Below are 71,844 nucleotides of genomic sequence, written 5' to 3' on the forward strand. Positions count from 1 at the left end.
GAGCAAACTGCTTGCAGCTGGCTATGTCTGCATGAACTGCACTCACTACAGTGGGTGCAAACTTTGGGGACTTACTGAATTCTTGTCTTTTCTAACCAGTCTTTGAATATAGGGCTTGATTAATGCTCCTGGCATTTTAGTTCTGTATTGTGATGTCTTGTCATTTCAAAACCCATGTGAAACAAAAGCATTTTAATTTTCCACAGAGAATCATGGTCTGGGGAAAACTGGAGAAAAAGGAACTTTCTAGCTGCTAATGTCTTTAATGAGCATCATGCTTTTGTTATTAACTGTGAATATGGTAGACCAAAGCTCTCCAACAAAACAGGCAAACTTTAGAAACTGACAAAAGGCAGGGTTTGACAAACTGACAGAATGTGACATCTCGATGGGGTTTTTGTAAGTGTTGTTACTCAACAGTCCACAGCTGAAGCTGGAGCTGGGGGCAGGGCCGGAGAAAGAATGCGACACTGTGGAGAGCAGCGTTACGCCTTCAAATAAATAACCTGAGGGATCCTGCAACTAGTTTTCTACTCGTGAAACAGATTTTAGGGAATAGACTGAAATGGCATGATACATACAAATAATTTTGATTGCAACTCTTTCTGGTAGTACTGAAAGACACTTAAACGAAATATCCTGTTTTGATTTAAAATATCCACAATTAAATTTACTAACCTTTCTTTATATGCCATCTGCAACATATGTTCCCTATAATAGCTTGTAATACACTAACTACCGTAAGAAAAGATATAGCAGACTCCCTTAACCCTTAAACCCTTGCCTATTATCACTTAGTGGCTTATGTTATGATAACAAACGAGGCCACAGGCAGTAATGTTCTAGGAACAAGTGCCAGTTTTGTACGCAGCACGAACCCCCTTTTACTTTAAGTTTACTTAAAGCTCTTTAAGTTCGGTAGGTTTGTCCGGCAAAGAGGCGCTCTTACTTAAGGGAAAAACGAAAGTAGCAGAGAACTGATGACTTAATTTTCACCTGGAAAATCAGTGATAAAGTCCCGGAGGGAAAGCCCCAAACACCCCTTCCTATACCCGTAGCCCAGGACTGAGCCTCAACCTCTTGTTTCCATCACAGAGGCCACCCTCCGTCCCCCAGGGGAGCGCCCAGAGGACGAGAGGAGCGGGCACCGTCCGAGGGCGATGGAGCGCGGGCGGCAGAACAAAGGGGGGCGCCGGGAGGATGCTGCGCGCTGCCGGCCCCTCACCTGCACCGGGCCGGGGGCGGGGAGCGCCCGCCCCGGGGGAGGCAGAGCAGGGAGGGAAGGAGGGAGGCAGGGAAGGAGGCTGCCTCTGCGGGGAGGCGGCTGCAGCTGGGAAACAGCAGCTCCGGTTTCTGCTCGCATTTGGGGGTGGGGTGGGAGGTGTGTGTGAGAAACGCCAAGCGATGGATCTTCCCTGCTCCTGACGCCGCTCTCTCCCCGTCGGGACTCAGCGGGCGCTGGAGGAAAGGAGCCGCGAGGGAGCAGCGCCGCTCGCAGCCCCGTGGGGAGCCGGCTGCGGGGAGCGGCGGCTGCCTCCGGCCCCCAGCGACTCCTCCCGGAGCGGCCCCTGCGCTTCACCTTTGCCTGCAGTTAACAAGCGTGCAATTTGGGGTTAATGGAGCTGGGGTTACTGTTCCTCTTTGGACTTACAATTACATCGACTGCAGGTAACCTGACTTTCTTTCTTCGCCGTTTCCACGCACGCACACAAAGAAGAGCTGCTTTTGCCCTTCTTTTCCCCAAAGGCTATAAGCAGAAGCGCGGGTAGCTACCTAGGCATCACCGGCCGTCGGTGGGTTAAACCCCCCCAAAACCTCTCACGGGCCGCCCCCAAGCCCCGGTGCCGGCATCCCGCGCAGACATAACGGTGCCTTTGGCCGCCCGAAACTTCTCGGGGTCCCATCCCCAAGGGGGCTGCAAGCGGGTGGGGGGCGCCAGGGGGCCGCAGGGGGATCTCTGAGCCCTGCTCTTCCCCCTTCCCTTTTTGCAGGGTCCTCACTGCCCCGGCCTCGCTCCGTGCCGGCCGGCGGCGAGCCGCGCTCGGCGGCGCTGGGCCGGGAGGAGCGGGAGGGCGGCGAGGCGGCGGCGGCGGCGCCGGGTGGCGGCGGCGGCCGGGCCAGGGCTGACGGCGGGGCGCTGCGGCGGCGAGCCCGGCGCTGCACTTGCTACACCTACAAGGACAAGGAGTGCGTCTACTACTGCCACCTCGACATCATCTGGATCAACACCCCCGAGTGAGTAAGGGGCGAGGGATGGAGGGGAGGGAGGGAGGGACGCGAAATGGCGGGCAGGGCTGCGAGGGGCCGCCCCTGCGCGGGTCGCCGGGAGGTGAGGAGAGGGGCTGCGGGAGGTGAGGTGAGGGGCTGCGGGGGGGCTCCGAGGGGGCTGCGGGAGGCTCCGAGGGGCTGCGGCACCCGCCTGCCCCCAGCCACCCTCGGGGCAGCTCCGCGGGAAGGCGGGGCCGGGGTCAAGGGGGCGAGGGGCGGCCGCCGGGGGTCCCGTCGGGGGTCGGGGGCGGCCGAACTGCAGCGCCCCGCCACCTGCCCGGCATCGCCTTGGGGGGTGGAGGAGGAGGAGGAGGAGGAGGAGGAGGAGGAAGGCTGGGGAGCGGGCTGCAGGCAGCGTCCCGGTGGAGGCAGCCCCGGGTGGACTCCGTTTGCAGCCCGAGTGCAATTAGTCATGGGGGGAAAATGGAGTTATTTTGTAGGAGAAACCTGTTTCTAATAAACCGCCCTTTAGGAAGGGAAGAATAGTGTGTGTGTGTGTAATTGTACTGGCTTTGATAAAAATTCATGTGGGAGAGTGCTTTGACGTTAAAATAATATTTTGTTGAAAACCTCAGTATACCAGAGTTAAGATGTTACAGAAGAGTGTCTTTTACAACTACGCTCAATGGGAATGGTAAACATAAGCTTTCGTTTCAACATATAATAAAAACAGTTCTTGAAATCATCACATTTCTCATGAAGTGGAAATTCTGAGTTTCACGCAGGTCAGAGGGGGTGAAGCACATGCAGAAAAGCAGGATCCATTATGAACAGTATCTAATTAAAAGAACTCATCCAGGAAGAGTGACACTTTGCCTACATCCTAAAGGTTACAGTCCTCCTCCTAGCCCATTGTATATATCCTGTCTCATTGAGTGACTAAACAAGTCTTAAGGATTTGTGAAGATTTTCATAGGCTAAAAGGTATCAGCCCTGTAGGAACCACAGCAATCAAGTTCATTAAAAAATAATCAGGAGATTGGAAGAATCTAAAACTGTTGACTGCTGTTCACCATGGTTTGTGAATGTTTCTCTTAGCCATAAGAATAAATCTGAATCAACTGCAAACCTTGTCATTGGATTAAAATAACAAACGGAATAGAAAAAGAGAGAGAGTAGCAGTAGAAAAGGTTAAATTACACAGGGTTTATAACACTTAATTTGTAAATTCATATGTGTATCCCAGCTAGAGGCCATGCCTCATGACAAGCCTTTTTGAAATTCTACCGCCTGAAAGTATAATACGTCCATAGAAGTCATTAATTTTTTTTTTTCTTAACTTCTTTGTTGTTGTTGCCATTTTCATTCTATTAGGAAAATTATTTTGGATGCAATCCTGTAACATGTTTGCATTAATTCACTGATGTGGAGGTTTTCTTCTAAAAAGTAGAGAATGGAGAGATATATAAGATTTCCATGAAGGAAGTATTCATAATTCAAATACTAAACAGCTGGGGCTGTGATTCTCAACTTTCTTTACTAAAGTCAATTGTACGCAAAACAACAGCAAATGTCTCTGGTACTGCCACTGTCCAGTGCAGAGGTCTTGCCTGTGATCGTTCAACTTCTCTAAAAGTTTGATTTCTATCATAGCTGATTTTTATGCCATTTGACCAGATATTTCTATGCAAGCTACAGAATGTATAGATTCGAGGATTAAGTATTCATATGGAATGTTAAATTCTATACAGGACTGTCTTGCTCCGTTAGCTGGTTCTTGAGCAATGAAAGGAAAGGCTCTGTTTACGTGTTAGGTAGATGTACAAATCTCCCTCTAAGCTGAAAAAGCACACCCTTGATTTTCAAAGATTCTAGGATTGCAGAAGAACGCTTCTAAATATGAGGGCAGAGGTAGTCACTGAATTAAGTATGTATGGAGATATTCCACATTTTTGACCATGTTCAGTGCAACAGGAATAGGATTACGTTACATTAGGATTTTATGTCACATGTATGAATGAAAAGGTGCTAATTCTGGCCTGGTGTTCTACCTGGAACAGTGTTCTCAGTAAGACAAAAAGTATTTCTGGATATGAATGAGAGGAATCAGTCCTGTCTGTGCACTTCAATATCCCAAGAAAGTTACAATACTTCTTTAAATGGAAGTAACCCTTGGATCTGTAAAGACTGCATGGCTGTTTATAAATAGGGCTTTCATGTTGCTATATACGTGTTGTTGGAAGTTTTTATATTGACTAGTAAAAAGGATTGTTCAAACATAACTTTGAGGACAACACATGCCACAGAAAGCCAGAAAGATTACATTGAAAAATAGAGGTTTTCAGAGAATCGTAGAATCGTTTAATGTTGGAAAAGACTTCCAAGATCATCAAGTCCAACCATCAACCCGGACAAGTTTAATGTTGTTTTTTTTATCTATTGCTGGTGCCTATACTCATAAAGGTGTATTTGTGTCTTCATCTAAACGGGTCTCTCTTGCTTACGATACCATTATCAAATCATGAGCAAGTTAGTAAACTTTTGGAGCGTGTTTCTTAAATAGAACAGAACATCTTGAGTTGGAAGAGACAAGGACCATCAAGTCCAACCCCTGGCTCCACACAGAACTACCTAAAAATGAAAACATATGTCAGAGAGCATTGTCCAAATGCTTCTTGAACTCCAGCAGGCTCAGTTCTGTGACCACTTTCCTGCGAGCCTGTTCCAGTGCTCGACCCTGACATCTGTTGACTCTGATCTTTTTCCTGCTTATTTGCTTCTCATTTCTTTTGCAGTTTTACTTCCTACACCAAGCACTACAATTGATTTTTTTTTTTTTTTACTATTTTTTTTTTGCTTTCTCTTTTCTCTGGATTTGTATCCTTCACTTTATCCTTTTTTATTCCTGTCACAAATTCCTCATTATTTTCTGTTACCAGGTTACTCTTCTCTCCATACTTCACAGACAAACTTCACTTCCTCCTCTGGTTTCTTCCCTCTACTCTTTCCCACAGAAGATGGTGTTAAGCATTGTTGTAATATGTTTAAAGCAAATAGTGGTCATGATCTCCTCTTTTCCTTCCCTGTAGAAGTGGTTAAAGTTTCAATAACAGTGTTGGAGGCAGAAGCCTTGCCAATACAGGGCCTTTATCTATCCTTGCTGAGAAACCACTTGGATAAGCAGAGTGACAATTCTGGAAAAGCACACAATTGCAGAGTATCCAGCCTCTGACTTTGCAGCTATTTCCAATTAAATGAGATATGATGTGTACACATTTGAGTATTGCTTTATACTTATCTATGAACCACTGGGGTTAGTCCAGATCACTGAGCCCACCAGTGTTATTTTCACATAGTGTGAGTCCCTTATGCTGGGAGCAGCAAGAGCCCTAAGTGGGAAAGACATAGTCCTAATGGAAGTCAGGTAAGGTAGAACAGAATAATGCAATTACGTGATGCAGGCAAAAGTTTCATAATAAAGATAATTAAAAGCTGGTATTTTTTTCTCACTGATAAAACTGGTTACTCAGAATTAGTTGGCAATGCATTTTTTGTCAAGTTATTAATTATGCATATCTTGATCTGCATCTTGATCTATAGATTGACACATTTTGAGGGTGAAAGAATAGCTTGTTTTTTAAACAGTACCCACCGATGTAATAAAGCTACAGCTTAATGCTCAATTCTATATGTTAAAGAAGAAAATGTAGGGAAGACCTTTTAGATCTGTATCTCTTTACAGGAGTCCTGTGTTTCAATATGAACTGAGCTTGTGCATCAATGTCAAAATGTGCTTCAGTTAATGACATTACTGTTGCTGCATGAACTACTACAGATGCTCAGAATGATTAGTAAAAGATTAAAAGATCAAAACTATAGGAAAGTAATACTATAACGGTGACACAATATCAGATACCAAAGTGGGCGTTAATTCTGAAATAGAAGTAGAGTAAGAATATGTGGCAATAATACAGAGACTTTCAAAGGGGAATCAGCGTAGATACATAATTGTAAAAGCACTTCCTCACTTGGATTAAGCAACAAAATTAATTTATTGAAGTGTCTAAATCAACGCAAAAGTTTTTTCTCTAAGTGACGTCTTATTTCAGTATTAATTAAACTCAAAAGATGGATAACTGAATGAAATTCTATGACCAAGTCATAAAGGGCAGCTTAGGTGATGATCCAACAGTTCTGTCTGCCAATTACACCAATTTCTGAATCAGTACAATTGGATGGACAAAGTGAAAGGGAGAATTTGTTCTAATATCTTTGTGTTTGCAGCTCTGATCCTCTGACATGTTCTACTTCTTCTGTGGTTACACATGATGTATCTATTTCCTCTGGGGAAGGACAAGGGCATACACTAAAGTGTAGTCTGTTGCTTTGCTCTGTGGGATATAGTGGTAGAGGATATGGGGAGTGTTTCACGAGTATGTGTTGACATCGGGATGCTATAAGGATGCAATGTTGTGTCATTATTCCTGAATGGACATCAAAATTCATCATGTGAGCAGCACTAGGTCAACAACTCTAGATGGTTCACCTAGAGAAATCTCTTTTTCTGATCTAATATGACCACCTGTAAAGGTGAGAAAGGCCTTTTTCCTTGTTTCCTTTTCCTGACATGTGTTTGTTGTGGATTCAGGATTTGCCAGAAGCTATATAGGCAACAGTGGCTGACTCCACCTATGATCAGGTGTCTAACAGCTATAAGCTAATGATCTTTGCTCGCTGCTGGCTTAGGTCACTGTCATAAGGCCATCCTAGAATGAAAACAAGAAGACTCCAGGACAATCAATTGGATACTCCTCTAACAGGATGCCCTGCTGACTCACTTTTCCATTTTCTTCATAACATCTTTTTGTTACCTGCATCTCATCAGTAATTGAATTTCATTGAAAGAAAGCCTGCATAATATTATTTAAAGTGCTTTTCATCCTTATGGTTATTAAGTGTTATAATAAAGTCTTACATTTTCCCTATCTTTTTTTTTTTAGAATTATCTCCATCATTAGTTAAATGTAGACACTGTCCTGTCCTATTACTAGAAATAAAAGAACACAGCTAAAGATTTCTCGTCCACCAAAACAATTAAGCATGTGCTTATGATCTTAATAGATCAGACTAAAAATACCTGCTAGCCAAAGGCATGATGATAAAACAGTGGCTGCAAGCCAGGCAAATTCAAATAAAGAAGTTGATCTCTCTGTTTAAGAGTGTGCATTGTTAACCATCAGAACTAAGTGCCAAAAGAAGTGACGAAATGATGAATCTTATGTTGAATTGATTTCATTTTCCTGGATGAAGCTTGCCCTGTCCTGTTGCAGACTATCAACATTAGACTATCCATGTGTATCTCCGGTCTTAATGTAGCCTGAATAATGAAAGATAAAAAGAAAAATCTTAACAAGTTAGTAACAATTAAAATAACTAAAACTATGGCCAGCGGCATCCTGGCTTGTATCAGGAACAGCGTGACCAGCAGGGCTAGGGAGGTGATCGTCCCCCTGTACTCAGCTCTGGTGAGGCCGCACCTCGAGTACTGTGTTCAGTTTTGGGCCCCTCGCTACAAGAAGGACATCGAGGTGCTTGAGCGGGTGCAGAGAAGGGCGACGAAGCTGGTGAGGGGCCTGGAGAACAAGTCCTACGAGGAGCGGCTGAGGGAGCTGGGCTTGTTCAGCCTGGAGAAGAGGAGGCTCAGGGGTGACCTTATCGCTCTTTTTAGGTACCTCAAGGGAGGCTGTAGCGAGGTGGGGGTTGGTCTGTTCTCCCACGTGCCTGGTGACAGGACGAGGGGGAATGGGCTTAAGTTGAGCCAGGGGAGTTTTAGGTTAGATGTTAGGAAGAACTTCTTCACTGAAAGGGTTGTGAGGCACTGGAACAGGCTGCCCAGGGAAGTGGTGGAGTCACCATCCCTGGAAGTCTTCAAAAGACGTTTAGATGTAGAGCTTAGGGATATGGTTTAGTGGGGACTGCTAGCGTTAGGTTGGAGGTTGGACTCGATGACCTTGAGGTCTCTTCCAACCTAGAAAATTCTGTGATTCTGTGATTCTATGGAATCTATGGTCATACTGGTGTAAAAAAAAAATAAATAAAAAAATCAGGCATAAAGAAGATAAAAGGAGTTAATGTAAATGAGGAATATTAACAAAACGAGTAATATTAAATAACTTTTTTTTTTTTTTAAGTTACAAATATTTGTGAAAAATTAAATGAGAAATTGTAAATTTCCCCTACCCTAAAGGAGGATTTTTGATATTAAAATGCTACACAAATCTTCACATCAAAAGCGGACTATTTCAAATAGGTTTACTGAACATAGTAACAGGCTTCTACTGTTATGGTTTTATTTTATCATAGACAAACTAGTGCGCTTATTAGACCTGTTATACAAACATGGTTATTCTTGAGAATTTAAATCATGTACTGACTTCACACCTTGATTTAATACAGTTTAATTGCATGGATTCATGGGTAGACAAGTCTTTTGATGTACTCATTCTTTGCCATTATTACAAATGAAACCCCAAGGGTTTCAGAATAAATTTATTGTACAGTTCCAGCTTTGCACAACTGACCTCACATCTAGGTTGATTGTCTATGTGCATATTCCTAGCTTTTATGCATATTCCCAGGTGGACAAGACAGTTTGCTGGTCATTTGTCGTTATCAAAATGCATGCATTTTACTAAGCAGTGCAACCAGTTTTCACAACTCGAATCCCACAATCAGTGAGATAAGTATCAAACTTAAGAAAAAATATCTTCAGAATAGTTCAATAATGGCATATAACTACACAATCTTACTACACACTACTTAAAATACGATTTTTCTAGGCTGAGATAGAAAACAGCTTGCTTTTTTGTGCTTATTCTGTTTTAAAGGACGGGTCAGTAGACTCTTGAATGAACAGATCCAGTGTTTCCATTTTACAATAACTTTAACATTCCATTTAAAAAAAAAAAAAAAAAAAAAAAAAAAAGAAGAAAGGTGTGGCTTTGTTTTTTAGTGAATGCCTTCTTTTGACAGATTCATATTGAAAAGAAAGTCCCATTCCACTAACTGTCTCAAATTCACCCTCTCTCCTGCTTGGTGTTCTGCTCATTTCTCCTGACTGCTCCTAAACAGTCTCATTCTTTTCAGATTTCCTCATCCTGCATTGTTCAGCCTGATCCCTGGGTATCTTAAATCTCTGTCTGACACACGCACAGCTTGCATGCCCTCCTCAGTCTAAATGTAGAATATATCCTGTCTTCCTGAAAACCTTATTTACAGTGCTGACAGTATTGATAGCTTAACAGCAGTATCCTCAGAAAGACCTGAAATCTCTTGGCTCTGCAGCCTAGGCTCCTGTGTCATTGCAGGAGCTGGCCCTGAAGAAAATGGGGTCAGGGATGAGACACGCTAACAGCTAGTGCCTTGAAATTTCACTACAGCTGCTCATGTTGGCCTAATTCTAAGACTAAACAAAGAGTAAACAGTCTCCATGGCCATCAAGCCACAGGCACTTTCATCAGTCTTAAAGCTTAACCTTTGTTCATTTTCCCCCAGGTTTGTTTTATTTGTTTTTAAACCAGTAGTGGGTTTTGAACTGTACACACTGCGGGAACACGCACCGGAGAGTGTGTTGTGTGTGTGCACTGGTATGGTGGCTTCAGAAACTAGCAACGGGTACTCTGAATTTTACTTTAAGAAAGCTACCTTTTGCCACCTAATTTTATCTGATTCCTTTCCTCATTTTCCAGCTGTTCTTGCCCTTTGGGATTTGCCTCAGTCTATTTCCTTTAGAAGCAGCCTCCTTGTTAATAAGATTTCCTGCCAGGCAGAGGAAGAACAAGGAATAATGGGAGCTTGGGCCCCACAGATAGAAAATACTGCACCAGATACATATTTTTAATCATATCACTTGCCACAAAACTAGGAGCAGATTAGAGCTGGTATGAGACACTGAAGGATACGGGCAGTGCTGTTTAGAGAGAGGTATTTTTGTGAAGCAATAGCTCGGTTCAGCAGGTTAGCCACTCTGGGTGTTTAGAGAATGAAATTAAAAAGAAAAAATACGTCCCCATGGTTTGCTGATTTCAGTAGCCTCAAGAAACATACCCCAGGTTTTACTAAACTCAGACTTTTTTTCTGATCGTATTTGATGCAGAGAGCATGTAGCATCCTTTTGACAGCTATAAGTTAAGGCTTTTATTGATAAAATTTTAATATACACAAAGAAACAAAGAAACAAACAAACAAACATATGTTTTGATTTTGCTATGCACAGTTTTGCTCAAGCCTGTGTCATTGCTGTAATCCTCCTGGGATGGCGTGCTAAAGAAGGTGCCCAGCAATAATCTGCCTTATTGCAGCCTTTGGATTCTCTCACAGTACTTGGGTAGTGTGAAATCTCACTGGGAGGTATATCAAAGAACCCATCTGATGAGTGAGATGGGATGGCAAGGTAAATATGTGCAATCTTTGGCTTATTGCCTAAGTTAACTATAACTAATTAACTAATTTGGAGTCCTCACACATTATCGAGTATTAATTAAAGAACAGGATTGAAAAATATATATAAACAAACAAAAAACAAGAGTGAAGGTAAAACCAAATCCAGCAAGATTTTGGAGCTACATCTTTTATGGATAACAGTTGCCTGTTTAGATAACGAGGAACACTGAGTACAACTAAATGGAGGATGGGGGAAATAAAAGTGTGGCTCTAGAGCTTAAAAACTTGTTTCTCTCATCTGAAAATAATTTTAACTGCAAAAAGCTACTTAGAAAAAGTACAATTTCTACGAACAGAGCATATGGTTAGAATGACAGAAGACCAAGAAGTCCAGGACTTCTCTGAAGAGCATTCCCATGGTGTTTTACTTGAATGATAATGAAGAGGAGGAAGTGATAATATGGGAGGAACTCCTATTGTGAACTACTCACAGTTTAAAAAACCTGATGTTTGTTACAGGCAGTTGGAGTGAACTCTCAGAACAGCCCATGATCTCATCATCTGCAGTTGCACGGTATTACTGCAGTAGCTTTATGTGGAATTGTACACAGAAATATCTGATTTCCCTCAGCACCTTTCATTTTGGAGACATTTTGGTGTCATCGAAGGATGTTACTTTTTGCTTCCTTTCCATATTCTTTGTTCTCAGTGGTCCTTACAGGGATCTCATACATTTTAAGATTTTCTGAGAACACTAGAGACTGTTGGGAGCCTTTCTGGCCTGGATACTTGCCAGAAAATATATTGCTGAATACTGAAATCGCAGCATCTGAGATGAATGCTGCAACCCCCTCATACCTTTGTTTTGGCTGAAACTCTCAAGTGCCCTGGAGGTATCTGCTGTGTTTAAGTGGCTGGGAAAGTAGAAAATAATAGCAGCTCATAGGTCAATTATAACATAGCATGAGAAACTCAGCCACATGTTATAAGAATTAAAATAGACCAATTGGATTTGGCTGCCTGAATTCTGAACATTCACCCTGGTATAAATGAGGGACACCTGGACATGGGCAAATTGTACAATTCCCAATTAGACTTAAAGGCAAGAGTTACTCAACGGGCAGTTTTTTCTGTGGGAAATCTGCACTGGTATCACTGGTTTAGAATGGCTGTTTCACTACTACTCAGTACTTGTCTTTTTCAACAAATGCGTATCTCTATTAATTTACTGACAAAAACTTGCTTCAAGAGACAGCTGACGTCTAGGTCAGCTTTTTATGTGGTATTTTATGGATACAAGTACAAAAGTACAGAAATGGTCTGGGTTATTTAAGGATCTGAATATCTGACCTGCATATCTATGCTCTTGCCTTTTAAAATTCTAGGAGAAACATTGGCCAGCCTAAAGATTGCTGCCTGTTCCTTCCATTGCAGAAATCAAAAGCACATTTCAAGTGACAGGAGCACGCTGTGCTTTGATTAGCTTTGTGCAGCTCTATGTTACACATGGGATTATCTTTGGATAACAGATCTGTTGCACTGACTGCCCATAATTTTATTACATGAAATAATTCCAGGCGCTGGAGGCACTGGAGAGTTAGGTTAGCAGCTTCTTTTCCATAGCCTTATAATGAAGGAAATAAAGAACAAAACAACTTATACTGAAGAAGCTATTTGTTTAAACTCACACCTTCTTTAATTTAGAAAGTGGTTAATAGCTGACTAAAGAAGTGAGATACCTCACCTGAAATAGGAAGCAAAGCAAATGCTTGGTGACAATTAAATGTTGACAAGAATTCCCACCTAGCATGTAGAAATTGTAATTTTGTGTCTGTCATTTTGAACCTGAGCACTGCACCACCATAAAATTTGCTGCACAACCAGCCATTTATTAATCACATGTAACAATCTCAGCATGCTGCTAGGCAAATGCTTCTGATATTTGTTCAACTGAATCTCTCTGGCATCTCTTCTCACTTCTGAAGTACTGGGAAAGAGGCATGAACTAACTTGAAATACTAACATTTTCAGCTGCTGGAATGATAACCATGCACACACTAACATTTGTTTAAATGTTGAGATTTATGAGTTGCATCAGAGTAACAGACAGGCACGAAAACACTGACTTTTTTTTTTAGCTCTTTCTGAATACAGCTGGAAGGATTCTGAGTTGTTATTGAAGTTTATCTGTAGAAATAAAAAAAACCAGGCATATTGGAGAACTATTAAATTTCCATCTCTGATTGGCAAATCTGCACATTAGCTTACATAAAAATGTTTGCTTGGGTATTCTAGTTAAAGGTCTTACACTTGACAACGAGGTGCTCTTGAATATATTTTCCAAGCTATGAAGCATACCCTTATAAGCATAAGGCTTACAAGCCTCACAGAACTTAAGGCACTTGATTAGAAAGATCAAAAGCAGTATCTAAAATATCAGTTTCCTCCTCTGCTTCTGGCTGTGATTCATGCTTCTAATCACTTGGAATTACACTACATTGTCCACTCCTGCCAGTTTTCTGGAATTTACTGGCTCTTAGGAAATACATCAGACTGATAAAGGGCCCGTTCCTAACTCACCGTAGTTCTCATACTGATGCATTAACATAAAATTGATGTTGATTATGATTGCACTTAGCCCATTAATTTGCAAACTGCAGCAACTACGGAATAAAGCACATGTGCCCTTTTGCCTCTCCAGCTGTGAAGGCAAAACCTCTGACACAGGCCAACCTGTAGCTGAATCCCACCGAGAGTCTCATTTAGAGAATTAAAATAAGAAAAAATAGTATCATATGTTGGTAAAGTGAACATTTTAAGGGGAACCACTTAAAATACTGAAAATAAAATACTACAGTATTTGATGTCTTGTTAACATGATGTGGGATGACATCTGCAAAAGCTGTAAAAAACTTCCTTATCCCTTTACAGCCTATCTACCATGAAATAGGGGTTTCACAGCTGGTTAGACCAAGCAAAATTCCTCTCTTTATTTCAGCCTACATCTAAGAATTAAGTTGAATAACAGAGTTGTCCCAGACTGTTTCCATAGAGGGTTCACTACCCTTAAAAAGACAGGAACTTTCTTCCTTTCATTCCTGTCTCTAAATACCAGCCATTACTTCATAAAAAGCATTAATGTATCTAAAAATATGACTGTACAACAACTATTTATGACACAAATTAACTACATTAGCCATTTATCATTCGTTATTCTCCAGTAGATGACAGTACAGAATTATTAATACTCTTCAATTATAAAATAGGACTTGCCCTGAACCCTGAAGACAACAAATAGCTTCTCAAATGGCTGTTTGAACAGAGGGGGCAAAATCAAGTCCTAAAGTCTTAACCCAAATTTGCATATTCTTGGCCTTTCCTAGTGTTGAGGTATAGCTGTAGAATGAAGGAAGTGGTGAAAATAGACAACAATTTCTGCATAAATGTCAAGAAGATCAGCACCTGCTGGAGAGTGTCTCACTCATGGCCTGTAACAAACAGAAATACTGCTTGTGATTTTGCCTCTTTCTGTGGTTTTATAACAAATCTATCTGGTTCAGGCTATGAAAGATGAGACACACGGTTACAAGCTGGTACGTTACTAGCGGTGCAGAGGTTTGAATAACTGATTTGCATGAACTGTACTGATGTTACATCAAAAATTATAGCAGAGATTATAAAAATAATGTTTCTAAACATTTCAGCCCACCATGAGTGTGGGAAAATGGAAAATTTGCAGCTTTCCAATTAATAGCCTAATGATGTTTTTATGAAAGCAAATGAAACAAGTCCAAGTACACAGAGTTAGTGGTTCCAGGCTGATTATTCAGGCTTTGTTCTGCAACCCTTCTATAACCACTCTTATTTCCTCTCCTCCGCATTTCTTTTTTTTTTTTTCTCACCCTTTCACCTGTACTCCTCTTTCTCACTTTTGAACCCTTTGGTTTTTTAGCATTTGTGGGTTGCTTAGCCCAGCCCTTGAGTACACCGGAACACTGGTGGGTCTCCAGAAGTTCCACGTGGTGTAAACCTGAGTTGAGATTCTGTGACAACTTGTAGTAGTAGGAGAATAATTCATGACGTACATCAAAACTATCCATGCATTTTTGGGACACTAGCAAGCAGCAATGAAGCATTCCTTTTTCTGATACTATCGCCTATAACCTGTAAACAAAGTATGCCAAACTTCAGGAAAATAAAGAGAATTACCTCTATCTATTGGCATGCTGCTGTAAAAAATATGTAGGCACCAGTGCTTTTCTATGAGAGATCACATGAGAAAGATAATCTAGCTGTTCACACATTTGTGACTCGGTTCATGTTCCTAAACGTGATGCAGTAAACTAATCATGTTGATGGTTTTCTTCATTTCTCAGTAAAATTAATGGCAAATCAGAAAACGATGACAACAACATGTCATTTATCTGGTGGAAATTGCCACAGCCACTTTTTCAATTTCTACCAGCTATGGCACTGGACATGACATTTGTGGGGAGTAACCAACACAAAGAAACACTAAAATAAGCAATTACCTGGGAATGTATTTGTACTGGGTGCTCGGTACTCAATTTATTTTGTACATAGTCAATGCAGCTGCCAACTAATTCTGACACTTGAGCTGTTTTTTTGTTTGTTTGTTTAGCTACTTCATAAAGTTTGGTATATGAAGATACCAAACTCAATCAACTTAGGCTTTTATAAGTTGATTGGTTTGGTGTAGGTCTGTTTTCTAAAAGAGAAAAAAAAAACAAACAGAGCATCATCTTAATAGTTCTTAAAATATACAATATTTGTGATTCTCACAACAGGAGGACTGTTCCATATGGGCTGTCTAACTACAGAGGCAATTTTAGAGGCAAAAGATCTACAGGCCAGAATCAAAGTACTTTCCAGTCTTCTTTTCGGTGTTCCTGTTTGGATACTGATGACAAGCAGTGTACGCAGTTTTGCAGGAGAATGCAAGACAAGAGAAGGTGAGTATCTTTTCTTAATAATGCAGGCTGAGTACATGATTTGACTATTTCGTGGAAGTAAACTATTCATGGAAGTAAATTGTTTGTTGCATTTATCAAACTGATCAAGAGATGTATTGTTTTCAAATCCGATTCTCATATCTAGTTGTGTAGGTTAACCCTGGCCAGAAGCGAAGCACACACACAGCCACTCACTCACTTCACCCTCAAGTGGGGTAGGGGAATGAATAGTAAGAGCAAAAGTGAGAAAACTCATGCTTCATGATACAGACAGCTCAACAGGCGAAGGAAAGAGGGGAAAAAAACCAGCAACAAATAAATAACCACACACACGAAAACCCAATAACCAATGCAATGCGTATCACTCACCATCTCCTGAATACAGACTGATGCCCAGCCAGTCACTAAGAAAAGCCAACCAAAAGCAACCCCCACCCCCATCTATACCCAGAGTTTTGTAATCAAGGATAATGTTAGATGATATGAAATATTCCTTTGGCCAGTTCAGGTCACCTGTCTGAGTTTTGTCCCATTGATGCCATGCAAGCACTGGTCAGGAATACCAAAACAGTGGTGCACTATCAACAATTTTTTTTTTTTTTTTTTTTTAATCATAAGTCCAACACACAGCACCATATGGGCTGCTATGAAGAATTAACTCAATCCCAGACAGACTCATCCCAGCCATCCCATCCCAGCCAGCCAGACAAATGAGTGCTTTGGATTTTTGTTGGTGTGTATTTCTTTTTATGATGTGGTATTTTTGAAATAGCTACAGTTAGGATAACAAGCAGAACAATTCAGGCCATGCTTAATAGTGCATTATTTTAGAATGGAAATATGCAAGGCTTTTTCTATTCTAAACAAAGGTATGACGTTGTCATTTTATGAATAGCTCAGTAAGGATAATTGATGAGAACACAGTGAGAAATTGAGCAAATCTCTCTTCCCCAGAAATCATGGATCAATGAAAACAACAGAGGAAAAAGACCAAAGCAGGGAAGAGGAGAACGCTTTCATTCAGTAGCACAGAGAGCTTGGAGGATACTGAACAGTCAGGTATGGCTCAGGTGTGTATCTTGTTGAGTAGAGATACTATTTTTCAATAAATTTGCTTTGTATTTTCATAAGACTAAATTATTCCAAATGAATATTTTCCCTTCCTGCTAAATAAGGGCAGAATTTGGCTTGTGAAGGTTTTTTTTTTTAATTTATTATTTTTTATTTATTTTTATTTTTAAATAGCCTTTATTACACATAGAATTACTACAGCTTTTCTCCTGCTGATATAGCTCTTTCAGAAATTGGATTCTCTGGCTATAAGCCAACATATTTTGGAAACAGTACTACTCCCCTCCCCCTCTCCAGTCAAGAGCTGTTCCTGTCTATCATCTTTTTACTCAATTACTACTTCAATAACTTCATCTACATGTGACAGTGCACTACTGCAGTAAAACCTAAGTTGTCTGGGTACAGAAACAAAACAAACTTTGTGGAAAAATATTTGGAGGGGAAAATAAATCTACTATGAGTGTCAGATATAAAGAGGTTACTGTGACCTTGTAGCCAGTTGCAAAAAAGTTCCTGTTCCAAATCAAACTTTAATACCATTGCAATGTAAGAAATGCAAAATTATATCAGTATAAGCAAATACTTGTAGTTCTGGGTGAAATGAAGCAGCCATTAGGACTACAAGACTTCTAAAATACATCAAAATCACCTCATTACCTCAAAATTTTAGCTATGGAGGGAAGGATCCAACTTCTTTTGTTTTTGTTGTTGCTGTTTTTTTGTTTTGTTTTGTTTTGCTATGATTACATAATCAGAGCTAATTAGGCATCTGGGTAGCATTTACTCTGTGTGTATACTATATCGAGGAGGTGTGTGTATATAATCAAGGAGGTGAACCATAGTTCTACCAGGTCAGAGAGAGCTAGCTCTGACTAACCAAGCAGGCTTTTTTTTTGTTTGTTTGTTTAGCTTTAATGCTCATTTGCTGAAGCTCAGAAGCAAGAACTTAAACTACAGCTCTCTCCTGAGATGGACAACATTGATGCTTCAGTCTGATGCCAGTGGAGAATTCAGCAGCATGCAACACTTCCATTCCCTCAATGCCACTCTGAGGGCACGTGAACCTGTACGAAGAAGCTTTCTCCCATACTTCCCCCATGAGAGTCCCAGTAAAGGATAATTATCGCATAACCTGGCAGGGAATATATGTATCAATATTTGAACACAGATTCCAAGACTGATTCAAACTTCAGCAACACAATTTCAGGAAACATTTTTCTACCTGATTTTTAAAAGTAAAATAGAAACATACTGTTTCACTTATGCTTGCTATGTGTCTGAAGAACCCATCCAGTTTTACATGGGCAATTGTAACTGGACAACGTGATGAGTTAGAGAGAGATTGCCTATACAGGAGTTCTCAATAAGAATAAACAGATTCAAAATGTTTCTTTTGTTAATGTATGCAAGCCTGAATCATCATATTGTAACCTTGTGGCAGATGTTTAAATAACAATATCTATGCAGAATAAATATGAACGGCTAATATAAACATTACTATAAACTATAGCAAGTTAAGAGTATACATGGAGTATTCAATAGGTTACTGAACTTATGCACAAATTATTCTTGCACAAAGTTCCATTCAAAAACATTCACAGTGCCTATTTAGAGATGCACTGTAGCTGATGAGCAGAACTACAATAATTCATCCCAAATAAATTTCCTAGGGATGAAAGGGTAGGACTATAGAACTTCAAAAGAAACTTCACACAAAGGAATTTACTGTACAAGATCATATGCTATTCAAAGCCCCTAACATACATTATCATCCTTAATACATACATTCAGCCTTTCTAGTCCTTTAAATCACATTTTTATCTCTTCACTGAACAACTTGGAGACATGATGATGTTATTATATCCACCAGTGGATATCTTTCAACAGAAAATATATTTTCAGACATTATGGACTTTTTTGATAGAAAGATGCGAGAGTAAGCTTGAAAGAGAGTAACTTTTGCACATCCTGTTCAATAACATAATTTAAAAAGAGAGAGAGGAAATCCCTTACTTGTAACACTATAGATCTTTTTTTGGTTTGACCGAACTTCAGGCAGACTTTCCCCAGGGTGCATAGGTTAAACTGTAACCAGATGATGTTAAATTATATTTTATTGGAAGATGGAGACTAAAAGAAAAACTGCAAAATGAAAAGAAGAGTAAAAATGGTTATATAGACTTAAAACAGTGGTGATAGACTGTTTGAAACAAGAAAGGGAGGTCTTTTTGCCAAAATATATATGATATTATATATATATATGGATATATTTCATAAATAAATTATTATAGTTATAAAAGTAAATATATCTTTCAGTTATTGCATTTGTATCAATGTCTTATTTGCTGTACAAATGATTTTGTACATTTATAGAAAATAGATTATTTATTATATGGAAACTCCTCACATATAATTTTCCCATAATTTTTTTAAAGGAAAAATTTCCCTTCCCCTCTGCTCCAAATAATCAGGCTTTGTTATGAAGAATGCTTAATACTCATTTATAACTACTAGCAGAATCTTTGTTTTTCTTTCCCTGAATGCGTACACCTAGGTCATACAAAAACTTGCCTTTTTCAAAACAGATTGATAGCTCTAAAAGTCTGAGAATTGAGTATGCACCCCTAGCAGTTCATGTAAACATCAATCTGTCCTGAACACAGTAAAAGAAAGAACATGAGAAATAACTGTTGCATTAAACCAGGAAGGGACAAAATTCAAAGTTTATAGATTAATTTTGATATATCTGCAGTAAATTGCAGCATATAGCCAAACAATGCGTGTGCTGGGTTCTGGACTGTAACCACAACTATTCTGTCTGCAAATAGTTTATGACTACAAGATTATTACCTACTTTTCATATGTTTATGGAAAATTTCACCACTAGCATCCCTCATGTCTCAGGGAGTCAGTCTATCTGTTTTTAATGGTGTGCATATTGGACTAATTTGAATTTAAATTCTTTAAAAATTTCACATAAAATTAATATACAACTAATGAATGTTTTAAGTAAGAAAATTTTTAAAATGTGATAAATCAAAATGATTATTTGCAGAAGCTAGAAATAAATCTTTTCACATGTAACATTAGCATAGCTAGGTGTACTACAGAACTATTCTTCTGGGATATTGTTTTGAGGACACTCCAGTATAGTTTTGTAACAACAAATTAGTTCCAGTTCTTACTCTATTCCATGTACAACTGTTTATATGCAACTTTTCTAGTTTTGTCAGCATGGCATAGCTCTTATTCTATTTGCCATCAATAGAAGTGCAATTTTCAGGTGTTAATAAGAATAAGAACAATAAACGATCAGAGGTCTAGAAACACCGTAGAAGGGAGGCTTTGAAGAATTTCTTTTGTAAGAAAAACTAAATAAAAAAAAAAAAAAAAAGTGAACACAGCCATCAAATGCACAGGTCTGTGGCAGAGAGGAAAATAGCATATTGTTCCTATGTTCCTCTAGCAGAAACAGCAAGTGTGGGGCTTGCGTTACAGCAAAGCCCATCCAAGTTAAACATGGCAGTAAGAACAGTTAAGTGCCATGAAGACAAGAGTCTCACGGAGACAATGGTCTCCATCACCACCTCCACTTCTTATTCCTTGGCTGTGCCCTGTGAAAGGCATAGACTTTGGTGTCAGAGTCAGAGAGGGGTCAAAGCTGCGAGTGGGGAAGGAAGTACCTTCCTGCAGAGTTAGGTGACTACTCCCTGAGCAGAGTTCACGTTTCCTGTTCATCAGAGTAAATGGCTCCTTGCTTGCTGTGCTGGCTTTTGGGAATACTATTCTTTTGCTTCTAATCTTCCCAAAGATTACACAATGATTATAAAACTTGGAAGCAAAGTTCTTCAGTAGATCCTTCTCATGTTAAGTTAATACAGGGATGACTTTAAAAGGAAACTAATTTTTACTTGACTTCACCAGGAAAGTTATTTAATTTTTATTCATAAGAATAGACGAATTAAAATAGGCCATTGATTTATTCATTTCCCTTACTAAGGGTTGTTTGTAACCCACTGAAGTTTATCAGATATGTGGGTGGGAGAAGGTGGTACATGTTTTAGCGTAATTTTGTCATGCAGGCAGAAGTAATTTTCTCTTGGCTAAACTATGACAACTTGAATCATTCCTCATTTGCTTTATGAATGTGCTAAATGGAATTTACTACATCCTCCAACTATTCATTAAATACAGCAGAATGGAATTGTTTTTTCTCCATAATAAAAACCAAGACTGCTGGCATGATGTACCAGCAAAGACTGAATGAAATGCTTTTGACAGTTTTAAAACCTCAAAGAAGTTTGACATATAAGTCTTTCTCACAAAACACAGCTGAGTAAAGAAGAGTTTGAAAGAATTCCTTTTACTGCAAGAAAAAAATGGAAATATGTTACTACAGTGCATGTAATCTCTTCATAACAACTAAAAGAAACACTGGCCACAGTTCTGGGATGTGCCACCCAAACCCACCAGATCCACCCAGACAGATACTTTCTAGATACTCAGCACTTAAGCCTGACAGATATTCCTACTGGCAGCATCTAGCGTAAAAAAGTGAAAGATTGCAGAGGGAAATCATGAAAATTTGGTTCAAGGTGATTTGAGATGACAAAACTATTTATCTTATAGGAGTAAAATGCAGGCTAATAAGAGTAAGACAAAAATGCAACTAGAAGTTATTGTAGAATCATAGAACCATGCAGGTCGGAAAAAAGTCTAAGATCATCCAGTCCAACCGTTAACCTAGTACTAAAGTCCATGACTAAACCACGCTACTAAGTTCTACATCTACATGTTTCTCAAAGACCTCCTGTTCCAATGCAGTACAACCCTTTCAGTAAAGAAATTTCTCCTAATATCCAACCTAAACCTGCCCTGGCACAAAGGAACAAAAAGCCATATGAACATCAAATCTTTAAATCCGCAACTTGATATCTATTGGAACAGAAATCAAACAAAATTGTGAACAGATGAGATTGGAAACAATCTCTGGTTTCACTACTAGAGTTTTGCAAAAGAAAAGACATAACCTGGAGAGCTTTATAGTACAAAGAAATGTCAGGATTGAGAGACTTAAAATATGTTAAGCAAGTTAAACGAAGCATATTGAGCTTTCTGTTTACCTTGCATGGTATCTTTCCAAACTTCATTCAAAAACAAATTTTCAGAAGTAACAGAAGTATCTCTACTTCCAAGATTTTCAGAAGTGCTTTCTTTGGAAGACAGATGTGCCTTGATTTGCACTCCAAAATTATCTCTATAGCTGAGTAACCTATGCTGATAGTTAGTAGTGTAACTGCGCTTCAAAAAAACTTCTGGGATGAGGTTCAAGTTCTGCCATGAGAAATACTTCACTGAATTCTTGGGCTCTTACTGAGCTTTAGCCTAAGCTGCAAAATCCACATTGCATAAAGTAGTATCCATATTGAACACATTCCCTCTCATCCCCCATACTTCTAGCTTGGTTCTCTATTTCAATATGCACCTTATCAATCTTAAAACAGTGACCTGGTTACCAAGTCACGTCCTATATGCACAATGCTAAGAATTCTTAGTCCTTCTGCATTTTTTTTTTCTTTTTAGAAGGTATCTACATTTTTTTTTTTTTAAACCATGTGCTATCATTCAATCATCAGTGAATAGATACCTTCTATGTGGACAAGGCCATTTAGACAGTAAAGGGCCATTATGTTGAAAAAAATTAAATGAGAAGAGATGAGGAAATATCTGAGAAAAAGATGTTTCCTTTTTACTTGTAGTAATGGATATTCCACTGGACAACAAATCATGTTTATTAACTATTGATTTCTGTTAAAATTGTTTCTCAGAGTGTGATCCAGCTGTCCATTACATCAGTGAGAGTTTACGTGTGATTCATGAGCAGAAATTTTACCATACTTGTCCAGGAATTATTTGTTCTATTGCTATCTGCTAGATTGTTTTCATTTTTATTTCCATAGTTCATTTTGAATTTGCTGGCTACTATTTTGTAATGACAATTTTTTCCCCAAAGTATTGACTAATCAATTTGGAAATGCTTCATTTTTCACTCTATTCCTCTTTGTGGATCCAGGCCTGGCAATTTATATTGCTCAAGTGAGAGGAGAGCGATCTTCAGTTACCAGTACAGACCCTTGGCTACGCAAATACTTTCAGTGCATATAATAAAAAGTGTTAGAGCCATATTTTTTTTTTTTTTGTCTTTAAAATAAATGTGCAAACTATTTCAGCAATAAATATATATATATATGTTGAAGGGCTAGATAGGTTTTACCATGGAGACAAACTAAACAACGTTTTACTTTGCATAATAGAAAGTTACAGGAAAACAGGAACACAACAAGTATGTTGTAGACTGGAATTCTCTACAGAGGACATATTTTTCACAGGTATGTTACGCTTAAAAATGCACACAGATGACAAGTGGCACTTAAAAAGGTATGGCGAAGTAAATGATGAATCATCTTTGGAGTCAGCCTGGTGCTTAAATTCCCGAGGTGCAGATTTTTAACTAAGATTAAACTTAAGGTGCAGATTTTTAACTAAGATTTAACTAAGAGATTTTTAATTACTAAGCAGAAAGCAAGATGACATGTGAAGACAAATATATTCCGTTATAGTCTGTAAATCTCATCCTCTAAGCCTGGTAATCTATAATACTGCATTCCAGAGATCTGTACTTTCAACACTGCAGAAAGCGACCAAGAAAGTACAACAGTTAGGTATGTGCACAATTTGTATCTTAATGTGTTCACAGACACAGATACTGGAAGAGTCAGCTATAAGATTTTATTCAGAAACATGTAAAAATTGCTGATGAAGTCACAAGCAAGTAAGTGTGAATTTTAAGATGAACCATCTCAAAACCATGGATACTTTTGGTAAAACAGCCTTGGAGAAAACAGCGAAAGAGGAGGATACACTTGCCTACTGCTGGCCTGATCTGGCTATTGAACTTAACAGCAGCTACTCGCCATCTATCAACCCAGCTGAGATGTGCTACTGAGGCTTTCTCTAGATGGACTTGAAATTCATGCTGTGGTAATTTGGCACATTGGAGCAAGCGAACGGAAGCAAACATGAGTTCACAGAGCAGCAACAGCCACATGTATTAACTTGCAACAAAAATCAAGTTTACATGAACATACAAGCTGAGCCTGAGGCAACAGTGTAGCTGGCCCACTATGCCAGCTCTCCTTCAGATAGGTAGCTCTTGAAAGAGATAGGTTTGACATCTGGGAGAAGTACCCTCTTCATCTTCCTAATATGAATTGGCAGATATCACCTCCAGGTATCAAAGACTTTCTACAGAATCCTTGTGGTTGTAGCTATTCTGGCAAAGGTCCCTGAGGAAGACAAAGGATATCCTTACAACAGGAATTTCTCCTGCAAGTGTAGCTACACAATCTCTTCAAAGAATACTAGCAGAATAAACAAGAAAAAAAAAAAGTGTGGTGTCCCCCTCCTCCTCCTCCCCAACTTCTCCCTTTTTAATTCTAGTTTTGTCTGGAGCAGAGGTTAGAGGTTTTGCCAATGCAGTCATGTCAGCATGGGAACATGGTAGATACTGAAAACCTGGCTTAAACAGGATCGGCACTTGAAAGACTTACCAAATACAAAATGTGACAGGAAAATAGCTTCAAGACAATACTGATAATTTAGGTAGCATTATCTTGCTCGTGTGATGAGGCAGCTTGTTTTGGTACAAGGTGACATCTGAATTTAGCACATCTAAAAGGAAGCTATGCTCTTTTCCATTTGGAATTAGTTTTCCCACCGCAAAAGCACAAACACATGCAAATACAAACATCTAATTCATTAACCTATTCATAATAGAAAGCAGCTTGTGCTGATAAAGGAAACAATTTGTGAAGGTGCCTCTAAAATGGATGCAAGATCCATTTTAGAATTTAATCCCAAATCCCACAAAAGGACTTTTTCCTGCATTATATCGTAGTTCATCATAGCTTCAATAGAGGTCCCCTTCAAAGATAAAAGTTTAATTTGTTCTAAACTGTAATAAGTAATGTTCCTCCCTCACTTCTGTTCAGTCCTTCACAATATTCTCTTGGCAAATCCCCTTAGGATACAAGGTCAGGATCTGTTTTCAGCGCCTTTTATCCTGCCAAAAATAAAACAGGTCATGCACACTGGATAGCCAGCATTTATACTGTTCTGCACTGGATTTTGTAGGTAAGGAATCAGCATTTCTCATTTCAATTAACTAACAAACGTAGGCATGCAAGTAGGTACATTAAACTGTTAGAGGTTCCCTCCAGTCAAAATTATTCTATAAACCTGAGTTCAAAAAGTTCTGGGCTACTAATAAAAAGAAGGCTAGTAATGACTGAGCCCTGAATATATTGCTCATAGGCAACTGGGTAGCCAGTCTCTCCTGAGTAATAGCAATCTCTGAAGAGAACAATAATCCAGTCCCCAGCCAACATTCTGTAAGAGGATCAAAGCAAATACATAACCAATGTAAAGCAGGTGTTAAAACCAAAGCCTGGGTACTCTTAGAAGATTCCTGGAACTTTGTACGTATTCATTCAATTCTGATACTGTTCAGATGCAGTTCCCAAAAGATTTTTGTTTCTATTTTTAAATTTTGTTTCCTTATATCTACCACAGAAGAGAATTCCATTAGTTTCACAAGAATGAAGCCAGTTTATAGCTCCTTTTGGTGCCAGTTTGGACAGTCATGGGTCAGCTAAGGGTCATGCTGTGAAGTGTTTAAGACACTGCAATTAAGTACCAGATTGAATCTAAGCCTTTGAATTCTTGAATGAAAAACCTTTCTTTATACAAACGTGTTTATGAATTAAAACATACAAAACACTTGTGCCAGACCCTGAAGTTTGTCCTTGATTAATATTTTTTAAGCAGAGTTCCACAGAAATCGGATAATTTAGTTCTGTATTGGGGGAGCACAGAAGAAAGAAGAAACCTTAAGGATAGAAAACCCTGCATTAGAGTCCAATAACTCCAGAACCAATAATTCCATGAAGGAATCTTGGGAAAAAATGGGCTCAGAAAGTAAACTAACGTGTGTAGGGTTCACTTTGTCACTGTTTCTAGAAACATCTCAATATTGCAACCTCTTGTTACTAGCATCAGTAATAATGAAACATCCTAGCTGCCCACATCCAACCCACGCTACTGCATCGTGTATGATCTTGTATACATTCTCAAGTGCAGCATGCAACCTAGCATTAGGCCAACAGCTCCAACATATGGTTACTTGTGAAGATGACAGTGGAAGCACTGGGCATTCTGTCTTTAGATACTCATAAAACTATGCCACCTTACCAAAAGATTTCAGAGGAGAGCTTTTTCTTGCAACAACTATTTCATCAATGTTGCAAATGTTTTCTCCTATATATCACAGAGCAAACTCAGTAAACAACATTTGACAGTCACATGTTGACTTCATAAATAGTTCTTAAAGCCTTTATTTCCACATATGCAGCATTTTTTTTTTTTTCAAAAGACAATGTGTGTTTCTAAACTCCTTCTATGCCTGGCTCACTACAAAAATAATTAAAAAAAAATTAAATAATTCAAAACAAACACTGTCTACTGGAAGAAACTTAAGTTCCAATCTCCCCTTTTGTAATTTTCATGAAATAATGCTAAAAAAAATCATGCTCTAGCTGGAACAGAAGGGAGTCCAGCATCTGTTGCCTCAACAGCAGGAAGAATAAGTTCAGCACAATCTTTCAACAGCTTTATTGGAAAACAGCTGCCAGCATTTTTGATGTGTGTTTTTCTCATCTGGGCTAAATAAGTCATAACTTTTTTTTTTTTTTTAAAAAAAAACCATATTTTTAATGGTGCTTTTATAAAGGGTTTGTCTAGCAGTGTGAATTGGAACATTAGCAGTCCAGAAATTTCCTGAGCTAGTCAACTTCTCTTTTTCAGGTTTTCTTCTGCTTCTACAGAAAATAGTTCTCACACTAGTTTTTGTGCTTCATCTGTTTCTCCTACTTCAGATTTCATTGTTTTCAAATTTCATTCATGGATAATCAGCCTTAAGATGTTTATCAAGCTTGTTTTTCACTTAAAAACCACAGGAACACTGTACAAAACATCACAACATAACTTTCGTGAAAAATTCCTCTGGAAATTTTTGATTTCTCTGTCAAGCGCATACTTAGTATTTTGTCTGCATCCACTAGATGCTCTTCTTAAAATATTATTTCTACCTCAGAGATCTTTAGCATCTTCCTCACACTGCTTCAAATTTTATGTAGCATGCATATTAGCTCAATTTCCCATGATTTTACAATTATCTTACTGAGGAGCCTCAACTGATATGGTGTCAAGACTTGAAATATGTTTTTAAATGATCTACTGTTGTAGACACAGTAGAAAGAGATTTTGCATGTTGTTTATTCATGTTTTCTGTTACCAACACGATAGCAATAGTATTAGTAACCACTTATTGTTCCAATTTCTCAAATACAAAACATTTTTTCTGAGCTCTACAGACAAAAACAATTCTGCTAACTCTTCACAGCTCTATCAACCCTATTTCTAAACAAGCAAAGAGAGACCTTGTTCAAACACAGACTAAACATCACTAAGGCAAGCCTTACATATAATTAAGGTGGGGAGAAAATCCTTAGTGATATCTCTCAAAGTTTACGTATTACAGTAATATGAACACTAAACCATTAATTGTATGAAAAAAAAAAAACTAAAAAAAAGAACTAAAGAAACCTGACATCTTGTGCTTTTAGATAAACTTTTAAATAGACTTGTACACAGTTTTTCTGCTTATACCTCACATATCTATACAATTATACAATTATAATCCCTTTTTCTCCTTAAAGAAAGAAAGAAACAAAACAAAAACAAAAAACCAACCAACCAAACACAAAACAAACAAAAAATCCAACTTTAGTCTTCAGAGGATTTTGGTAGAAACACACAGGTTCTCTTGAATGGTTACAAGAATTGGGAGATGGGATCCAGATTCATTAAGGGCAGACTTATGAATAATCTTTCCCTTTCCTGACAACCTGCTTATACCAAACATCTAGGCATTTAAATGTACCTAAGATTATTAACTTATTCACTCACTTGTCAGACGTCATTATAGAATGGTTCAGGTTGGAAGGGACCTTAAAACCATCTAGTTCCAACTCTCTGCCATGGGTAGGGATGCCAACCACTAGATCAGTTTGCCCAGGGCCTCATCCAGCCTGGTCTTGAACACCTCCAGGGATGGGGCATCCACAAATGCAGACATGGTTGTATGCAGCAGGAAGACTGAAATTTTTAAACAGTTAGACCATTTACCTACCAGGCAAAAGTTTGCTTTCTATAAAAAGTCAGTTAAAATGCCTGGAATTTCAAGATGTGGCAGATTAATATAAGATTATCATGTATTACTTAACTAAATAGATTTTTATGCAGTCCCTTCCTTTTACAAATAGTAAATTCATCTCAAAATTATAACATTAAAACATTTTTCTTTCATTTACAGTTTCACAGAAAATGGCAGCTTAGCATAAAGGAGGAAGATTATGGTTGAGTGACACTTGCAAAAAAAATCCAAGATACATGTGTTTTCTGTAGTGCTACTGAAGCAGCAGTTACCCAAACACCTCACCCTTATAACTGCCCATAAATATGCCATAACACTTTCAGTGTTTGACCATCTACATCTTGGCATTCTCAGTCTGTACGTTTCTACAGGGGATGCATCTACATTCTGGCATTTCCTTATTACAAGGCAGGAAAAGTCCCCCAGAGCTAAATGCAGTTCTTGTGAGAGGTGCTTCCCTCTATGTAACAGCAATAGCAGAAGTGTTGTAAGATGTTTGTGCTGTTCTGAAGTGTTTCATTCAAAAGAACAGTTCATGTGAATATAGTTTAATTTCTGCAGTCCATTGTCCCTTTCCTCTGACACCACCACTGCAGGCTAGTGGCAGTCCTGGTTTTGATTATGTAGATTTATTTTTTGTACTCACAGAGAACTCCATATGGGAATGATTTGTGGTCTCGAATGATCTGATCTGGACTTAATTGATTTAGAGGCTAATCCATGAGCGCAGAACTATCCAAATGCTTGTGTGAGTTACTTTCTTATGTTGTTACACATCACCTCACACATTCTATTACAATAGTTTGCATAAAACCAAAACAGGCCTTTTAAGCCTTGATTTTATATAACAAAGTTTTGGTATGCCAGTTACTAGCTGCATTGCCTGATACATCTTTTTCATCCACAGAAATTAATTAAAAATGCATGACTTTTCTTGAAAATCCCACTTTCGCAGTAATTCCTGAAGGGTTAAATGCAAAACTGAAGAGCAGCAAGGCAATGTTAAATACTAAAACTACCATTTATAATCAGTTTTTAATTAAAAGTTTTTCATTGACATACAGTTTTGAGACCATTTGAGAGCAGACTTTAGAACAGGACAACGATGATGACTGTATTCTAGTTTTCTACTAGCGGTGATTATCCACAATTACAGTCATATTATCCAACCTCAAGTCTTTGCTTATTAGTTTTTGTGGCACACCTTACCCTCAAAAGACTCTGTGCTAAACATGAAATCCATTGGAAACAATGGCACTACTCCAGGACTTAATGTTAAAAACCTTTCCTAGTAGACCAAAATACACAGAGGAAAGTTGAAATGGCTGTTTACTCTTGAAAAGTTGCCAGAAGAGAACATATTTAGCTTCCTCAAGGATTGCAGGGATTCTACCACACAGCCTAGGAGAACATTATTGCCTCATTCTTGCATGCCATAATCTATCCACAGTTCTTAAAGCAATTCACAGAACTCAGTACCATCATTTCTGTTTCACCAATGACAAACTGAGGCTGTGAAATGGCTAATGCCTTTCCCAAACTCACCATCTGGAAATAATGCCCTTCCACCCTAAGACTCTGTTCACCTCTGCATGAGTGAGGCTAACAGCATTTCAGGGATCAGAAACATTTATCTTTTAATATCTTTTAAATATGTAATGTCTTGCAAAATTCAAGTTCCTTTTGCATACGCTTTTGTATTTATATGGAATTTCATGAACACAATTAGAAGAGGGAACACTCCACAAATACCGCCAAAGCTCAGGAAAAATACTGCTCTTGAGAAGTGCATTTTCAGAAGAATAAATGATAGTATGGAGTTACTCAACTACAATAGGAAATAACTGTCCTGAACCATTTTGTTGACTTCCATATCTGAACATTATGTCTGCAAAGATTTCTCAGGCTTGCAAGTAGTGTGGCAACATAGCTACAGCACCTCCACATGGACTGGGATTATGGAAAAACTTAGAAGAAAAAAGCAAACACTAGTAAAGTAGTAATCTGTTTTGGACAGAAGCTTTAGAAAGAAAAAATAATTGCAAGTAGAAACTGCTCTATTTTACATTAATATTTCCAAGGGTGTTGATGTAGGATAACCAAGAATTCTATTATCCCACTACAACTCCTACAGAAGCACAAACTCCTGTTGTACAGTTTGGAGGAGTGGGAAGTTTGATACAATTTTACAGGTATAGTCATGTTAGTGCCATCAATACCTTTTATTGGTGCTTGTTAGGGAATATTTTTTCCTTATTAGTTTTGTACTTTCTGGAGTAGATCCCCCCCTCATCCTCTGGAAAGTGGCTACTTCACCTGTTCTTCTGAGCCATGCTTTCATTCTAGCCTTTCCTTAACCATGAAGATTAGGGATGGATGAGAAAAACAGGGAAGTCCTCCCAAGAAAGGGCACAACCTAGGAGAAATTCTGCTTTCCCCCATAAGGTGCAGGCTTTTGTCCAGATATGAACATTTGTTACCATGACAGGCAAAAGCATCACTTCATCGTAGACTATGTTTATGGGCATACTGGTAAAGACATCTGGAAAATAATAGTTTAGAAATTACAATTTTGAGCCACAGTGTAGGATTTTTATTTCGTATTATTACTTACAAGAAGACATCACATGCCCTGCATTGAACTCTAGTTTATTAAAGTCTAAGAATGACCTAAAGGCTGAACACTTCAATTTAGTGCCTTAAAAAAAAATAAAAATAAATGTCTAAGATTCATTTTGGGATTTCTTTTTCTTAGCTCTTAGTAGTTACAACAGTTTCTTTTTTAGTTATTTCCTTATTTCTGCAAGAATCTCAATAAGCCTCCCCACATACCTACCTACATGTGCGTTCCACATGTGTTTTCTTACCTTCTCAAATGAGATTACTGCAGTATTTTTTTCCTCTTTCTTTCAAATACAGAGCTATAGGATTACACATTGCAGCACTTTTAATTAAGATGTAGATACTGATTTGATTGACAGGACCATGGCACTGAAACATTTATCAGAAGATTGAGATTTTGACTTTTTGCACCAAAGCTGGAAAATGTACCTTTAATACTGATCCACTCGGTGCCAGTACTTGGTACTGATCTGTCATAGCAATCTTGATTTCCCACATATTACCCTCAATCCCTAGATGCTATCCAGATTTATGCAATTAGTACTGCATAGGGAGATTTTTGCCTGATCTCTTATTCCCATCTGGTGTCATTTAATCCACAAACCCTCTGTGGCGTTAGACAACATGCTTAGCATAAAGCAAAAGTTGAAGACAAACACCAGGAGTGCCTGGTGGCACACTCCTATTTTTAATGTTTTCAGCATCAAAACCCATTTAGGACGCTTTCTGTGGTTACTACTTTTCTCTTTCCATCCTGGCTGTCATTTTTTATGACATAGTTTACTGCCCCTACCACTGTGTTCATACGACCATTTGTGGGACAACATGGTGAAACAGACTGGTAGAAGGAAAATCTTCTAAAGATGTTTTATCATGTATTTCTCAGTTAGAATTACAAATGTATGTTCTGGAGAAAAACTCTAGAGATCACCTGGTACAACTTCATGGCCAGCTTTAAAGTGGAGAAAATCTCAAGTTTAGATTAGGTTGTTCAGGATCTTGTTCAGTTCAATTTTGAAAATCTCCAGTCTTCCACAACTTCTCTAGGTCTCTGTTCCAACACCTGAACACCCTTACTGTGAAGATTTTTCTCCTATCTAATCAGAATTGCCCTTGCTGTTACCTGTTTCCACCCATCTGTATGCCTTCATGAAGAACTAGAGGCTATTTTCTGCATATCCAGGCTGCTAGGACAGTTCCCACAACCTCTGCTCCAGGCTGAACAAACGCAGCTCTCTCATCTCTGTGTGTACTCTAAGTACTTTAGGTCCCCAGCCACTAAGCCACTTGCTTGAGTTCATCAGCATCCTGTGCCTGGGATACCACAGTAGGACCCAAACCTCCGAATATGATCTGTGGTGATCACAGGTGATGAATACAAGGAAAAACCAAAACCACTTCCTTGGCCCTCTGGCAGTGCTTTTCCAAACGCAGCCCTGCATGCACATAACCTTCAGCTGCATTGGCAGAAATGAAGGAGCAATAAACTTCAAATGTGTAGGGATCCTTAGAATATAAATTTTCACTGAGGCTTGACTCAAAACTTATTGAAAAAATAACAGAATCTTTCCTAACTTTACCTGGCATTCATTCAGATCCTTACCAGGCCAAATCCTGCATGCCCAAGGGCTTATCTGTATGAACACATTAAATTCAAGATGCATCAAAGCAAAAAAGCACTTTGTAACTGCTCTGATCAAAACACATCCAAATGAAGCATCAGACTTCTCTTTACTACAAATCCTACTTCCCCAAATGGGGGTGGATTTTCCCTAGTGACATTAAAGCACTGCAGAAGGATTGAAGGGCTTTCCATAGTTCTTTTTGTTGTTACACCTCATAAAACAGGTAATTACTGAGCATACTACAAAGTACAGCATACCTAGTCACATACTGACCTCAGAACAGACACTGGCACACTTGCACCAAAACAACTACAGGATTGTTAGGTTTGGATAACAGCATGGCTTGCAAGAAGCTGGAGGTAATTCTTCCTCTTCTGCACTACTGTGCCTATGAATGATGTTCAACAGGTAAAGAAAGAGCCTGGAACTGTCAAGATGATCAAATGTCTTTGCAAATATACCTGTGAGAGCAGAGTGAAAATTTGGAAGCGTTCTTCCCATGCTTCTCCACATTTTCCAGCCCAAGAAGCAGCTAGAAGTTTTGCAAAGTTTCTTGGATTTCTTGTGCTATAGTTCAATACTTGTCTCTACTTACAATCAAATAAAAATTAAAATAACCTTTAAATTACATCAGGTTTAAATGATCCTCTCTGGTTTGCTTGCTTGTATGTGCATGAATATGTGCATACCTGGTTTAAAAAATATTGTCTATGGGATTATTTAACAAAATGTCTGCAGGCAGAGAAAAGCTAGGTTCAGTGTGACGAACAGTAGAAAAAAGGGGGGGGATACAGAAACAGTCCTTGGCTATGTTTGAGCTACTGCAAAAAGAATGGCAGTAATTGATTTCCATGTTGGTTACTAAAATGGTCTTAAATGATCTGACTTGAATAACATTTGTTGTACTATTGAGGCTTCTCTCTTCTGATCTGCTCATGACTCTGGATACCAATAAGACATATTTTACCCTTTGGATAATCACAGGTTTGTTAAGTGCAAAGCATCTTAGTCTAAGAACATTTATAATACTAGAATTTTTTTAGAAATCTTTCCATCTTCCTTAAAAAGAAAGTAAGATGGCTTAGCAATGAGCCATGAAGTATTAGTATTACCTGTTATAAGTGGGGTTGACTGTATACAGAAGTACTGATTGGAACTACCATGGTTAAAAAAGCATTTGTCTAGACTTCTGGTTCACATCAGCTTCAGGTAGCTCTTATCTTTTCCTTATATATATTTCTTTTATTTTTTCTCTTATAAATATACAGAAACGTATCAGCACAGAACTGCTGGACAATGTTCGTTGTAATGACTTCCATTTTGTTTCATAGTGCTTTGATCCTACAGATATATATGTACATTCACATGAATAGTCCTGTTGAAATCAATAGGAATATTTTCATGTATGAATTTATACACGAGCTTGGGTATTTGGAAAACGAAAGCTGGAAGATTCAAATTGCCCAGAGCAAAAATCTAAAATCCATGTACAATCTCTGAAGAATTTGTTAATTTCAAAATAGAAAGAACGACTTCTAGAATACAAGACTCAGTTGGAACTGAAATACAAAAGGGTACACAGATATGTAGAAAAGAGCTCTGGGATATTTATCTAATTAAATGAATACTTAGAAGTAATTTAGAATTTTAATATGTTCACACAAAAATCCTTTATTTCCCCCATATAAAAAAATATATCCAGATTTCAAATATTTTTGTATGCTTCATTAAAAGCTGCTGTTCTCAGCAAAATCCTACAATGCTCAGGTAAAGCCACATAAGCCCATTACTTCCTTGGCAAATAGTTCAAAGAGAAGATAGGGTTTATTTCTTAGTTTAAAGTCAGACTATTTCACCTTTCATCTTGAAAAGAGATTGGAAAAAGAGATAAATGTAATCTACTGAGGATATTTGAGATATTTGTTCTCCCCCCCAGCCACTGCAAGGATGTGTATTTTCAGGAGCTTCATATTTACCTCTGGAGGAAAAACAAACAAACAAAAAACACCTGTATATGAAGATATTAGAGTAACAGGCATTTCAGAAATTGATTTTAAAAGTTAGTTACAGTGATGGCAATCTGTTTTATGCTATGCAGTCTCTTTTGCTAAGTCCTACTGCAAATAAAACTCATGCTACCTGTGCTGGAACCTGAGTCAGTAACATACCTCTCAGCACCTCTGGTCCTGCAGAATAGTCCACAGTAGCCAGCTGGAACTGAGGGAAGGACTTGAGAAAGCCTCATGCCGTCTCAGTCTTCTGCTCACAGAAATTTCCCAGGAGAACATCATGTTATCTACTAAACAGTCATGGAGTACTTGAGTGTTGATAGGAGCTACCACAGCATATTTATGAACAAGTCCAATCACAGCAAAAAATTTTATAGAAATAAAGGAAATTAAACATTTCAGAAACTAAAACAAGCTAAGTAAACACACAAGAAAATATGGAGACTCGCCCAGCCCCAAATGGTGGATGTGTGGCAATGATTACTTTCCAATACCCAGCAGGTGGACAGTTTCTAAAGGCATAACAAGGGACAGTTAACAATAGCTCTGTAAGATGTCTTTATTACTAGACAGGGATTCCTTCCTCAACCAAAAAAAGAAAGCAAATTTTAAAGAATGGATGACAAAAGTAATAATGTTCAGAAAAAGCTTCATGGGAAACAGAAAATATTTATATTTACAAGATCTCAAATTATCAAGATAACTTTAGAAACAAGCAACAGGCCATAGTGACTGCCGGTTTCTGCATATTGGAAGAAATCCACTCAAAATTTTGGAAGAGTGATAAAACCCATAGTTTCAAAGAAAGTAATTATGTGGAATCTATTGATTTTTTTTAATTTTTTTTTTAAAGAAAGAAAATATTATAGCAAAAAGTATTTTAGCATCTTGAATAAAGAAGAAATAACTTCCTGATATCTGCATAAAATTAAATGAAAGGTGAGGACACAAGAACATCTTACTTAAAACTTCAGCCCTCTCCTCAGGGGTGAGAATTTTCTGAGAACATTACAGCAATGTGTATTGTGTGTTTTCCAAGTAGCTAAAAGAAAGAATGCTTCCTCCAGGAAATGAAGACATCTGAGATATTAAAAGCACAATGATAACAATAGAAGGGGACACGTCTTTCAGCGTTTCATTCCCAATCAGGAAAGTGCAAGGAATGATTTCATGTAGTTCAAAAACACCTAACTTTGCATGAAACTTCAAACTGGATGTGGAGAGACATACAACTGATTGCTCTTTTCAAAATTACTTTCTCTGAAGTGTTTTGTTTGAAATAACACATTGCGTTTTTTCAGAAACAAGATGTGGGCCATAATGCTGCGGAAAATGAAACTGCAGGTGTTGACCTGACCTGCTGCAGAGATCACGGCGAACAACAGAGGATTAGAGGCTAAGGCCTCAGATGGGAACAAGCACACTGCGGAACCCTATAGCAGGAAAGGCGATGGCTGGAGGCTAAAATGGCACACCCTGAAGACGAAAGTGAGCAGGGTCAGTGATGCAATTTATTTAGGGATTATCACACTACTGACCAATGCTTGTCAGTGGGTAGTGCAGACAGACTGCTAGTTTGGGGACTAGAAGTCACAACTCCTGTAAACGCTTCTGCCTTGCGATCAGCATACTGCAGACAAAAAGCACGGCAGGAGCCTACCCTGCATGACCTCATCCATGAAAAGCAGTTTTATGGGAAATCTACAAAGCATTATAACCAAATCAGAAAAACTTGATAAAGTTTTACAGCCTTGTCACAGGTATTGGCACTATATTGGTTCAAGGCAATCACTCTAACAGGGCTCAGATTTCCTCAACAGATACTTTCCCATAAAAATGCTCTTTCCATAGCTTTATTGCTACGGTGAACTCTAAAAGGTTGATTAGGTTACAGGTTATGGATGCACTTCCCACCCTTCTATCTAGAACAAACAACTCCGACCATAAAATAGATTTAAATATATATAAAGTGGTAGATGTAGCTGCCAACACTTAATTAATCATTTTTACGTTGGAAATGAACCAAACCCATCTGTGTCTGTAACAATACCCGCCCCTCCTAAAACCATAAGACTAGCCATAACTTATAACTAAGAACTACATTCATTAAAAAAGCAATAAGCAGAAATAGTTATGGAAGATTAGGTGTAATATAGTTTAATGATGAAAAAGTACCAATTTATATAACAATCTAAAAAGTCTGTAGGAAAGTGTTTTGTTAGTTTTCCAGTGCCTGATGTTGTCTTAGAATATGTAAAATGCAAGGTCTTGCTCTTTCATATTTATCTGATTTTGTATTAATCTACTCAGAATCACTACCAAGCATGAGCACATGAGAAGAGCTAGCTTTGTGCAGATTAATGCTAAATAAAAGGTATTTTCTGGTACTTGCACCAAAATTACCAAACATTTTGACCTGTTATGACTGCTTGTGCAGGAACGTAGGGTAGCGAGGGTAGCACTAGATGTTTTAGAAACTTCCCTCTAGAAGATTAAATACAACCATACATTCCATTAGTCACTCAAGATACAATTACAATTTTTTTAGTCTACTTTATCATGATTTTTTTTGCTGTTAATCACTACTATATCCCTAGAGGCAATGAATGACTAAAATTTATGGACTTCAGTGGGACTCCTTGTACTATTCAATGAAAGGAAGGCTCTCAAAATTTACTTTAAGTGTTAAATTCTGCGGAAGTCAAAGTTACTGTTATTTCAACGTGTTTCAGATCAGAATTTGAAAGCTGAGTTCTTTGCTTTAATCTTGTATAGGAAAGTCATAGTTTAATGACAATTTTTATTTTGACCTACACTATTCACTGAAAGGCACAAAGATTCTCCTGTGGAGATACCCATGATGTGGCAGGTCTGAGTCAATATATTTAATTTAATTCCAGAGATTTTCTGTTTTCTACTTCCTCTTCTGCACTAAAGGGGTACTATTTAATCCAAATGATGGTTTAGGCAAGTATCTATCCCTATAGTTAGGTTCATACGTGTGAGAGACATGCATATAACAGAACAAACAGATTATCTCAAATTGCACAGTGGGATTAACTGAAAAATGAGTAATAATGAAATGAAACTTCTGACATGCTGCCATTGGCCAAGTAGCTTTTAAATCCATAGTCATATTATCATAGTTTGTTCCAACACACAGAATAAATATCTACAGAGAATTCTCTCCCCCACAGAATTTATGCCTTATGGGTAAGGCATAAATTTCTTATGAATGAGTCCAACTTAAACCAAATGAGAAAGCAGGAAATTAGGGTCAGACAATTGTAATAGGAACAAGAAAGAAGAATGCTGTAATGTAGACTCCACCTCAATTAAATTGTTTTTACAGATACTCAAGGAGCATACCACTAAATGTGAGAGACTAAAAACTACTTTTATCAGGCTTCTGCATTTCCATCTTGCAACTTTTGGTGCTTTGGGAATCCTAATTTTGCCAAAGGTTTGGGACTAGTTTATCTGTGAAAGCTGCTGTTCCCAGGGCTACGTGAAAATGATTTCCTTGGCTAGCTGCACACATCTCATTTTCTTAATTTTGATATTTTTGGCAACATTTAATACTGCCACCTTCTTTTTTGACTACTGAAATTAATGTTACCCATTTCAGCTTAACAGCAGTGCAAGGAAAGGAAGAGAATCTGACCAGCAACATAGTGTAGCCTTTTATTCAAAAGTTATTTATTCTGTGGAAAAATAAGGGCTTGGTCCCATAACCTTTATGTAGCAGGACATTCTGAAGACTTATGTTAGAGTACAGATAATCTCTTCCACTTCAGACAAACAAAAAGAGTATAATAAGAAAAAGAAACATTAGACCGGAATATTAAAAGCTTAGAATACATTATAGTCACTTTCAAAGACTATATATAACCCAAGGCAAAACCGTGTTATGCAATGACATCCATGACTTTTGTATATTTTAACAAAATAGGTTTGTTTTACTCTGTGGGAATATTTATGAATGATGGACATGAAACAAGCTAGTGTTTGGCACACTGATTTGGCATGCTGAATTTATAGGAGTAATGCGACTAAAACTGTGAAAAGTGAGATTCAATGCTAGATAATTGAAATAGTTCTTCAGTATCTCTGGGAAACCTTGAAACAGATTCATTTCACCTTAATCAGAAATATAGTAATGTCTATACAACATTCAGAATTTTCTCTATCACCAGAACACAATCAAAAAAATAAATCAGAGAATCCACAAAATTGGCCTTGAGAATATGAATCTGGATAAAGTGCCTTGCCCAGAAAATTCTCCGTAGCATTTAGCAGTTCAAAGAAGGGGGGAACAAGTTGGTTTTAGTTGTGTTTAGCTTAAATTAAGCTTCATTTCTTTCATCTTTCCTCTAATCTCATGTGAAGTTAGCAATTAAAAATAAATTAAAAAAATTTGAGCTATCATTTCAACTGAGACCCAGCAGCTGCTTCTCCCTTCCTGGGTCTCATTCCTTGGCTTTTAGAGAAAATTTCTCCCTCTTTTTTCCTTCTCTCTCTCTCTTTTTTTTTTTTTTTTTTTGGTCAAGCCTATTAATTATATTATCTTTGTGTTTAGATTCTCACTTTTCTCCCTCTTTTCTTGAAAATAAAAAAAATAAATAAAAAAAATCCTTTATCAGGACAAGCGCTTCATCACTAATGAAATATTCACAGTTTATTACCCTGATCTTCCCCCTCCCCCTCAAATCAAGAGACTTCTGACACCTGAATGAAATACTTTCTTTGAAGTAGACATTGTAAATTATGCCCATGCTCAAATATTCCTGCTGTTTCACCTTTGACAATCCGTAGCTGTGAGAAATCTACCTAGAAAAGACTGGATTTCACAGAACCAATAGCTGGGGGCAGATATTGTGCAAGCTACTCCACAAACCCTGATGCTCTGGGAACTAGCTTTCTAAAGCATTCTGATCTTTATTTTTAAATTCTTCCTCCATTAATTTTAATGACAACCCCACTTGCTTACATTCTTTAGGACCTATTCCTCCCCAAAATACTACCATTCTTGCTCCGATGGCTTTGTACAATGAATGAATGTGACTGTTTCCCCAAATCTGCTTGCTTTGTGATCTGGGTGCTGCTCCCAAGTAGCCGCTTCTACGGCACCCAGCCAACAACATGCCAGTGCTGGGGGACTTTGCATCACTCTCACATGCCTTGTGTCATTCTGGAGAGACTGTGTCCATGCAGCATGGACATAGGCCATTACCAGATGTACAGCATACACGTCATGGTTCTGAACACACACAGCATACCTTGCCTGCCTTTCTGAATAACTTGGTGCCAGGAATCCAGAAAACACTGCCAGCTGTTGGATTTTTTTTTTCCCCCTTCCATATTTTCATAACATGTCACATATGCTTTCTGTAATACACGTGCCCTCTGGGTATCTTTGGTGGATGCCAGAGTGCCTTCCTAATTTTGTCACATTATGTAATAGAGGAATTCCCATGCTACATCCTAGCCCTAGCTCATGCAGCCTCCTTGAATCGTAGGCTTAGGGCCAGGCCGTTTGCTTACTGAGTTTTGCAATTTTTGTAGTTCTATAGTCAGCTCATCCCCTTAGGCAGTTCAAACATGTTAAGCTCTGCCTGTCACCAAGCAATTACCTCCAGTGCAGTGAAACAAGGCAGTCTTCAAGTACTGTGCTGTGTCTGTGGGAGGAAGTCAGGGGTAAGCTATGGGAATCTCTCGAAAATGAACTGCTGCTGGCCAAGTGGGTGCGTCAAGGTAGGAGTCAAGTATGACTGAAAATATAAACGCACCTGCAGCAACAGTTCTCCCATTTTATTATCTTTATCAATATTGATCAAAGTTGACAAATTAAAAGAAAATTAAAGGAAAACTTCTTAAGAGATGCAAAATGGAAACACTGCTTTCTGGGAGCATACACTGCAACATCTGTAGTTTTAGCATATAAAAACATTGGGAAGCAAGAGCTGGAAATGTGCAGGGGTGGTAAAGTGATACAAAGACAGATTTTCTATGGCTTTTCTTAAAGCACGCACACTAATAGTTGCCACAAGATTATGGGACTGGCCCTGACCCAAAGAAATCAATGGGTGACTTAACAGAGCTAGGATCAGGATTTATACCTCCGTTCACTCCAGCTTCTAAAGTCTAAGTTTAGCTATCATCACAGGAAAAGTTCCACCAGCTGTAGCAAACATCTAAGGAGACCTTGCTGAACTGGAAGTCCTGCAAGGCTATAGTGCTAGAAAGGAATTAAAAAGTACCACAAACAACTTGTATATTATGTAATGACTACATACCAAAGTGTTTTGCAACCAATATGCAAATGTGAACTTCAGCACTGTTTTGTCTAATGCTTTGTGAACAACTTCAGCAGAGCACCCACCAAGCCAAACCATGAACAGGGCAGGAGAAGTCTCAGGAGGCCGCAGGATGCTCCTATGGAACTTTGCAACTTCGTTTCTGTAAAACCTAGAAACTGTTTATATATTTATAGGCTATTTATATCATGTAATTTACACAAATTGGAATTAACATTTGAACTGAGGCACAGCTTAAACTTCATTCTTGATCTCAATCCTGTAGTAAAATATTTGGAGTTAAATAATGGGTCTTAGATAGCTTCCTGCTAGTCTGCTGTATGTGGCTGAATGCCAAGTACAGAAATATCAGAAAAAAATCACAAAGGAATCTTGCTCTGGCTATAGCCTGTCTGGCAGCCTCTGCAATCAAATATCACCATTGTTTATTTTGTGAATTATGAAACTCAAAATCCAGATCATTTTATTAAATGATCTGGATTAAATGATTAAATATAAACTGAATTGTTTCCTTAAATCCCTGTTCCTCACTGCTTGCTCCTCTTTCCTCTGCTTCTTGAACTGAAGAAGTTTGCTGCTTTTCTCTGATTTTCAACACCAGGACTGCAAGATCTCTCTTCTTACTTCACATCCTTCAGTGTTGTCCTAATAACTCACCTGCTTCCACTTCATAGATCATAATTTGTATGCTGTTAAATACAATTCATATTGCTGCTACTAATTACTCACATACACACAAATAAGAGATTTAATGACGGCGTAGTCTTGGCCATTTATCCTCTTCTAATGGGCCATTTATCTTCTTCTAACACGACTTCTGTATTCCTCGGTGTTCATTCAATGTTTGTTAAAGGAACTTCACGCAACAATGAACAGGCAGATGGGCAAGACTTACCACTGCAGAGTTCTGCCACAGGGAAGTGAGGCTTATATAAATATAACCTTTGCTACCTTAAGCATTTCCAGGGAGAACACAATGAAAATTAGACAAAAAGTCTATCACAAAGCAGTTCCTATTTGTAGATCTGTACTAGGCCTTATTTCCTTTTAAGAACGTTTAACAATTATTTTAAATTTCTATCATAGGATCATAATATGGAGAAGCTGCTGCATAACAACATCACTGTCAGGTTCCCGAGTGCCACGATGCCAAGCAGTGAGGCAGCTCTCTTGGACACAGGCAATCAAAGTGCGCGGCATAACGTGGCAGTTACATGGTGAAATAAACCCGTCCCTCAGCAGCAGGAGGAAAGCTGTCAGTAGGGAGCGGCCACAAAGCGAGCTGCTTGTTAAAAGACAACTATACATGTATGTAAGCAAGACAACTAAGACTTGAATCAATGCTCACCACTCGATGCAAACCAATGCAAACCCTCGCAAAGCCTACCCAACATTGCCACCTAGCGGGCCAGCCGCCTGCCCCGCCCGCCGGAGAGCAGAGGGAGCTGCGAAAATAGGAAATCTTAACCTAAAATCCCCTCATTTTCTAAAAATAAAAATACAGTTGCGTTTTAAAAACTGTGTGAGAAAAGTCATTATTAATTCAGACGATCTAAATTTTTCAATTCAGTAATATGTTATTAATAGGAACACAGTCAACAGGAACATCTTTATGAACTAGTGGTATTTCATGGTTTTTGGAAATGCAGTAAGCAGCTCAAAGAATTTTGTGCATAGTTACAGGTAAATAAGCAACCAATAATACTGAAGATATTGATATATACAGGCTGATTTCTTACTTGAGGTCTACTTCATTTTCCCATGGAAGGTTCCATTAGATGCTTATCATCATCCTTGAGGATTTATGCTAAAATTGCACCATCCTTTCCTTAACACAAGACAGCCCTACTGTCTAAAGTAAAGACTACAATAAGGTTGAGGGGTGAGAGGGCAGGGAGGAAAGATTTCTGCATAAAACCCAAGAAAGAACTCACAAATACAAATAGAGTAAAAAATACTGAATTTGGAACATTAGAAAACAAACTTTGATTCAGTAAGTCAACATTTCGACTTTGAGATTCTCAAAGAGGCTTCTGTGATTAACCCTAATGGTACGAGGTTGCCAGTCTCACTTTCTTGAGAAAGTAGCATATCATGGAAGAAATGTGCCATATCTTAATTGTATGGGAATTATCTAGATGCACCTTTTGCTCTGCAAGTAGTTTTATTTATTTAAACTGTTACTTTATATTAGAATTTGGAAGTCTGGACCCTTAATGACACTTTAATGTAATGAAAAGTACATCTCCAAATTCTCCATATTGGCTGAAATAGACCACGTTACTGAAAAGTTTAAGACAATTTCAAAAACAAACTGCTCAAAATGCTGGAAATTAATAACACAGACAATACCATTTTGTCTGTGAGACAAAAGCTTACCAAACCTTTCATAATTCTCCCACTGCAAAGACTAACCAATAGTAATAATAATATATAAATATTCCAGCACAGAACTGTGCTAACATTGCTGACCATGACCCATAGGAAAAAAAGATTCGTTAGGATGTTGTTTTTTTCTCTCCTAATTTAAGCTGTAACCAGCAATAAGAATTTCATGTGGAACAGGATGAAGAAAGAACATATTGCTTCACCGTGAGTCCCCGTACAAAGCATTATTTAATGTTATGTGTTTTTTTTTTTAAAGAAAGTTTGGATCTTAGTTTTTGAAACAACTTGAGAAAATGTTTGGAACAAATATGAATAGAAGGCTGAGAAATTGATGTTTTCTGCCATAGGAGAACAGAAAGTAGTTTAAAATCTGCAGTGATGTGAGTAGGACAAGGAATATGACAGACTTATTCCTGTGCATCAAAAAATAAACTTCATGTAATTCCATATGAACTTCACACAAAGTGAAGCAGCAACTACTCAAAAAGGAAACTTGTGCTTCAGAAGTTGCAGTTTTTGCAGCCCTCCTGAATATGTTTCTATTGATTATTTTAAAGTCGTTTTATTGCTTTAGAATAGGAAAGTTAGTTATATTATATATAAGATATATATATAATTATATTGCATACACATACTATACATAAATATTATGCTTTATTTCTAGACTTCAATAACAACTTATTAATTTTTCCAATCAATCTTGTATTTTTGTAAGTTAACTCAATTTACCAAAGATTCTTTTAGGCTTACTGACAGATACAACTAGTTACAATATTAGATCATTGCCTTCCATCAAAACAAAACAGTTTCAATTTATAGTCCTATCTATATTTAAGAATGTGAAATATATAAACAACCTTCAGAATACCACAGGAATACTCCTTGCCAGATTGTATGATGCTTTTAAGAATAGAATACAAGATAATTTAATTTCTTTAGAACTGGCTTTAGTGAAGAAGCAAATATTTTATTTCTGGTTTTGAGTCTTTTGCTTGACGGGTCACTGAAGAATGAAATAGTAAAGTATAATAACTACCAGCTGGATAAAAATGAACCACAAATAATTTCACTGAGACTGAATTCTATTCATACTATTTTACTTCAGAGAGAATACCCAGATAATATAAATAAGATTACAAAGCCAAATATGAAACACCCACTTTTCCACTTGACCAGGCTATATTTTTGTCACAGTAAAATTATAATCCAAAATGACAAGTTAATTGCGTAGCCTAACAGAAAAGCCTACCATTGCGTATCAGCATCTCTGCAGTAAAGGCAAGGTCATTTACTGCAAGGTCTTCCCAAGAAGAAAAGCTATTTAAAGTCACTAAATTTAAAAGTAAATTCTGCGTCAAATACTGAGAGGCCATCATTTTTGCCTTGCAAATCCATGCTTCCTAGGTTCTCCTAATAAGCATAGATTTTCAATGGTATCATTTGTTTCTCCCTCCCCACACACACACTTTTTTTTTTTTTTGATGCTGAAGCTTGAGAGAACGGACAGAGAAAAGGGAGCTTTCTGAACCTTCTGATATTAGGCCAGTAGGAAATGAATGGGAAGCAGAAAATCACAAACTGACAACCATATACATGTACCATTGTACATGTTATACATGAAGTGTATAGTATGAAGTATAACATGCATGTTATATAACATGTGGTAATACATGTTATACTTCAGAGCTCTAAGCCCATTTTCTAGACTCTCAGCTTTCCCTCACCACTCAAATTTCAGTTCCAAGCATTAAAACGCAGCACAACACCTTGCTTGTTGTTGATTTTTTTTTTTCATCTCTAGAAGTAAATTTTATTATGAAGTATTCTTATGATTAAGGGAAGGGAAAAAGAAAATTAATTGCTCACCCCTAGCCACTACCATGATTACTAAGGCTTGCATGAATCTGGAAACATACCAGACCAGGAAGTACTATGAGCATTCTCAGTTAAGCCTGTAACAACTGAAAGCCAATAATAACAGTTAATGATAGAACTTTTTTTTGCCTCAAGCTTACTTTTCACTGTCTGCTTTGCAGACTGTAATTGCTGACCTTCAGTGTAAGAATGCTGCTGATCCTTATTTTCCAGTGTTCCTGGAAACGGGTATTAAAACCCTGAAGACTTCCCTAAGCCTGTGGCAGAGCTTAATGTCATAGGCAAGAGTAGTTTCTAGTGAGTATTCATTTATTCAGTCTCTAAGACAGAAGAGGTACTTAAAATTAATCAAGTCAGTTCTCATTTCTGCAGCTCTGCAGAGAAGGATTTCTGGGTTCTGGTGTAAGACAACGCAGCAGGGGTCATCAGTAAGCCCTTGCAGTGACAAAGGCTAACTGCAGAGTACAAGCATGGCCAGTAAGTCAAGGGAAATGATTGCTCCCTCCTATTTGGAGCATGTGAGGCTGTATCTGGGTGTGGAATATTGTGTCCACTTTTGGGACATTCATTGCAAGAAAGAGACCAACAAAGCAGAGACAGCTTAACAGATGCCCTAACAAAGTTAAGGGGCTGGAGCACAGCTTGTATAAACAAAGGTTGATGGAAGCAGCTTTCTGCAGCCTGGTGAAGAGGTGCAACCTGCAGGCTTCACTGCCTAAAGGGTGGGGATACAAAGAAGATGAACTCTTTTTAGAGGCTGAAAGCAAAAGGACAAGACAATAATCAGAGGCTGCAGTAAAGGAAAAAAAAAAAAAAAGAGCAAAACTGACGCAGCACTGCAACAAGTTGCTCACAGAGCAAGGAATCTGCATCCTTGGTGGTTTTTGAAACTTGATGGGACATGGTCCTGCGCAACCTGATTTAACTTACATAATGGCCCTGCTTTGAGCCAGAAGCTCAAAGTCTGGATAACCTCCCCAGATCTCTTCCAGCCTAAATGTTTTTATGGTTCCGTGATTTCTAAAAAGGGATTAGATTAAATGAAAATATACATACACAAAGAGCTTGAAATGCAGTCATAACATTGCTGCTTTTACATTTCAGAGAACTAACAGAGCCAATTAAAACATGCAGTCCTGCATTGTATGCGAACTTAGAATAACCAAGCATACTTCTTTACAGGTAAATAATCACTGAAATTCTTTCAGAACACAGTGTATTCTACTATTCTAAGAATAGGAAAAGATAGAGCACCAGCACCTAATGCTTTCAGTTTGCTCTGAGCCTTCTTTCTCTCTTACTGGTTGGGTATCTCTGTAAACTGTTAATAGTCCACAATTTACAAAGAAAATAAACTTCTGAGGAATAAACAAGGTACCACTAGAACAGAACATACTCAACATACAGAACTGTAATGACTGTAATTGGAATGACCTTCAGTGACCACAAAATGGGAGCAAGTGCACTGCACTTACGTTTCAGAGGGATACGAACTCTCTCTCTCTTAACCTTTAATATAACCGATGCCAACTATTTTTAAGTGTTGTCTTAATGCCACTTCAGAGAAGGAGGATGTTCTTGCAGTTCCATATGTAGATGAGAACATTGCTTCAACACAAGAGAACCTGTCAGGATGGACAAACACAGAGGCTCTTGGCCACGCACAAGACATTTTACAGTGTGAGCATATTCCATGTATTATATAATCAGGATTATAGAGCCTTTGCAAATATTAGGGAGGCAAACTGGATTCTGTTTCCCACTTCTCTTTTCCACTAACAATGGCACAATCTGATCGAAATTATATATAGAAAACCTGCAGAGAAGTCTTCCCTTTCTTCACTTTTTCCTATGAGTTTTCAAGGGAAAATGACACAGTGTATGATAGAAGTACTACATGAAAGTAGAAGCTATCAGTGTTTTAAGTTTCTGCATAAAAAAAAAATAAATAATTATTCAAGTTAATTTCCTGCTCGCAAATTTAAATTAGAAGTAATCCATGTTTTCATTAATGTGATGCTGTTTTTGATATAAATTCTTACTTTGTCTAGAAATTACATTCTTTATCATCTGTCCATTTAATAGATTTACATTCATTAGTCCAATGACCTGCTGAGAATGATACAGAGTAAACTCATTACTTGAGCAGGTTTATTTTTATTATACTTCGGTTTCTAAACTAACAGCAGTTTCTCCACACAAATTAAATAGCTGAGGTTAGGTAATCAGAACTCAAAGGGTTATTGTTGGTATGAAGCACAGGAAATTAGTAAGATTTGGATGGTTACCATGCCAAAAAGTCACTGCTAATACAAATGTTTCTTCATTCTGGGATATGAAAGTTACACAGTAATATAGCAGTTATGGTGTAGCACATATATACAGTACTTTCTTCATCATTTGTGAGAACCAAAGACTAAAGCAAAGCAAGAACATTTACAAAAATCTTTTAGCTTAGTTTTGTAGATAAACTATTCCAGATACCAGATAACTGGTTTACAGGATAGACAAACACATAAGGATAAATGTCCCATGCTTTGAGAGAGTTGCTTATGCAAAGAGTTAGGATTTGTATCAGTTTACTCCTGAGACTCCTTTCTTATTTCACAGATGGAAACAATGAACAGAATGTAAAGTAACGGTGCAATATACTTCACAAAGCCACTGTCATCTCTCAGATGCCTCATCAGTTAGTGTAAGCCTCCTGGCAGGCCAAACAAAGTGGGTATATTCTACTGTGGGAACCAGGAGGGGGATAAACACAGACCGGCAGAGAACACAGCAGAAAATGCCAGAGCTAGAAGACATAATACTGGGAAAGGGATGAAACCCCATATTGTTAATTCAAGCAACCTCAACACTGATAAGATTCTTTATTAAAGGGAAGTCATTGTCATAAAAAGTCTAAATATAGGAAAAAAAAAAAAGCAATAAATTTGTGGCTAGTCTTCCACAGGCTCAGCTGAGTAAGATTTAAAAGCAAATGAAAACAAAAAACACAGAAGTAAATAAATAATTTGGGTTTTACAATACTGACTATTACAACCAGAATTTATAGCACTTGGAATTGTAGAAAGAAGATATACACTTTTAAGGCAAATAAAAACCTTAATATTTATTACTCTAAAACCCTGTAATTTTAAAAGAAAACCTATTTTTTTTTTGAAACTCTTGAAAAGTAAATTGTGTTTTCTAATGTATGCTACCTCTCTATTTTTGTTGTCTTAAAAAAAAAAAAAAAAAAAAGAAAACAAGAAAACAAACCAATTGTGCTGTTAATATATGTTACCAGCTCTAGATTTCTAGGCAGTTTAACCAGAATTAATAAAGCAGTAGAGAACTTGAAAAAAAATTTGCTTTTAAATGTTTGTGGAAACCAGTTTCTACTCATAGATTCCAGAAATTAGTTTTGTGTGAGAAGGAGCACTTAAGAGGCCAGTCAGAACGCACAGCATGGAAGGAACCAGAGCAGTAAGAGCTTACTGCCCATCTGCCAGTGGGGAACTCCAGGGGGATTCATGGGGATTGAGGGGGGTTATTTTGTGGGTAAGCAAAGAAAACAGGATAGTTTTTGGTAAGGGAAGTGAAAAGCACTTGATAACAACAGGCCAGGGACCTAGGTAATGCCTTTAATGCAGTTAGCACGGGAAAGAACAGGAGTACAAGTGTACGAGAAATTACCACCACTGGTAATACCACCATGTTTAGAACAGTTTCCTGCTCATGTTGACCCTATTCCAATTGGGATTACAAATTAGATAAATGTCAACAGAAGAAGGAAAATTAATTGTACAGGCAGGAGGTCTACAACACGGAACTGGAGATCTGCTAGAGGAATTAAGATCAATGACTGATAAGGCGGCCTTCCAGATCCTGTCTGTTCTGAGCAAATAACATTTCAAATGAGGGAAGCCCAAGGTTAAACAGTTAGAATAAAATATTTTAATAAATATGCTCTCTGAGCATAGCCTTTTCCCATGTCTCATTTAAGATCAAATTAAAGAGCTATTAAATAGAGACTCAACACAGCAAAGAAAATACTTTTCCTATGTCTGGCAAAGTGCTTTGTATCAGAATGTCTCATGCAAAATTCAGTCCTATTAAAACAGATGGCATAAGGTCTCTGTAAACCACTGGTGAATGGGATTTACAGGCCCCTTTTACAAGTGATATTTAGCAGTCAAGAATTTGCTATAGATACAGGTATGAAATACAAGCTAAAAAATTTATGTCCTTAGAATACAACTTTGGCACATACATTCTGAACTTCACAAACTAAGTTTACTACCTTCAACTGTTCTCCCTTTTCCTACAAAGTTTATTAGGTACATAAATTAAATCCTACCTTTATGAATCTCTAGGAAACTGCTGTTTTCCTGTTTTGCATCACAACATTTTATAATTTATTTTTAGTGTGTGTTGTTTTTATTTTATTTATTTTTAAACAGATTTTGCAGAAATAGAACTTGGCTCATGCACTGACAACAAACAGATCAAGACAGTTCTGTGCTTTATCATGTCAGTAAACAAATTACACAAACAAGGCCATTTGGGCAATTATAAAAAATACAAAGCCCAACACCAAGAAGTGAGCAGAGTGTAATTTATATGCTGTCATATCATTCATCGCAAGAACATTAACCTTTAAACTGTGGCTAAAGAAATTCCAATTTCATTACTCTCTAGGGGATTCACCTTGGTAATACTCTGCACCCCTCTGGGCTTTTCTGTGAAGATGTAGGGGGTCTTCCTTTGATCTCTGTCCTCAGTACCACAGGGAGGGCAATAGCCAACTCATATTTTATGACTGACTGATGGGCATTAAGCCCAAGATAATTCTGGTAACTTGTGCTATGGTTTTTAATCCTGTTTCTTAACTCTGCTTCCTATGACTCACTTCTACCATTCATCTTTGCCTTCCTATAAGAAAACCTGCAATCACATCTTCCCAGTGGGAAAAAAAAAATAACTTGCTTGAATCTTTGGGCAGGATCTAGCTATTTATGGAGTTGTCATATCATACCATTATAAATATTTATTGTAATTTAAACATCTACACAGGCCTGCGGTGCTTTGGCGGATGACTAATGCTGCAGTGATGCAGACATGCTGCAGCTCTGTCTCCCTTTGAAGAAATTAAACAATTTAATTCCTATCCACACACAAGCTACAGGTAGAAGGGTACAAGGAAATTTATTAGCTTGTTTTCACTTTTGTACAACAGAGACACTTGAGGTCAGTTTATCAAAACTGAGCAGTAAAACTTCACAGAATAAATAAAAGTGCCAATTTAATGAGCATTGCGCACTGTTACAATACCTGAGTGCATGCATGAAAAGATGTGTCATTGACCAGCCACTTTCTTACGTCATGTTGATGGTAGTGAAGACAATTGAATGAGAGTAACACAGACAAACTTCCTCTCTGAGTCTGGCTAGTTGCCTCATTTCTGTGTCCAAGTGGAAAATAACTTCACAAGAAGATAGGAGAATACTGCTGGCATGAGGGAGCTTCTTTACTTCACCTTAAGCCTGGTAACAAGTATCCCTTACCGAAGTTGACATTTCATGTTTAAGAATAGGCCGCTGTCATCAAAACCTGTTTTGACAGCATCAAATGACCACAAGGACTCTTAGCACTTCCTCAAGGTTGGGTAAATTGGTCCTATAGATAAGCACTCAATTTTTTCAAGCTGGTCAAGATAATAGTAATTCTGGGGAAATGACATGACTGACAACTATTTTAAGATTCCATCAGATGACGACTTTTTTTTTTTTTATTAAGTAGTTGCTTATGACTGAATTTTGTTCTTAATTCATATTTTATGTTCTTTACTCATATATTCCAGAATATATCAGGACCCAGAAGGATATTGGTATTGCTACCAGGTTTGGAAAGTTTAGCAAATTAAGCTGACTGTCTGGATATCTTCCAATACAGATGAGGAAGCAGCAAAAACAAAGGTTGCTGGAAAGTAACTCCTTTAGACAGGTATTGGACAGAATCTTTTTTTTTTTTTTTTTTTTTCCTCCTTGTTTTGGATGGCTGTATGGCAAGTACCTGCTACACTTATTGGTGTTAATACGTAGATAGATTCCCAAGATATCTGTGATCTCAGAAATACTTCTTTGGTCTTCATAACTATATTCTCTGAGAATCTCATAGCCGTCAAAATATTTATCCTCTAATCAGCCTGGGAGGGGACACAAAGACTGTCTTCACTGTAATGGAAAGCACAAACTCAAAAGCAGATTTATGCAACCCAATCTTAACCTTGTGTGCTTTCAGAATACATTACCACTTGACAGCTTGGCATAGAAACACCAACAGCAGTTGTAGCAAAAACTAAATTCAGGATATTTGCTTGGAGTCTGATTTGTTTCATGCCTGCCATGCAGTCCTGTTTTTGGTCCATTTGCCCACACATGGACAAAATTCCTGTTAGGACAGTAAGTGTACTTGGGCTTCTTGAGGACTGGACACAGAAATGAAGATTGCAGGATAAGCTATACCTTGAGAGCAGTTACCTAGTAATGAATTCAGATACACTTGAGCTAGGTGAGGAAAACTAGATGCAACTCTTAGTGTCAACAATACACTCTGCACAGTAACTGACTTGCTTACAGCAAGCTACCATAGTGTTAACGTGTCACTGTCCTATCCGAGGCAACACACATTCTGTGCAATTTGCAATAGTCACACAGAAAGCCACCAGGTTTTGATTTCAGGACCTTAGAAGATTGGAAGAATTATAAACTCTTTGTTGTACAAATCTTATGGGATTTATATGCAGAATGTAGCATGCCATATCCTGCTACAGTACCAACTGGTGTTTGCAGAAAAACACACACCTTCTGATCCCCTTCCCACCCCCCAGATAAACTTCAGTAGTGAATTTTTGTTTTATCCCCCCACCCTTGACCCTGAGGTGAAATTTTACTTGCAAAAAAAATGAGTTCCCAAGATCAGGTATGAAGATTCTATTTTGTTTACATTTTATAGTAGTCACAATTTCAGTGCAATTACTATGTCAATGAGAATTTCCATTATTTACTGAAACGAAACAGGCCAGATGCCTTCACTTAACTTCCATTCAGGGAAATATTAAAACCAGTGAAGGGTTGAACAGGATATTAAAAGTTTTCCCCTTCTCAAACACACAAGCAGTTCAGCCTTTTGATTATAGTAATTAAAGTGACAAAGAACAGCTGAGCTCAACTGAACTAGCCTGGAGTATCCCACTAATGAACAGAAAAGGGAACATCTAATAGAAACCTAGAAGCAAAGCATTGTTTGCTTTCAGAGACAGTCTATTCATTTTCTTCAGAGCTTAATACAGCCCTTCTCACAGTTTGACACTGAAAATACAATCCCAATTAACTGTACATTTGAATCAAATTTAGACTAAAAATTCAAAGGTTTGAGAATCAGCCATTATGTAAGATGCTTCCAAAATGTCACAAACAATTCTCATGATATCAGACAACCAGAAACAGTTTTGGTTATGAAGCCAGCCACAAACCATGAAGGTGAACGTCACAAGTAATAAGTGTTTTTGAATGACGTTCACATACAGTGCTTCCTAAACACAACTTTCCATGTCTGAATAGGCTGAAGTTAAATGCTAAATTAATGTACTCTATCCTGGATATTAAAACTTAGATCCTGAAACTTTATAGGACTGAAAGGTACAACCTGCTTTAGCTTTCTCAGAGATTGTCGTCTCTGAGTGGCAAGAGAACACGAATCTACCTTGTAACAGTACCCATTGCACTTCCAAGTGCATAGGTGGCATTACACTATTTTTCCCACTTCATGCAGAGTACGAAGGCTGGGCAAGAAGGAACACAAAAGGGCACAATGAAAACCAGATAACATAGGCCTGAAGATGATGTGCAGACAGAAAGAAAGTGAAGTAAATTTTTTAGACAGCATCAGTTACACCCAAACAAGTTTTTGGAAAGAAAAAAAAGAGGCTGTAGGACCACCTTCCTTCTTTAAAATTTGTTTGATATGTGCTGAGCGTAGAAATGAAAGCATGTCTGCCTCTCTTCAAACAAATACAAAAAAAAAAAATAAAAATGTTTATCTTTTTCACATAAAATTGCCAGCAAAATTTCTTCTGAATTAAATGAATTTAGGAACTGGCTTTCAAAGAACGTGGGTAAAAAATCAGAAGGTAAAATCATGGTAAAAAATCCCAGGACTAAGAGGTTAAAACTGACAGCAATCACTCTGAAAGCACCCTGCAGCAATATACAGCAAAATGAAGCTGCTGGTATGATGAAAACAACAATAAAACCGGACAGAATTGCAGAAGAAGTAATTATATTACATGTTATAGAGCATCAGCCTCTTGCAAGATCTCCAATACCCAAGTAAACCTAAAGTTATGTTCAAATTAAAGAAAATTGATACATTTGTGCACAAAGACAGCATTAATCTCACAGGTAGTCTAAATTGCAGTGCATCTGACAAGAGAACAAAAGATGAGATTATCACAGCAAAAGCCATGAGCTATATTTACCTGTTAACACGAGAGTTACTGAACACAGCAATGTTGTGATGAAAGGAAAAAAAAACAATCAAACAACTGAGTGGCTACAAAGCTTGGACAGTTACATAACGGGAGTAGAAAACAAGAATTCAAAACCAAAGAAACACAGGGCAAGAGAAACTAAAAAATTAAAACAATGCAGTGACCAGAGTTATAACACCTTACAGCTGAGGAAGTAGCAGAAGTAATTTACAGGAAACATGGGTAGTATTTAACTTGGTTATTAAGCATCTTTAAAACAAAAGAAGAATATGATTGTACTGCAGGTTGCAAAGTTACACATTATTCTGAAAACATTAATAACCAATAACATCTCCAAACAAAATCAAAGTTAATGTCTTTCAGGAAACAGGTCATATCATATGATTCTATGATATGTAATGTCTGTAATGTTGAGCAGGGAAAAAAAAGAAAAAAAAGAAATATGCTTTTTCTAAGCCTCTAAAGAAAAATTTGTGGAAGAAACAGCACTATGGCTGGATTGATCACAAAGAATTTGCAGCTAGGAACAACTGTTTTATTAATGATACAAACATTGATCAGGCTTCAGAATAATTCTCAAAGGTTTCCTGAAAAAAGAGAAAGTTCTTAGATTAAAAGAACATAAGACTTTGTTACCATTGATAGAAGCAAAATGCATAATAAACTCCTATTCCATGTTTATAGTAATGAGCTCTTACATGTTGTAATGTGGTAAATATGCAACTGTGACAACAGATCTATGTGTAACTCACAGATTTCACAACTTTTCCTCCTCCGTAAATCAAATAATATAAAATAATGATATTATTTTTAATAATAAAATAGTAAATCTGAATAAAAAAGATTTGTTTCATGTTTTAGTTAGTGATATACTAAAGGAAAACACCTTTACATAGAAAAAAAGCATTCTTTTTCAACATTTATATTTTATCTAAACAACAGGAAAAATATTGCAAAGCTAAAAAAAATTACTTTGAGGAAGTAAAAAGTTTGAAAATCTCATTGCCCTTTTTTTCTGAAATGTTATGGATTTTCATCTAAAATGGGAAATGCTTTCATGAAAAAATATATATAGTTGAAAATTTAATCGATGGTTAAAAAGAGACTTTTTTTTTTTTTTTTTTTTTTTTCAGCCTTTTGGAAAAGAAGGTAGGAAACAAAACCAGAAAGATTCTTCCCTTCACATCCATAGCCCAGCATGCTATTTGGCATTCCAGAATGCAATTCTTCTGCAGTTAAAGAGCCATGGAGTACATTCTTCTCTCCATTGGGTTGGGGTAAACCAGAAGTAGCTCTGCCATCAATTCATTTATAGAAAACACTGAAATGTGTTTTACAAATCAGGCCTCCGGCTGCTATATCTAGTAGCTTGCTTTTGTACTAAATGTAATTACCTAATTATAGTTAGTGCTTTTGTCATCCTTCACTTAGAGTTGCTAAGACAACTATAAAAGCTCTAAAAGGCAGAGCAGTATTAAACCAGACCCAAGCAGAGTTCCTCTGCTGTGACTGATAACCAGAACTTTCTGGATTTATTTCCTACTGTTTACAGGGAATGGACAAGTGGCCCCAGCCAGCTTGAACTGTTGGAAGGTGTGCTCTGGAAAAGGATACCAGGCAATTTCAATCCACTCTTTGTGCTGCAGCTCATTCAGCTGGACAGTTGTTTGTATGCTTTCAGTGATTTGCGCTCTCAATATGTATTCATTATCAGATCCATCAAAATGTTCATCTCATTTTCTAGCATGTGTATTTCCTTGGGAACAAGCTGTCTAAATATTTTGTCAACTTGTACAGAAGCTAGCATGAGAATATGGATTTTTTATTTCCTCCTTAGTCTTAAAGAGAAGGGAAACTGAAGGAGTCAGCAGATGTTTGCATTTATCCACTGCAGCATTTTTATATCAAATCACAATTAGCTTATTGTACAACTGTATTTTGTTCTTTGCAACTACAACAAGTGAAGGTTGGACTGTGGGAAGATGTCACAGCATGTAAAACCTTAATAAATACTCAATTACATGTTGTGCAGGAAAGAAAGGAGTGAACCAAACAAAAAAGATACGAGCAACCTAATGCAAAATAGAACATGGAGTAATTAGGAACTAATGTTAATTTAAAGAACTAGGAAAAATGCATAACTCATACATAATTACATTTGCGTAGCAATTCACAAGCCAAAAGAATTTGGTTCAGTGATAATTCCAAAGGTCACTGAGACAACAATCTATAATTCAGCTGTGTACAACAACATAAATGGGAAAAGTTTGCACGATTTAAAGTTTCCCCTCCTGTATTTTAGTTCTATGGGACTTGCAGGCAGAAAACTTGTCTGTTTGCATATTTAGATCCCATGACTCTTGTGTGAAACCAATTAAGCCAAAATGACTTACCAGGATATCATTGTCCCCAATAAGACACACACTTATATTTTAAAACAACAAATGCAAAGTTCAAAAGGACTCCTCTGGATATACAAAACAAGTATAGGATTTATGAGAAAATGATGGGAGGAAAAGATGTTTATTTAATATCATAGGATGAGATATTAGCCTGTCAGCTATACATGTAACACAACTAAATTTAATCAAAAAAAATAGTGCAGTGTTTTGTAACTTTATAAAAAGCAGCAATGTTGCAGATGATTGAAGAGAGATTTTAAATGAAAAGCAGCAGCTGGAAAAATAACTAATGGAATAGGTAAGAGCACACACTGTTCTTGTTAAGGGTTAGTAATCACAACAAATAGTGTACTAGGTTACTACCATAACACAAACAAGTTCTACTAGGGTATATTAAGCAATATTTTTGTACTTACATTTTTACAGAATACCAATATTTTGTCTTGGAAATAAAAATGTCTAGAAGACAGTATTGGTCATCTGGTGCCTTAAGGAGATCCCGTTAGCTTTAGATGCACAATTACATCTTAGTAGCCAGAAATGCTGGATAAATTTGTAATTTCCATTGTGCTGCTGAGTCAGATTTTCTTCACAGTCTGAGACAGAACAGGCCATCGCTCCTGCCCCCCCCTCCCCCCCCGCCTTTAATTAAAAAAGCCAGTGTGAAAAATATAGTTTCAGAAAAATCCAAATATTTCAGTTTTATTTTCAAAAAAAAAAAAAAAAATAGCCAATTGCCCAAATTTGAACAGCTACTTGTGCTTGTCCCTAAGTCTGGGAGTAGCCTCAACTGCTCCAGGAAAGATAAGGACATTCCACAAAGTCCTAAAGTTAGGCCAAGTGTTATCAGGGAGTATAAAAATTCAAACATCCCCAAACAACCTTAAGGTGCCAGTGCTATCAAACTTATCAGTCCTTGAAATGCATGGCAGGGAACCAGCAAGTCCCATGAGCTTTCACTTAAGACAGGCTATTTTCTCCTCCATTCCAGCTTTTTGGAAAAGAATTATGGAATATTTTCAGTATTCTGACCACAGATACTGAAGATCTCTAGTACCTTGCAAGATAATACAAGTTTGACAGAATCATGACTGATGGTTAGAGGATGCGTGTTGAAATAGGTACACTTTTGCTTAACTTTCTTGTTTCACCCGACCATTATTCTTCAATTAAATACCCACATATTTGATTTCCAAATTCCAAGTTGCATATTCAGAATATCTTAATCACATTTTTTGCTGTATCAGAAGAATCTTTATTTCCAAGTTTTCCACAGAAATACTTTTGCAGTTTCATATCAGCTCTCTCTGAACTAGAGTTCCAGTGAGAATTCAATCGGCTCATTTTCTGGGCACCACCGATGCAGTCTTACATTGTAAACCTTAAGAAGATGGTGGTGCTTCTCACAAAAGAAAATGGATTTTTCAGAGGATTAGGAATTTCCCAGTCCTCACTTTGAACCTAGCTTCTAATTTTGCACATTTAGAGAGCCAGACATCTGCTACCTTCTTGCATTTGTGAATCTCCATTGGCATTTTAGAGACACCTTACACCTGAACAGAAATCCTCTAACACTCCCAGACACCTTGCTCTCCAAATTGCAGTCCTTCTTAAGGACCCTCTCGTCTTCTGCTCTCCTAACTCATGTCTCAAAAGAAGGTACAAGTACCTGCCGTGACATGCACATTCCCCTGACAATTTAGAAGCAATCATTCTACAGTTTATCATCTTCCACCCAGTGGCCACTTAATTTTGAGTTGGAGGTGTATGTTTATTTTCCTGTTCCATCCAAATTAATAATAAGTGGAACCTCCATGTAAAAGGTCTTCTGGAAAACTGAACAATAAAAATAAAGTTAAGTCTTTAAAGAGTAGGATCTGGTATGTAGGACCGATGACTGAGAAATTCTTAAAGTGAGTCCCTAGCATCCATTATCAAATTGAATCTTCAGGTATTCAAATGCTAAATTTGTCTGTTTCTTGTATCAAAAGTCCACAGTGCTTGGCCAAACATTCATACATGCTCTTGTCATACAGATTTGTGTTTCCAGTGGTTTTAAGACAAGATGTATTCTGGTAAACATGGACTCTTTCCTCTTTGGGTTTTTAGTTTTTGAGTTAGTCACTTGTCTGTTTTTGCACACTTCCTACAAGAAGAGAATATGTAACAAGCTCTAAAACCAACATTCTTGCACAGGGGTCCATGTTCTTCCTCTAACTCACACGATCTAGCTAGTAGAGAGTAAACAGTCTCCTAAAACTTGAGGAAGAAACCTCACAAGTTATGGCTGAAGCATGTTGGTCACTTTTCACATTTTTAATCACCTTTAAACACACTTGGTTGTCAAAAGAACTATCAGCTGATGACTCATTATTAAAGCACAAGAAGCAGCACGTTGGGCACAAAGGCTTTTCTCAGCTAGTTAAGATGCTGCTGACATTGTTCTTTTATCCCCAGTTGCCTACGGGGCTTCCTAATCAGAATCTCTTCCCCATCACCGACAGCACTAACTAGTCACACCAGTAACGGCATGTTTGAACTACTTTGCTGAGGTTTAATTATTGTGTTTGATAACACCTGCATGATACAATTTTCCATTATTATGAAACAAACTGCTTCAGAATACAAAATACATTAAAGAGAGTAGCAGCATTATTTCTCCCATTCTTTATATCTTATTTTTTAATAAAAAGAACTAAATTGAAGATTTTAGATGACTTTCTACATTATCACTAAACTACAGAAACAAATAGATTCATTTCTTCACCACATTTTCTACATTCTTGGGCCACAATTTGCTAACAGGAGCTTCAGGTATCTATACAGCCAGCAGGTATCTGGTGTTGAGACCTTTATTTCCTACTCTAAAGTTCTTGATTCAGTTGGAAGGACTGGATGGAGGATAAGACTTAGTTGCTTATGACAGAGCTTTTGAGATCAAATGAACACATCGTCTCAATTAACGTTTGAAAAAAAATTGGCTATAGCTTGCTTGGAATCTCTAGTAAAATGATAAAATACATCTAATATCTCTCTCTCTTTTTTTTTTTTTTTTCCTCTAAATAGACAGACATTAACCTCCTCCTCAAAAACTGAAGCAGGGCATGGACATGCACAGCAAAGCAGCATGCTATACAGATGGTAAGTACGACCTGTAGAAACACTGGTGCTTGGTTTCTAAGGATGTGTACCATACTAAGGTGCAGCAATATTGATGGGAAACTTTACAATTTCACAGACCAGAATAGGACCCAAATCTCCTGACTTTCAGTTCAGAGCATGAATAGAATGTTATACACTGCATAATTATCTTTGTAAGAGACAATCCTCTCCTGAACTTATACAATTTAAAATGGAACATAAACAAGTGAATATTTAAGAAGTGACATTTCTCTGTTAATCATACTTGTATCATAACTTATTTCAGAAAGTTAGTATATGTATTATTGTTAGTATTTAGGATGTGTTTAAGCATTTTATGTATTACAAAGTTTTTTTTTTTTTTTTTTTTTTTTTTTTTTTTTTTTTTAATACATAAGCAGTACATCCATTTGAGACTAGCTTTTAACATCAGCTGCCTAAGTTTCCTAGATTACTTTAAGACCAGCCAATAGATCTAGGCTCAGGTACAAAGAACATTACAGAACATATACCAGTATATAACAGTCAAAATGTTCCCCTAAGATGTTATGAAATCCTTATCACACTGAAATGAGGATGAACTTTAGGTATTGACTCCAGCACACTTAAGATTTCAGTGCTCTATTTTCAGCACTACTTCATTCTCATTCTTGTAGAGGAGACAATGGAAACATGAGTCACCCAAGGTTCATACCAAATTATGGGAACCCCTACAGAGTTATACCATAGTGGGGAAGGAAAACCAAGAACTTGTGCATCTAATAGTCTGTCTTTCCCTGACCTGCCTGTTCAGTGGCTGGAAATAAGAAAGCATAAACAGTCTGAACACTTCTCTTCTCCACACAGTTTTTGCACTTGTCAGTGCACTGATACATATGTGCATCTAAACAAGAAGAATTTGGGCATCAGTTGCCTCAAAATAAGGCAAGTTTAATATTCCAAGATTGAAAGGGCAGATTCATACAACACTTTCGGAAACAGAGCATTAGCCAATACAAATCGCTGTAGTTTCACAACTGAAAAGTGATGTATTTTTTTTGTTTCCTCTAAGGCATTTCTTTCTATGATATAGCAGGTAAACCAGTGTCAGGTGGACCTTGAAGGAAGCAGCTGGAATACTCTCCTTCAGTGCTAAAGACCCAGTCTATACAGTTTCCATACATGTGAAAAAGTGGCTTTCAACCAGGGATAACCTTAGTTATACTAGAAAACACATGAAAAAATGTATACTTTGAAAACATATGCAGTGAAGAGGTCTTAGACTGGTTTGAAGGAAGTAGTATCATGTTACAAGTATATAACTTGATAATGGAAAATAGGGTTAGGTAACCAGACCAAGGCTAAAAAACCCAGATGGATTAATTCTTCAGTACTTGCTGTAATTTTGCTAACTTTGAAGTACCAGACAAAATGTTATATCTTCTCATCTCTCTCTTCCAAGTGGAAAAAAATAATCCTACTACTAATCATACTAAAAAATTCCAGGATTACCCTCCACCCCAAAATCTTGTTTCATTCAACAAGAAGTAAGAACTTCACTGTTAATCTCAATATAGATTTTTATATATAGTTTTTCATTTTGACATTCAAAAACAAAACTATTTCCTTTCAGGAAAAATACGGGAAATTGGAGTGGAAGGCATTTTGGGACAAAATTAGTTTAAAAGACTTAAGACCTCTGTAAAATATCCATTCTCTTCCAAAGTGGATTAGTAATATCCTTGGAGACATGTAAGAACTTCAGCCAGAGGCAAGCCATGTTGGGACAGAGAGAACAGACATTAATAAGGAATGTTGCCATCCCACTTCAAATAGAAAATTCTACACAGTGAGAATTCTTTTTTTTACAATGAAGAGATACAGAAAGATGAGAACTGTGAGCAAACAGACCACCAGTTGAGTAGGGAAATCTTATGGACCAAGCCATAAGACATGGCTCAGGGGAAAAATACATGGAAGGAAAAACTCTACATGTATCAGAGGACAGAATGAAACCATTTATTCATGGGCACCAAGAGGAGGGGGAATGTTGACAAACAGTTCTTTCTAAAAATATTTCCAGTTCAGATAAAGGGTAGTAACTAAGTCCATGATTTTATCATTAGCAATTTACAAAACAATCTAAAATGCCAGTTTTGTTTTATGGTAAAAGTCAAATTAAAAAGTGATGAGCAGAAGCCTTCCTTGGAAAGTAATCTAGAGTTTGTCAAATAACAAACAGAAATGCCTTGGCTATGTTGACTAAAACGATAATCACACATCCCTTGCTGGTTTATATCTCAGTTATATTTGAGACATTTTCAAACACATAACAAATTAGTGTACATCTTTCAACATTAGAAATTACTTCTGATGCCTATGAAGAGCACAGGCTGCAATTTAATTTTCTGACAGCATACAAAGTATTCTACTCCTCCCCACCCCCTAACAAAGCTGTCTACAAAGGAAAGAAATAAGAAGTTCCATTTTGTTTCAGGATCTGTTCCTTTGCAATCAGATTGACAGTATTTCCAATACAAATCTCTTGACTGCAAAGCAGAATAACATACAAACATATGAAATTCCATTGATATCATTGGCTTAAGATGCTGGACACATTAGAATCAGTGAGCTACCAAAGAGCAGGAAAACCAAAGTTATAATAAAAAAATCAGTGCAAAATTGAATAATATGAGTATACTAAGTCTCTGTAAGAAGTTCTTCTCATTTGCAAAACAGTTAATAACACTTGCATGATATTCTGAAGAAATGGACTTTTTAGAGGTCAGCCTATAATGAACAGCTCAAAACATTCCATAAACCAACATAACCCTACACAATACCCAATTTCAACAGCATTATATTAAGTCCTTTTTTGATCTCAGCAATGTCTATATGCATCTGTCTACAATAAAAGTACTCAGGAAGCTCACAAAAAGTGTCAAGATATGCCAAAACCAAAGCTGTTTTGGTAAGACTATGTGACTGGACAATGCAGTGATCAACGTGAGCTTCAAACAAATCTGAAGTTGAATGCCAAGTTGTGCTTTTGCTTACATAGTTTGGTTCCTGGACAGTCTACCATAATCAAGCTTTTTGACTACAAGAAAACACTAAGAATTTATAATCTGAAAATAAGGTTTCTTAAATTAGTTGGATGTACAAACAAAAAGAACCTCCTCCCTACCCTTTTTTTTTTTTTTTAATATATAAGAAACTTGGCTAAGATTTAAATATATTGTTATTAAATTTCATTCTGTCCAAATTGAAACCAAACCCAAACATAAAGTACTCTTAAAAAGGAATAAAAACAAAAAGACAGCAAGCATTTAGGTGCTTAATCATGCACATAATCAAAAGATGAGAGTAAGAACATCAACCTTAATGAAGTCAAAACATATTAAAAAATTACCATACTTCAAATTCTTTTCCAGCCTTTGTATGCAGCTTACTTGGCCCTCACATAAACTCCCCCTGAAGCTTAGCTGTAAGTAAGAATGCTCAGTGGCATGCACCAGCCGTCCCAGGGAGAGCCCTACTCTGTGCAGGCTCTTCTGTCAGCAAAGCCAGAGAAATGCAGTTTTGCAGTTAGCACGCTGGCCATATGCTATTCGCTAGCTCCGTCCAGAGTTCTTTTTCAAAATATTCTCAAGTTGATTTTACAGGAGATGATTTCCTCCTTTTCTTTCCAATACACATGTACTGACATGGCATAAAGCATCCCAGTATAAAGACCCAATTGCTGGATCCAGGTGTCACTTGAACCAAACCAGAAATGTGATTACAGGAAGAAAAAAAGCTGATTACATTCGCGATAGAGCTAAAAACCAGAGCAACCCTCACTTAGAATTACAGTGACATATAATTCCAACCCCGCCTCAGATTTAAAACTTTGAAGTTTCCAGTATTTGGTGATGCATTTAGATGAAATGATGGCATTCACACTTTAGTTTTCACAAAAGCCATCCCCAATTCTTTATAGTGTGAAACGGTTTTCCAGCTTGGTGTGGAATCACTGCCTCAAGACCGTATTATTAAGGAACTGTTTGTTCTCCTCCGCTTTATCCTGAGAATTGGAAGCTATTGAGCCTGCCTAACTATGGCAGGCTCAAGCAAAATCTCTCCCTGCAGACTTGTTCTTCTGCCACAGGCTTGCCAGCTCCTCACTATTGACAATACACGTCTAATCTTCTTGCCAGTGATGCCTGACAGTATAGGATCAGCAGCTCCTGCCTAATATAGCAGTATACTGCCAGAAAACAGTCCTCAGAAGTTCTGCAGAACCCAGGTAACTTTTGTTGCTGAGGTCAGATTATACTGTGGTCAGATTATACTGTGTATGGGAAAGAAGCCTTTTTTAAAAATCTGTTTTCTTTCAGCAGCACCAGTTACTCACACAACCCAAGCATGCCCACCCTCCAGGGATAATTAGATATTCCCTCAGGTCTGAGGTTGCAAAATTCATTTTTGCCTCCACAGCTGAAATTGCTTTCTTGCTACTACAACAGAATGAGTGCTGATGACAGAGCCACGGTCTGTCCGTGGTACTCCTGAAGTACCTAAATCTAATTCATACTGAGGATATGGATCAACAAAGTTGGGAGATGAAAGAAGCTTCTAGGAACTAGGCTTGCTTCTGACATTCCTGGTAAGCTACATCAGTCTACACCAGTGAAAAAATTTACATTTCTTTAAAAACAAGCCAGCTAATCAAGGAAGATTTATGCTTTTAGCGTTGTCTTAGAAGTTTACACTACCTGACATTTTGCTTTTTGGCTTCTCTCCTTTGGGAAAAAATAACCAAATAGGATGAGTGCAGAACACCAGCCAGGCTCTTCTGCTGGTCTTCTCAGGAGCACAGCCCTTTTCTCCCTCAAAAAGGTGGGAAGGAGATGAAGAGAGTTGAAAAGGCCCAACAAGTTAAGACATGCTATGCATGCCCCTTTTGCCAAATAATCAGTGGTCAGGTGTAGCATGAAATCTGAGCCTGGGATAAGAATGGCTATTTGGCAATACTACCAAGAAGCTGAAATATGTCAAGTTTGCACAGCTGTTTGCCCCAAAGTAACTTGCTTATGTGCGCCTAATCAAAGAGGCTTGCTGGAGGTCAGTGACGAAGCCCTGTGCCCTTCAGCTAATTGAACAATTCTTCACTATTTTGTGCCAATACTACAGCTTGAAATGCATTTTCCACAGTTCATCAGCATTACCTTATACATTATTTTCTGGGAATGCTGTTAAAGATAACTAACATGGGTTCTTTTCAATTTGCTTTTCAGGTTTTATAAATTCAGGACAATTGAAGAGCAACTTTTTACATAGGCAGACAGTGATTAGACAAGGGGGAATGGTTTTAAAATAAAGGAGGAGAGATTTAGAATAGACGTTAGGAGGAAATTCTTGACTCAGAGGGTGGGGATGCACTGGAACAGGTTGTCCAGAGAAGCTGTGGGTGCCCCATCCCAGGAGGTGTTCAAGAAAGGCTGGATGAGGCCCCGGGCAACCTGACCTAGTGGGTGGCATCACTGCCATGGCAGGGGCTTGGAACTGCATGGTCTTCAAAGTCCCTTCCAACCTGAGCTATTCTGTGATTTTATAATTTCAAGTATCTTCATCAGGCTGAAGATCATTTTGCTATGGCATTATCTAGAAGTGTTGTTACAGCTTCATCATCATGTATACTAAAACGTTATCAAAAGGCTATAAGCTTCCATCATTTTAATTTCAGTCAATATAATTGATATAAAAACAACAATTCTTACAATACAAATATTGCAATCAGAAATAACTATTCGTATAATATGTCTGATTATCCTTAATTAAAATTCCTATATAATTAAAAAAAATTGTATTTTGCATGTAGGCCTCCAAATTGAAAGACCAGAAATACCCTACGGGACAGACTAGCAGTACAGATGTGTAGTTAGCGTTACATCTGCCTTACTTAACATTTGTTATAGATAAAAAATATTTTGTAGACGTTCAGTTCATTTGCTATCAGATGCTTCCCATCTCTATTATTTTCTTCCTGCCAAAGAAGATTTTTAAGTAGGGTTCTTATAAAAAGGAAATAACATAGATTAAAAAAAAAACCTACTTGAGGTATTTGATCTCTTTTCCAACAGACCCAATTGCTGGACAGAGAAGAGAACAAGGAAATACAGAAAATGAGGGTGATGAATATAAAAGTAAACAATTTATCTTTGTGAAAAGTAGGTTTAAATGAAAGTGCTTCATCATCAAGTCTTAAAAATGACCAAGTGAGTAACTGTCTACACAAAACTTACAATACAGCTAAATACTACAGACTGTTTAGGCCCAAGGTCTGCATCAATTGCCTCAGGTAGTGATTTATTTTTGAATGTTTTGCCTCACAAGGCTAAACCTTCTGCTGCAGAATCTAGGCCCTGGCTACCATACCAGAAAAAAAAACTCAAAACTGAAGTTTCAGCTACTTGTTTGTTTGGATTTACCCCACCCCCCAGATTTATTCAAACCTCCGCATTTTAAATTTTTACTCCAGAGAGGACTGGAAGAGGACTAGTCAACGTCTGTCACCTTTCACAACAGCAACCACTTCATACACTAGTATTAAAAAGGAAATCAAGTTTCATCTCAGTTTTCTATTTAAACTGTTTTTGCCTGTGCACCATTAGTGTTCAGTTAAAAATTCCACATCAGGAAGGGTAGAAGAGGACTATCCAGTTGTAATGTTTCCCTCCCCAGCACAACACATGGGTGATTATCTTTGTGTAACGTATCTTGTAGAGTCTTTGCTTGGCCTTTTAGCTTAACTTGTTTACTTCAGGACATGTCCAAACAGCTCATACAAAGCAATAAACGAGAGTTCTGGAATCTTAGTTTCCAGTTTGCTACTAGATTTTCCCTGATTACAACAAAAAAAAGGACGTAGATGACAGGAAACTAATAAATCTTTTAGATCTTAACCTAACCAAATAAGTTGCAGAATTCAGTAAGAAGAACCACCTGTTTGAAATAACTGCTTCAGCAACACATGTTCTTCTGAAAAATATATTGTTAAATAAACAAGATGCCTGAGCTAAGGGAGAAATGGATCACTTCTGCATGTCTTGTCTGAAGGTTTGTTTTTCTGCCAATAAGGATGCTATTTTAGGATAAATGGAGCTGTCTCCCAAGAAGGCATGAAGAGAAATGTGTTGGTAATTTGACCAAATGAACTACAGCTTATATGAAAGCCAGCCAGTTTCGGTAACATCATTTACAAGCATGATAAAACCAGTATCATATAGTTCTTACCTCAAAATCCCTGATTTTTCTGGTTGTAGCTATTCCTTTGACATAACACCGATTCAGTACAACATTTCAACAGGAAGCACAGAAGAGTGCCTTTCTCCTCTAACTTGTCACGCCAGCTTTGCTATTCACACTTCTCAAATGCTGCTTGCTGGCTACTAATACCTGTGTAATGATCATGAAAGAGGCCTTTGGTAGTTTTTAATGGTACACTGTAGAGGCAGTTAAATTTCCTCTCTCATTCCCACGGTGCCTCAGTGATTGTTTCTCCTCATATAGGGTTTCTAATACATAATTTAGTTATCAGAATCTATCAAGAGGAATGACTCGTACTTAGTGGGAACAAGGTGAGTCTGTTCAACACAACTCTATGAACCAAAGTCTTAAATTGAACTCACAGCATTATGAAGCTTTAATGGACTCCTATAGACTGTTCTCTCTGCTGTCACTTTCAATAATACAATTCTATTTCAAGAGTCACAAAATACCAAATAGTTCCTTGGCTGCTTAGTTTGAGTGATGCTATAGCTAAGCTTACTTTTGGCTAGTTTTCTTATACATTTTATATAAATTGACGTGAAAAGAAGGAAGGAAATCGAGAAACTATAACATTCTAATTTTGTTACTGAATGTTCAAGCTACAGACCTACTAAATTGTCTAATTCTGATGCTGTGACTTTTTTTTTTTTTTAATAGGATTTTATTATTCAGCCTTGTGTTAACTCTCTGTAGCGAGAAGTGTTACTCGACTTGCCATTATACAGCATGACACATCTTGATGCCAGGACATTTGTTTCTGAGTTTCCACTGAGTTAACATTGGTTTTGGTGAATATCAGGTTTGTTGAACATGACCAGCTGTTGTTAAAACAGCAGAAGCTGAGTTGGTTGACTCCCAGAGTTCCAGAGACATGCAATACCATTATTCTGGTCAGCACTGTATCCGACGTGTATCTCTTTTTCTTCAAAGACTGGGAAGTGACCTAAGTGGTGGCTAGCCTATGGTCTCTTCTGTGCAAGAGGGGAAAAGGTAGCTTTCTCAGGTGATGATCACCTGCCAATAATTTGTTGTTAGTATGTACAAACCACATATATTAAGAACATTAAGCTAAAAGCCAACAGTCTCATCCTGTTAGGTACACAAGACATTAAAGTGCTCCACCATTTCTCAGGTGGCAGTGGTATGTACATAAGAGCCTTTCATAGTATCAAACCCCAGTTCACATCCCATTTGGGAGGTAGAGTTTTCCAGTTTTCAGATGTTCTGTAGGAGGGCCATGCACGTAGTGATGCTTGCTGAATGAACATTGTACACCAAGGAGACAAGAGATCTACAGAACACTTAGCCTGAGCAGGACCAGGCTGTGCTGCATGTACAGCATGGCCTTCAGGCATTCACTGCGCTGCACAGGTTTCTTGGCTGCAGGATAAACTTAGACAGCTGACTGTAACTACAGAGCCTGCAGGCAGCTCCTGTTTAGTATCAATGATTATACCACCTCCATGGCCTTGCCTTTAGATAAAGTGCAGCAATAAGTTCTCACACAAACATCCTTTGTTTAACATTAGAAGCTTTTTTTTTTTTTTTTTTTTTTTTTAATAATTAAATCCTATAATAGCTCAAATAACCAAAATGAGATAACGTCTTCTATGAGCAGGTTCACATGGTGCACTTGAGGCCACTCCACTTGGCTTCCTAGCATCTAAAGGGACATGATATTATCTGTATTACTGTCTCTGTATAGTGTTATAGTGTTAGCTCTAATAAATACCATTTTAAGTGATACCTTGGAGCAGCTGAGTGTCTTTCTTACTGGGATCATAATGGACCAGCACCTCCTGGTGCAAAACATGTATTTGTAGATTATACCTTGCTAAGTAAGAGATCTGAATAACATGGGAATTTTTATTTTATTTATTTATTTATTTTTTAATGCTAAGAGATAGCTGGTAGGATTAGACGTTTTCAGGTAGCTCTGACATATTCCATTGATTAGTCAACACTCTCTATATCCTGTTCTCAACTAATTTTCTTCTCAGAAAAACATAATTCCTTCTGCAACAGGACATTCTGGGAAGAGAGGGCTTATTCCCAACATTAATTTAGACCACAAAAGCTAACTCAGTACTGAGGAAAACAACCACGTGGTTCACGACAGTTTAAGACTCTAGAACCGTAAAGGGAAATATATAAACATTTTTTTTCAAGTCCAGTTAAGGTTAGGGCTCCAGGTATTTGGCAGAGGAAGAGTAAACATTTAATAACTTGCTTTTGCATGTATTATGCTATGTGAGCAATATGTTAGTTCTTGTGGTCCATGGGAGTAATTTCTCTACTCAGTTTGGCAAGCTGATACTTTCCTAATCTTCACACTTGACCTCAAAGATGTACTACATGCTGTATTATTATGCTTTAAGATGTAGCAGTGCTATAGCCTTAGTCTTGTCAGTTAACTGAAATATCTGCACCTATCTTCTCTGTGATAAAATTCTCTCACTGGCAAAAGACCAACAGACTCACAAGATCCTAAACTCATGTGTCACATCACATCTAACCACTGTGCTCCTCCTCAGGTGGGAGCACATAACATTAACTGAAGAATTTCTGTTAGTGCCCAGAGAGTACTAGCATACACTGAAGTCAGTTGAAACTTCCACTCACTTAAGTACAAAGCTGTCTATTTTTTCTTTTTTAAAACTTGAAGCAAAACAGAGGCATTTGGGACATCAGTAAGTACAATAGCTCCTGCAAGAATGTTTGCAGGAAACTCTTAGAAATAGGTCCAAGATTTCCTAATAAATCCTGGGAAAATTTTTTGAATGGTTTCACATCTAGGAAGGGAAACTCCCAGAACACCACATGAAATACTTCAGGTTCCAGAACCAGAAATCCCCATAAGAAGGGAGAAAAGCTTCCAGGAAAATTTATAGATCCAGTAAACCTTACAAAAATTCTCAGTCCAAGAATTCCTAGAAAGGTTATCACTCAGGAATTCCTACAAAAGCTAAGGAAATACCTAGAAATGTTCTAGGTCAATTAATTCCAAGATAACTTGTTAAATGTTTTCCTAGACTTTCAATACATTAAACATAAAATAGGTCTCAGTTTCTAGAGTCCTGGAAACACCAGAAAAACTCCTAGAAAGACCCAAATACTCCTGAAAAAGTTATAAACTTAGGAACTTCAAGAAGGACTGTGAAAGTTCCTAAAAAGTTTCAGAAACTCTTAGAAAACCTAGGAAGATTCTTACAAAACTCTCATAATTCCTAAAAAGATTTTTCAACATGAAATACTGAGAAAGCCTGAGAACCCACCTAGCAGGTTACAAGCATTCTCAGCACAATTATACACACCATCTCCCATAGACATTATCTCCCACCAAATTCCTAGAATATACTGGAAAAGTCTACTAAGCTCCAGGAATCCACAGGAATGCTCTACATACAGTAGAGCAGTTCCAAAAATTCCTAGAACTATTTTAAACACCCAAGTTCCCCAAACACCCCAGGGAATTCCTATAAAACTACAGAACTTCCTAGAAATGTCAAAAGAGAACAGGGATAATTCCTAGAAAGTAGGTGAAAAATTTCTAGAGAGCACCAGGCCATTCCCATAAAGCAGCCAAAAGAATTCCTAGGAAAGCATCGAGAAAATTCCTGTAAAGCTCCCCATGGGAATTCCTAGAAGTACTCATGCTACGTCCTAAAAAGCAGGTAGGAAGATTCATAGAAATCAATCAAAATGCATTTCCCCCCCCTAATTAGCCATCATTTCTTCTCCTAGTCCCAAGTCCTGAACACTTCATAGATCTTGAGTAAACACTCAGGTTGAGCAAAACAAATGAAAGCAAAGCAAACAAGCAAACAAAACCCAGTATCATCAAAATTTTTAGAGCCCTTCCTGCCCTAAGTGGCATTACCTACAAAATCCATTAGACATCATTTGGATAGCTATACTATTGGGAAATTAAGGCCAGGTTTAATCTCTCTATATTAATCAGCTTTCACATATTTGCTTGCACATCTTAAAACATGATTCTTAAAATATGTAGATGAATTCAATTGACTCTTATAAAGATACCTTAATTACAAGATGTGGAACAGTTCATAATTTCAATATTTTCATCTACTTCTGAATATAAGAAATGGCACAATCAGAAAGCAATAATGCAAAATATATAGACGCTGCCTTTTACCTACTGAAGCTAAGCCCACTGAATTCAGAAGAAAAACAATGCAGCATTTTCTCTTTAAATCACCATTTCTAAGAGTTTGCTTAGCTGGGGTGGATTCACCATATCTTATGGTTTGCTGAATCATAACAATTTGGGATAAAAGTGGCATTTTCTCTCTTGTTTTATTTATTTATTTATTTATTTTTGAAGAACTGAGCAAAAATGGAACTAGATTGATCGAAGGTTACCTACAGAGCATACATCAAAGCACCATTACTCAGCCTCAAAGGAAAAATAGCTCACACGTTAATTACTGCACTGGTCTTACATTAATTACTATACTGGTCTTTTCCTAGCGAGATAATAGATCCCTGTGAAAATCTTTACTGGGCAGGAATTGGTGAGGACTTCTAACATCAGCATATCAACATTCAAGAGAAATAATTTGATGTGCAAAATTAAAAGCCAGAGATGCTAAAACCTCAGCCTAATATACTCTATTTTGTGCAATACACCAGGATTCTTTTGAAATATGAAAAAAAAAACCCAAAAACATTTAACTTCACATTTTTCTGTTTGGCTACCACACCCTACTTCAGAAAAGATACAATCACATTGTGCCCTCTAGTGGTTTGTCACTCAAAATACTCTGCATATAAAAATATGCAAAATAATCAAACTTTTCAACTGTACCTGTTGTCAGCCACGACTAAATGTAAGATCAGCACTTCTCACCACGGGGGTCAAACCCAGTACACAGGTAATCCTGTCTGATGACGACAGCTTGCAGAAGTGAACTAGAAAGTCCATTAGTTAAAATTGAGTTTACATTTTAAACGCTAATAAGAAGTCAAATATTTCCTGTTTAAATGTGAGTAATTTGAGCATTTTAGTATGTCTGCAGACTTTCTGACCCTGAAGCTTTAACAAATCACTGAGAAATGGGTAGTGCCTTAAAGCAAAGATTCAGGTAACACCATGCAAAGAAAAAGGTAAGTTACATTCATTCCCTTTCTTTGCTCTTAGTATGATCATATTCCTGCATGTTTAATTGTTGCAAACCTGTTTCAGCAACAAAATTAGTTGCCTTGTCCAGACACACATGAGCTGGTCAATTGATGTGAAGAGAACTGGGGTCAAAGTTTGTAAAAATTATCTATTAAGAAATTAGCAAGTCTTGGGAGAGAGATAGCAGTTGTGCTTGTTTCAGTCTTCTGCACAGCCCCAAACCTTGTTCTTCCTTAAGAGATGAAATAAGGCACGAAAGTGCAAGGATGGATGTGTCTGGAATTACTCAGAACATGTTGAACAAGTCTGATTGTGCTTTAGGATACTAAGTGTCACACTGATAGATATCAAAGCAGAGGACCTTTTGACTCTTACATGATCCAGCTGTGCAAATTTCTCTCTCATCCTACAAATGGTGGCACAACGAGAAAACCATTCCTTCTGCTCCGTCTAGACTTCTCAGA

General features: G+C 37.6%; 1 protein-coding gene across 1 annotated transcript; it reads left to right on the forward strand.

Annotated features, from left to right (window-relative positions):
* Positions 1–1,616: 1,616 nt before the first annotated feature.
* EDN3 (endothelin 3) lies at positions 1,617–17,667 on the forward strand (the record flags this gene model as incomplete). The annotated part of the gene is made up of 5 exons (XM_084296815.1): positions 1,617–1,668; positions 1,992–2,235; positions 15,459–15,623; positions 16,578–16,693; positions 17,604–17,667. 4 exons carry the CDS (start codon positions 1,617–1,619, stop codon positions 16,648–16,650), a joined length of 534 nt encoding a protein of 177 aa, XP_084152941.1. The 3' UTR covers positions 16,651–16,693; positions 17,604–17,667.
* Between the last annotated feature and the right edge of the window lie 54,177 nt (positions 17,668–71,844).

The sequence above is a fragment of the Netta rufina genome, assembly GCF_964035555.1.
Source record: "Netta rufina genome assembly, chromosome: 16".
Taxonomy (NCBI): Eukaryota; Metazoa; Chordata; class Aves; order Anseriformes; family Anatidae; genus Netta; species Netta rufina.